General features: G+C 37.6%; 3 protein-coding genes and 1 long non-coding RNA gene across 5 annotated transcripts; 1 reads left to right on the top strand and 3 right to left on the bottom strand.

Annotated features, from left to right (window-relative positions):
- The first annotated feature begins 4,601 nt into the window (after window positions 1-4,601).
- Window positions 4,602-8,809, top strand: LOC122009435 (small ubiquitin-related modifier 2-like). Its single transcript, XM_042565594.1, has 3 exons — window positions 4,602-4,814; window positions 8,342-8,491; window positions 8,576-8,809. The coding sequence occupies exons 1-3, from the start codon at window positions 4,737-4,739 to the stop codon at window positions 8,642-8,644; spliced, it is 297 nt and encodes a 98-aa protein (XP_042421528.1). The 5' UTR covers window positions 4,602-4,736; the 3' UTR covers window positions 8,645-8,809.
- A 3,860-nt stretch (window positions 8,810-12,669) lies between these two features.
- LOC122009434 (ubiquitin carboxyl-terminal hydrolase 2-like) lies at window positions 12,670-18,161 on the bottom strand. Of its 2 annotated transcripts, XM_042565592.1 has the most exons (3): window positions 18,075-18,160; window positions 15,086-17,811; window positions 12,670-13,336 (listed from the first exon to the last, which is right to left on the bottom strand). In XM_042565592.1, exons 1-3 carry the CDS (start codon window positions 18,150-18,152, stop codon window positions 13,102-13,104), a joined length of 3,039 nt encoding a protein of 1,012 aa, XP_042421526.1. In that variant the 5' UTR covers window positions 18,153-18,160; the 3' UTR covers window positions 12,670-13,101. The 2 variants fall into 2 exon arrangements, with proteins under 2 accessions (XP_042421526.1, XP_042421527.1); XM_042565593.1 differs by having other exon boundaries at window positions 15,086-18,161.
- Window positions 18,162-18,337: 176 nt separating this feature from the next.
- Window positions 18,338-21,895, bottom strand: LOC122009433. The gene is made up of 2 exons (XR_006119563.1): window positions 21,642-21,895; window positions 18,338-18,655 (listed from the first exon to the last, which is right to left on the bottom strand). It is a non-coding gene; the product is annotated as an uncharacterized LOC122009433 (long non-coding RNA).
- An 896-nt stretch (window positions 21,896-22,791) lies between these two features.
- Window positions 22,792-26,828, bottom strand: LOC122009432. Its single transcript, XM_042565591.1, has 2 exons — window positions 25,617-26,828; window positions 22,792-24,178 (listed from the first exon to the last, which is right to left on the bottom strand). Exons 1-2 carry the CDS (start codon window positions 25,889-25,891, stop codon window positions 22,903-22,905), a joined length of 1,551 nt encoding a protein of 516 aa, XP_042421525.1. The 5' UTR covers window positions 25,892-26,828; the 3' UTR covers window positions 22,792-22,902.
- Between the last annotated feature and the right edge of the window lie 34,120 nt (window positions 26,829-60,948).

Here is a 60,948-nt window from a genome sequence, read left to right as displayed (position 1 = left end):
CTATAGAAGGCACCTTCAGCCTGTGGATAAGGTTTTCCAGCGACTGTAAAAAAACCCCTGAACCTAGGAAAGTTACAACAACTTGTGTATTAATTCCCTAGTAATAGTCTAAGTTGTTAACGAGTGTAAGAGACTTCTCCGCTTTCAGTGAAGGAGACTCTTTAGGAGCTTTCATTTGGCTTGGATTAACAACCACCTATGTTATAACCAAGTAAATTCTGGTGCCTCTTTTCTTTAGTTTCTTATTGGTTCTATTTTATTTGTTATTGCTGCTAACCTGAGTTGAAAGATCGAGAAGGTATTGTTTTAGTGTTTTAGGCAACTTAACCTTCTCCAGCCGGTCGACCCGGACCAACACTCAACCAGGATGCGTCCTCACTTAGTCACTCTACGCTAGTGACTTACCTTTACTTACCACTTTGTCAGTTGTCCAGTTCGCAGACCCAACTAGACTTCGCACCCGATATCCCGTTGACCTATCTGGACTCTCTCAAACCTATCTGGACTCTCTCAGACCTATCAACTCCTACACACTGGGTACAATAAATAAAATAGTAAAGTAACACAGTGTCAACATATTTCAGGATTCGTTGGTCCGATCGACTGCGCGCTAGTCGATCACACATTACCTAGGGTTACCCCCTAGGGTTGCCTAGCTTCACGCACTAGGACTTCCATTGCATGGCTTTACTCACTAGGACTTCCTCCACCTAGCTTCACTCATGAGGGGTCGACTTCACTCACTAGGACTTCCACTGCCTAACTTCGCTCATTAGGGTCCGACTTCACTCACCAGGACTTCCACCACCTAGCTTCACACACTAGGACTCTACTTCACTCACCAAAACTTCCACCACCTAGCTTCACTACTAGGGCCTAGCTTCACTCACCAGGACTTCCACTTGCCTAACCTCTAGTTAGAACTTCTCACTTGCCTATCCTTCGGTTATGACTTACCCAATCTTGTCTTGACTAAACTACTCTCTTCCAAACATCAAGTCTTGTTTGGATTTAACCCTTAGTCAAATTGACAATACTTAGGTGCATTGTCAAACATCGAAACCCTAGAAGTCAATTACATCAACAGGATTCACATGATTGCATAGAAACTTGTAAATTAGGTGTGCCTTGAGGGTTGGTCGAGATGCTCTTTTATTGAGCGTTGAAGGCACCTTCTATAGCACTGAAGACGTCTTCCATCCACTAAGTTTTATCTCGAACTGCTCACCTTCTATCGTCGATGAAGTTTGATTTTATTCGATCGAAGGTGCCTTCCAAGCTCCCAAAGGTGCCTTCCATCGCCCAGCTCATGGTGCCTTCTGTTGCATGCAAGGCGCTTCGGGTATTGTTCACCCAAGCCAATTTGTGCTCCTTTCGCCTGCAAAAAGTGTTAGTCCAACAAAATAAAGTATATCCTGCAAGATAAAGTTAGTATAATAAAAATAGTATTAATTAGATCTTGTCCTCCAGACCCGAATATAGTCATGGTCTCAGTTTAGGATTTCCAAATAAACCTAAAATGAACCAATGCCTACTGTCCCCTGAAACGGGACATATCCTCTCACTGAGTCAATCTCCTCCAGTGGTTTACATCCACTTATCAAATATCAAGTTACGTTCTTGACGTCCGTCCACTTATCAAATATCAAGTCTTCCTACCAAAATCACACTCTTGACTTCGCCAATCGAGAATCGAACATCTTGACCTCCCACCAAAATTTCATTTTTGGATTTCGCCAATCAGGAATAGCACATCCCTACTGGACTTACTGTATGATGTCTGGTCTTCTTGACTCGTCAAGTTAGTCAACCCTGCGCACTTGGTAACAAGGTTAGATCAACAACATACCTAACTTTAATCCACTTATCATTCATCAAAACTCAGGGTTGATCATGGGTGTCAACTACACCAATAAAGCTAAGGATCCATATAATGTACACATCTACACTATGAAAACACTCCTCAGAAATACTCTAGAGGCGGAGAAACCTCTTACAAGCTCACAACACAAAATACACCAAGAAGAGCAAGACCAAATGCAATGAAATCTTACACTAGATTATAATAATGAAATCTTAGTTTGCTCTCTTCTTGTTGCTCGAATCTTCCTCTTGGTGGATGAAAATACAACAACACTAAGCTCCAAGAAATCCCAAGAACTAACATTATATTGAGTGTTGTTCTAAAAAACGGTCAAGAAAAAACTCATTTCTAGGGTTACCTCAGGCGCCTTAATCGCTTAAGCTTCTCCTTAAGTGTTTATCACATCAGCAACCTACTCAAAACCTACATAAAGGCTCTTTTTCGAACTTTAATCAATTGGTAAGTCATCCCAATCCATTCAGAGACCTTAATCGATTACCCAATCAATTTCACAACTCTCTGTTCACACATAAGGGCTTAATCGATTAAGATTTCTTGCGACAAAGCACTACGTAATCGATTGACCCAATCGATTAGAAGTGGTTGAATTGATTGAGCCAATTGATTCAGCCTTGTTTTTGTGAATTCCTCTTCGTGAATCTCCTGACCCTAATCAATTGGTCCAATCAATTAGGCTCAGCTCAATTGATTGACCAATCGATTTGGACCCTTTCTGTGTTCTCAGAACACAAGAACATCCTAATAGATTTTCTAATCGATTAGCTTAGGGTCAATCGATTGCCCAACCCTAACTTGCTTAATCTAAGTCTAGAGTCCCCTTGCCCAACATTCGGTTAAGCATGTTGAGACTTTTTCATCAAGTATTCGATCAATTCTTTGACTCACTTGGACTTTTCTCTGTATGCCAAGTGTCCGATCCTTTATGATCCACTTGGACTTCCAAACACCAGATGTTTGGTCAACCTTTGATCCACCTGAATTTTTCTTCTCGTGTCAAGTGTACAGTCCTCCATAACTCACATAGACTTCCAAACAGCAGGTGTCTGGTCAACCTTTGATCCACCTGGATTTTCCAATGCCTGACTTTTCCACATGGCTTCACTCACCAGGATTTTCTCATTACCTAACTTCACTTATTAGGATTTTCCAACTGTCTGATTTCACTTACCAGGATTTTTCATCCGCCTAACTTCACTTACCGAGACTTCTCATCTGACTTCACTCACCAGGACTTTCTATCTATCTAGCTTCACTCACAAGAACTTTCCATCTGTCTGACTCCACTCACCAGACTTTTCACACCAAGTGTTTGGTCAACATTGACCCACTTGATTTTTTTTCTTCTGCCAACTATCCCGTTAGTCTTGCCCTTGCCTAATCTTTAGTTAGTACTTTTCCAGTCAAGTATCTAGTCAACTTTGATCTACTTGACTACTCTCTCATATCAAATTGGTCCGTTGACCAGCGGAGAATTGCAACAACAATCTTCTAAATGGACAATTACACCTATAATCTCTATATATTATCAAATATCAAAACTAAAGCTTGATTCAAATTGATCAACTTTGACCCGGAGACAATTGCACCAACAGAGTAGATCTAACTGAGTAGGGCGATCATATCGGTGAAACGTATCCCATTGAGCAAGGCGATCCAATTGGTGAAGTCTATCCATCTGAGCAAGGCGATTGAATCAGGGGGGAACGAATCCGACTGAGTAGGGCGATCAAATTGGTGCAACTGAACCAACTGTGGTGAGATAGCTCGTTTAGAGCAAACTGAATATGGAGGGAGCTAATCCGACTGTGGTGAAATAGCTCGTCTAGAGCAAACCAAATAGGGTGATCCCATTAACCAATCTTGATTTGACTCCCATTTCATCTTAGCTATGGACCTTTTATGAAAAGTGGAGGTCCCCGAGGCTATGGGGCAACGACAGGACATCCGTGTTGGTGCTCGCGGTTTAATCCTTAACTATGGCACATTTGTAGGAATTTTTCCTCTAAATGAGACACACAATTAAAGAATACTAGACTTCTAAACTATCCACCATGAGTGCTTTTACAATGGTCCCCTCGGATGAGTCTAGTGGCTAGCGCATGAGGTGTTGCCATAATGAGATATGAGATTCGAATCTCGGTAAAGTCGAGATAAATACTTCCCTTATGTGCTAGTCACTATTCCAAAGGCTAGTAGCCGCCCGTGATTTACCTCCTCTGTGTTACCTTTGGGATGTATTGACGGGAGTGCTAGGGCGAACGTATTCACCTTTTATCATAATGAGTGCTTTTACAATAATGATCAATAAAACAAGTTTAGTAGGATCAAATCTATAATATCTAAGTTAGCTCTATGTATTTATTTATTTTTAATAATTAATGGAGGTTTCAAATAAGTTCCACCTGAAATGGAATATTTTTAACAAAAGAAGTATTAATGATTCTAATAATTAATGACGCTAGTTTAATTTAATAAAATTAGAATTTAATTTAGTGTTCATTTTTTAAAAATATTTTTTTTTTTTACACTAGAATAGTTTCGTTTATAACTAATAACATAATAATAATAATAATAATAATAAACGCGTGATACGAACGCCAATAAGAATAACAACTGGCCCTCATATTCTATCTATTTCTCGCAAATTCCTATTGGCGGACGCGAAAGCAAATATAAACTGCGATTTTGAAATCCGTTCTTTCGTGCATAATAAAAGGCCCAGTAGGGGGCTCCGTCCGCCGCGCACCACTTTCTTCCCTTCTCTTCGTCCTGCGATTAAATACGTCGTTTCCGCTCACCAAAACCCTAAATCCCGTTCCTTTTTGTCGATTCGGCCGATCAGCGACGGAGGATGTCGGGGGCTGGAAACGAAGAAGACAAGAAGCCGGTGGATCAGGCGGCGCACATCAATCTCAAGGTCAAAGGGCAGGTTGGTTTGCTACCACTTCTCCGTTTCCCCCGATTGTTCTTCCTCTTGTTCTCGTCTCCCTGGTTTGCCTGTGTTTTTTCTTGGCATGTTAACGGCGTCTATGTTGATTCTCAATTGTGGGTTTTTATTCCCTCGATTGATGAGGAAGATATTTGACTTTTTTTTTTTAAAAAAAAACAATTCTTACGGTAATATATATTTCTGAGAAGTTTTCTTACTTTTTGCAAACAGCGCTGGTACTAGGCTACGAGGCTTTAATTCTGTGCTGTTGTTTTTTGCACATTGCCAGGTCTAGGCTTCTATTTAAGCCTCTATCGTGGCCCGCCATTTATCCTTTAAAACACTAAAAGTTAATGTCTTTTTATATGATATTTAAAATGAGTTAACGGAGATAAGTTACAAGGTAAAAAAGAAAAAGATTTAATCATCTCTCAGATAATTGTTTGTGTGATGCTGAACGTATTAAGTGAAGATTGAAAAAAAAAATAGCTATGAGGCTTAAGTTTCTCCATAAGAAGGCATATAGAAGGTTCTATGGTACCTAGAAGGTAACTAATGGATCACACAACGAATTCTCTGGTACCAGTATAAGTGAGATATTTTGATGTGTAAGGGAAACTTCAGCCTTTGGAGTAAGACTTAGGGGATGACACTTGCTCGTGCCATATAGTAAATGGAGGAAAACTGCCTTAAACTTTGCGAGGGATGGAAAAGGCTGAAGATTAATAAAAATAATATGCGTATGATTTACAAAAAAAAAAAATGTGGTAATAAATCTTGACTAATGGAAGGTTTTTTTCGATGGAAAAAATTGAATGAATTTAGTGGATGGTGTATAGTGATAAAGGGAAATCATAGGAAAAATCTAGATAATGTTTTAAAAATCATTCAATTAATTTTATTATTATTAGAAATGATTGAATTTTTTATATAGCTTTGCATTAAGCTCAATCGTGGGTTAAGACTTAAATCCATGTTTTGGCCACAAATTAATATTTATCTTGTTGAATAAATCTAGTCTCATGTTTATGCATCCTGACCTTTTTCATTTTCACTTTTCAAAATGAAAAATTAAAACACCCCGGAGGCTAAAAGTTATATATAGTTCTACTAAAATAAGTCTGAACTTGTTGAGTTTTCTTTTACCATGTAGAAGTTTTGAGCTTACAGATTTCTAGGAAAGTGATTCTTCATATGTGACTCATACATGCAGCATATTTTTCTAGCATAACTCTTCCTCTCCCCTAGAAAACTAACATCAACCTTTAATTAGGTTGCATGCATACTACACTTTTTTTGGTTGAATGACTCTTCCTCTCCTCTAGAAAATGAGTATCAACCTTTAATTAGGTTAAGTTAGTTTGATTTTGATTATGAAGATAAGTATTTTAATATTTGAGAGGTTAAGGCTTGCTTTTGGCGCTATTTCTCTTGCTTTATTGAATAGAAAAAATTTATAACCCAACTCATACCTTTAATTACCCTTTAAATTAATTAGGTTCCATGCATGCACCATGTTTTTCTAGCATAACTCTCCCTCTCCCCTAGAATATTAACATCAACCTTTAATTAGGTTGCATGCATACTACACTTTTTTGCTTGAATGACTGTTCCTCTCCTCTAGAAAATGAATACCTTTAATTAGGTTGCATGCATGTGACACATTTTTCTTTCACGAGCCCTAGAAAATGAACCTCACATTGCAAACTTATTTCTCTTTGCATTGTTCTTCAATATTTGAAGTTAGTTTGATTTTGATTATGAAGATAAGTATTACAATATTTGAATGTTAGTGAATTTTATATTTATATTATTGTTTAATACTATATGGATTATAATTTTGTTAGTGAAATATGTTGGCATAAATTTCTTATATATGTTTGAATTGGACAAATTTATAACCCAAAGGCCACCTATCACCTTAGGCCCCATAGCACTCATGCGCTTTTGGATACCTTATGCCTTAAATTGCTATGCATACTTCCTTATATTGTTTTTTATTAACTTATTTGTGGGCCTAGAGAGCTTATTTTAAAGGCTTGTCATCCCATTGTTAGATTTAGTTGTCTACTTGATATTAAAGTTAGTAACTTTGACAAATGAGCCTAATATTATCTCAGTAATAATCAATGTGACTCTAAAGAGGACAATCAAAAGTGTGAGACATATTGTCTTACACTGTTCTTATGTTCATTATCCCATAGCATCAGATCAAGGTTGTGATGATGTTGACATCCCTTCTCTTATGACCCATATTTGTTTTTGTTTTTTTGTTGTTGCATCAATCTAGTATTAAAGACAAACACTTGATTTGGTGTTTGATTTTTTTATTTTCTCATTTCCTATTTGTTAACTCTATTGTCGATCCAGCCTTTTGCACCAAACATCTTGTTGTATTGGACAGACTCAGATTACCTTGCTAATGTCTAAATTTACTATTTTTCTCTTTGAAAATTACTTTATTTATTTGTTAATCAACATCTCCTGCATTTGAATTAATTTGTTTTTAAAAAATCATGAATATTCTAGTTCATTATCTTGTACATTTATAAACTCATCATTAAAATAAAAAACATCTTATAAACGACCTCTTGTTTAGTTAACCCATCTTCTGTCATATTTATTCATAGAATAAACTCATCAATACAAAAAAATCTTGTTACCCTTTTTATGTTATTTTACTTAATAAGTTCAGTGTATGATGTTCTATATAATGCATATAGATTCATAAACAACTTGTAGACTCCCTTAGTTTTAGTGGCTGATTGTATTCTAATGTATTTTTTTTTTGTCACGTAGTTGCTACAATGATAAATCTAATCTGTATGACATGAACCATATTGAATGAGTATGAATTTGTTGTAGTTGCTAGCAAATGTTTGTAAATTGATTAGGACCACTATAACATGATATGAGTAGACCCATGTGATGATCCAAAATGAAATGACTGCATATTTTAAGTGTGGCTGAATATCTAGCTTGATAGTTTACACAAGTATTGTAACAAAAAGTCTGATGATGTCCCAAGTCATCCGACAAAGTTGTTTGGGTTAGTCAAAATCCTATGTTTTTGTCTACTGAATTGTAGTTTATAATGATACGCTGTCATATTGAACATTTTGTTCACATCCTCGATTAACTGTATATCATCTTTCCACCCTGTTCTATTACCTATGTCAACTAGAGAGGAAGAACGCGTGTTCTTTCAACTGCTTGATTTAACCTTTGCCAAACAACAAATATTTCCTCCTTAGTCTTACAGGCAACGATTCTTCTCAATTCTGTTTGAGAGAAAGACATTTCTTGATTGAGGTTGTTAAAAGTATCTTTTGATATATCGATTTGTCGATAACGTATCCTGTTATTTGCAATCTGGATCGTGAATTTAGTGTATGCATACTGATGTGGTGTAATAGAATTGTGTTGGCTGGTTCATTTCTACTATGCATCTTTATTTTCATGCATTAAAGTTATGGGAGTTTCATATCACAGTCCTCATTTTCCTTTTCTTTAATTTTTTTTCTTAGGATGGAAATGAAGTCTTCTTCCGGATCAAGCGCAGCACTCAGCTGAAGAAACTCATGAATGCCTACTGTGATCGCCAATCTGTGGATTTCAATTCCATTGCTTTCCTGTTTGATGGCCGTCGGCTCCGTGGTGAGCAGACTCCAGAAGAAGTGAGTAGATCATCACTCTTTGTTTTACCCCCATCTAGTTTCCATCGTCTTGTCTTCTTCACTAATTGCTTTTTTCCTTTCTAGCTTGATATGGAAGATGGTGACGAGATCGACGCCATGCTGCATCAAACTGGAGGTGGCCTTCAACCGTAGAGGACCATTTTGGTTCTTGATTTTGCTAATAATAATTATGACTCTGTAAACTAAAATGGTGGACCAAATGCATATATTTGCTAGCTACATGTTTTACTTGCTCAAGTCAAGTGTAATGATGGTGAAGCTTCAATTACTGGTACCATGTTACTAGCGCACTCCTAATCTTCTCTATTTTGATTGCTTGTGTTTTGTTGAAAAATTATGTTTGCTTTAACGCATGTTCTTGTGAAAAATATACAGTAAATCAAATTTGTCTTGTTTTTCTTGGCAAATAGTTTAAAAGGGCTTTTATTATTAAAGGCAGTTTGGTGTATAAAGTTTTTGCCAATGCGGGTTTTCTGTGCAGTTTTATTTTGTTTTACAAGAGGTTGCTTTGATACCAATTTGTCATCACACAGTAGTAATTTTATTTTTGCGTCGACACTTCCTTTCGGGCTTTTATTGTTTAGAAAAATATTAAAGAATCTAATTTTTTATTTTTTGAAACTTATTACTGCGGTGACATCTGGTTAGGCGTAATGCAATGTTATTTATAATGTAATTAAATTTGGAATGGAATGTAATTAATATTATATTATTATTACTGTGTATGTAATTTTTAATTATAAAGGTGATTATATTTTATTTGTGGGTCTATTAATTTTTATTATTATAAAGATGATAAAAATATTTTATGTTTTTTTGTTGGCGGGAGTCTGTGGTGGGTGATTGTAGTTGATAGACGATGGTGGTAGGTGATTGCGATTGGTGGTCATCGGCAGATATATTTTGTATATTAAATCTTAGAGTTGGAATATAATTCAGATTATATATTATTCGTTGGAATATAATTCAGATTAGATATTATTATTATTGTAATTCTGATTTTCAGAATTATAAAAATTTATTGTCTTGTAATCCAAATTATAAAAATTTATTATTTTTTTAATCTAAATTATATTATATTACAGGTATAAAATTATATCAAATAAAATAATCAATATTATAATATAATTTTGATTATATTTACAAGGTTGATTACTCACCATACACAGCCTAAATTCTTAAAGATAGGTTATAGTTTGGTTTAAATGTTAGAGTGGAATCTAGCTAATATTCTCTCCAATAGTAGCAAAGGTGGAATTTGCCATTCAAGTAAGATTTACGTCGATCTTAATAATCTATAAGAAGATAAATTAGAAAATTGTAGTTGGCTAATGTAGGGAGGTTGCTTTTTTTCTTAATTTTATCAAGATTCAAACCACTTGTCCTATGATAGTTACTTTGTCCTATACTAGTTAACTCAACCCTGTTCCAGGGGCAGCTAATGTTCTCTCCAAGATAGAAGCTTGAGTGTGATGATTTAATGAGGTTGAGGTAAATCGAAAAGTTATAGTTGATCAATATAAAGAGGGTATTATTTTCAATTTATCGAGATTCAAATCCTTGTCTTATAATAATAATTATAATCATGTCCAAGGAGCAACTAATGTTCTATCCCCGATGGAAAACTTCAGTGTAATGATTTAATCAGATGGTTTGTTCTCTAATTTTTTTTTAAACTAGATCCGGCTCATTGAATCCACTAATATGGTTGGTCTGACGAATCTGACAGATGATTAATCCGAAAGTTTTTTATTGGCATGATAGTGCACGCAGAGGATGGTGTAGTATAATATTTCAAGTTTGTCAAGGCCGGATTCAAGGTATATGCGATTAAGGCCTATGCCTATGCCCCTATTATATTGGGGCCCATAAATTTTACATATATATATATATTTATATAAATTAAATATAAATATTAATTTAAAAACATGAGTATGAATATTAAATATTTAAAATTACAGTTAAAATAAATTTTAGTCGAGATTTATTTTTATCGGTAATTTTAATTTTTTACAAGATAAATTATATTTGGTCAAAAAATTTAATTTTTTTATAGATTAAATTTGGATCATTTTTATTTTTTTTTACTCGTGTTAGATTTAATTGATGATTTTTAATTTTTTACTATTAAAAATAGATTTAGTTGGTAATTTTTTTTTATTTTTTATTAAAATTTAGCTAGTAATTTTAAATTTTTTAATGATAAAAATTTAATTTATTAATCAAAATTAAATTTGGTTAATAAATTAAAAAATATTTATTGGTTACACTTAATTTATATATATAGTTTTTTGATAAAAATATTTTTGAAAGTCAAAAATATATTCAATAATAATGTAGTATTTTATAGTAATTTTAATTTTTTACTAGATAAACTATATTTGGTCAAAATTTTTAAATTTTTTATAGATTAAATTTAGATCATTTTTATTTTTTTTACTCGTGTTAGATGTAATTGGTAATTTTTAATTTTTTACTATTAAAAATAGATTTAGTTGGTAATTTATTTTTATTTTTTTATTAAAATTTAATTAGTAATTTTAAATTTTTTAATGATAAAAATTTAATTTATTAATCAAAATTATATTTTGTTAATAAATTAAAAATATTTATTGGTTACTTAATTGACATATATTTTTTTTGATAAAAATATTTTTGAAAGTAAAAAATATATTCAATAATGTAGTATTTTACCATAATTTTAATTTTTTACTAGATAAACTATATTTGGTCAAAAATTTTAAATTTTTTATAGATTAAATTTGGATCTTTTTTATTTTTTTTACTCGTGTTAGATTTAATTGATAATTTTTAATTTTTTACTATTAAAAATAGATTTAGTTGGTAATTTATTTTTATTTTTTATTAAAATTTAATTAGTAATTTTAAAAATTTTAATGATAAAAATTTAATTTATTAATCAAAATTAAATTTTGTTAATAAATTAAAAATATTTATTGGTTACTTAATTGATATATATTTTTTTTTGATAAAAATATTTTTGAAAGTCAAAAATATATTCAATAATGTAGTATTATTTCTTTCTTAAATTTTATTTTTCTTTTATTTTTTTAATAATTCACCATCAATATTTTCTAGCTAAATATTTTTAGATAAATAAATTTTATTAATAATTTATTAAAATTAAAATTGATAAAAAGACAGTTTAATTCACGAACCTCCCATTAATGATGGATTCTGAGGAAGAATCTATTATACGTTATACGTAGTGACTATATCTAGTACTCGTATCTATTTTCTCAGTCACACAATAATTTTATTATTGTGTCGAGACTTTCCTTCCTCGAAATTAAAAATGATTGATATTTGTTTAAAAAAAATTGTAATTAAAATCTATATTAATAATATTACAATAATTTATTACTGTTTCTAAATTAGATAACATAATTTTTTTTTTATTTTTTAAATTTTATTAATAATAAAAAAGTGAGGTTTGACATAAGATAAAGTTATTGTTACGTGGTATAGTTGTCACTACTTCTAATTGTATAAATAATCATTGACAATATATGAAAATGCCCTTTTAAATCTTACTAACAGAATTAAATGCCGCTTCCGGGATAGGGTTAAATTGACTAATACTGGATAGATATTGTTACAATAGGCAAGGTGTTTAATCTTGACAAAGTCAAGAAAAATGCTCTTCCCGCAGTGACCAACAACGGCTGCTTTTCGATTTACCTCCTCACATATAATTGTAGGTTCGATCTTGTTGAACTGCTAGGATGACAAATTCATCTTTTATGATAACTAATAAAATTAAATAGTTTTAATAATATTTATTTATTAAAATATTAAATTTATTTTTCCACTAAAGCCTCCAGAATGGTTGAGACGGTCTGAAGTTTTTCATCCATCATATAAAAAGGAGGCACCTTCTGCATGGGTAGTTGATTTGTCATTGTGATAACATTTGAGAACAAAATACTACTAAATTATTTATTTGAGAATAATTTAACAAAACTTGGATTTTGTAAAGAAAATAGTTTATGCGATAAAAATTGTAATAGTTAAAGCTTCAAATCTCAAAGAAAATAGTTTATTTGATAAATATTGCTAATAGGCGGTAAGGGTTGCAAGCCATGCCTAGTTAGACCACATGCTATGCTAGACACATTCTAATTTCATGCTACGACTAGATTAATACAAGTTTTATTCAGTGGCAAAAAAAGCTATCCATCGAAACGAATCTCTACAAGCATTTCATGTTATACAATGAACCAGCTATTCAGAGCAAATTCGTATTCAAAATGTATATAATTCATGAATAAAAACCTTGAGATTTAAAGCATCCTCCCAAATGTGGGGGTGCAAAGTATACTGAATATCTCAAACAAGAACAATTCTTTCAAGTGATGCGCCCGGGAAAACTTGTGGCACCAAGAAGCCAATCCACCACAGTTTCTTCTCAGCAGAGTTTCGAGTGCAATTGGTCGCATACCAATAGCGCATGAGAATCCTTAGACTGTCTGCCCCATGGTTTGCACTCTCCACATGGCGAGTTTGTGTAGTTCCCAATGTTTTCGCCTGCTTCATGAGGATTTTCGAAAGTTTAAAATAATCGACAATTACATCTTCTCGTAGAACAGAATGTAAGCTTCAGACTGAAGGACTTCAGACAATGCAGCCTCTCTGATGTGTGCATCACTAGCATAAAACCAGGAGGATGAATTTACATCCTTCCTCGCTTTCCCGCTGTTCCTTTGACCTCGCACATATGCAATATAATGACCGCCAGACATGCCCCCCGAGTGTACGACCACCCCAAATAGGGAGTAGCTGCAGTTTTCCTTTTCCTCACACCTAAAAGAAGAAACAAGCAATACGGATATGTTATTAGAACACAATATTCTACATCTTTGGTTGTTCCTAGTTTTTAATTTAAACAGAGCTGATATTATAAAACTGTAGCATATTATTCTGCAACAATAAAGGTGGTATCACACGATAGGAAAAGCAAACCACTAGAACTGTTAGATGAACAGATTGCACAAGAAGCATAATGCGAATAGTAAGCATTGTAACAAACAACTACATAAGCTCTTTGAAGTTTTATAACTAGAATGTTATGTAATTCCACTACTCAAAAATCCAAGTCTTGTACAGCATCTCTGTCATTGCGAGTCAGGAAGTAGGTTTATGCTTTTCATCTCAACCACTGAGACCATGCTCTCATCTGATACACTTTTGCTTCCTTCCTGCCAAAGTTATCCTTCCAAAACTACATGGATAAGAGAGAAGCGGAAAAAGAATGGTAGGTTGCCTAGTAACCGAATTTTGTAGACAGAGACCAAGATATACATATATTAATCTTTGCATCTTTAGATTCCTTCCACTAGAAGTAAACATATCCATGGATCATGAAAAGGGCAATTGACATTTGACAATTTTACTTCAAGACATGATTTCTAGCAATTTCAACAGATCATTTGCAGATATTTTGCCCCTTGTGATTCTTAAATGTTGATAAGGCAAGGCATGTTAACAACACTTGGTAAAAAAAAATAAGTGTCCTACAGCACTCAAGCATTGAAAATGCTCGATGAACAACAAATATTAGATTTGGGTCAGGAGTTTGAATCTTGTAAGTGGGTGAGAGTACTTGAGCGGTGCAATTGTGGCAAAGAGAGAGAATCTGGCATTCATATGTGCTGGGACAGGGACAAACTACAACAATTGCAACTTTGCTGCCTTCCTCTCCACTTATTCTCATCAATTCTCTTATCACCTATTCGGTATGAGTATACCCATTGCAATCCGCTCCATTTTTTCAGCGAACACGAAACAAGACAACCTTGGTACTACCTCAACACCACCTTGATATCTGCTGGTGAGGATGACGCTCTTACATTTTGCCCATGCCAGTACGGTGCTAATTTCAATTAATCAGCGAAATGAGATATTTCACTTGTGCCATTCAAATCGATGGTATTTAAAACCATGATGACAAGGTTGACATGATATAACCAATGTTTACTAGAGAAGAATGAGTATGAAGTCAAATAAATAAAAGTGATTTGCATAGCATATATCCAAAAACATGCAATCATTGTCCTTAAAATACCAAAATTTATGAACCTGCAGCAAGGGATTGCTAGAAAGGACAAAAGGTGTTAGATGTCAATAAATATAGTTTGTTGGAAAATTTCTTGTTTATTTGAATTAGTTATTCCCATGACTTGGTTTCCTATCATTTCAATGTCACTACGTGCAAGTGTGGTACCTCTCAGTAAGTGAAAACTACACCCTAAGAAAGGCTCATCTTATAATTTATGCTGAATACAAACTGTGAAAATATAAATTAATCACTATACCACTTGAAAAACAATTACTCTGCATATCCAAAAAAAACCATTATTTATCAAGGTTCAACTTTCTAGCTAACAAGATCTAGTAAAATCACCGTAAGCATGAAAAAATAGAATTAGTTACAGAGACCAGTGCTTAAGCATAGATATGGATTTCTACTCCCAAGATTCCAAATGAATTAGTTACACTGGTGGTATGGAAAAGAAATTTATTTCTTTTTCTTTTCAAATAAATATTTTTTACCTTGGATCGAGATATAGCCTCAAATCAAGTATCTCTTGAAAGAGAACATGACCCCTCAATTTACTTAACCGGCCACGAGCATCTTGACTAAATCTCTTCAAATGTATTGTCAAAATGGGTGGTATTTTGCTGATCAGAATCCTTTTAGTTGCATCCCTCTTAACCTTCTTCTTTGCAGGTTCTTTTTTTTTTACCCGTATATCTTGGGCTGCACAAGCTTGACCTGACAGATTTGAACCCTTTTTGCATAAATTAATTGCAAGTTTGCCATTTCTGCAAGGATTCGTTAGGTTTTCTCCAATATCATGTAGGGAGCTAGTCAAAGTAGCTGCTAGAGCTTGTCCACTAACTTGAACTTCTTCCTGGACACTTACAGTTTTGTCACTCTCAATTTGCTCGGGCCTGGAATCGGCAAATTCCTGATCTTCAGTGATCCCATTTGGTTTATCTATTTGATCATTCAATATATAGTCTGGTAAAACTTTGCCGTTACCAGCAGCTTCATTTTTAAATTTTCCTTCCTCTGAACCGCAACCAATATTTAATTTATGTTCAGAATTGTGCTTTTCTGAGAGTAACTCAGTCTCTGCACTGACCGATGCTGTCCCTCTGTTTCCTAAATTGCTAAGACCAGTTGAATGGAGATCGCTAACCTGATAACCAAGAGAATTTTTTTCAGTTGTGCATTCATCCCCTTCATCTTGAAACTTCATCATATTTGTGTTGCCTAGTGTTGGTAGAAGATCACTCTTGCATGGCTCATCAGTAATCATATCACTTGACAAGGCCTCAGAACAGTGCTCACAGTACCATGCATGTTCATCAGACAAAAGCTCCATGTTGGTAAATAATGCTAGACAACTTTCAATTGAAACAATATTTTCACTATTATCCACTTCCTGATTAGTTTCACAACTGTTATTGGCCCAGAGAGTCACAGGTGCCTCTTCAGCCATGCCAGTGTCAGTCTTGAGCTCTGAAGTCACCTCTGGTTCATTAAATAGATCACCAAATCCATCAAATTCAACTTCCGCCTGTACAGAGTTAGCAACAACAGCTGCCTGCACACTTTGTTCCTTCACTGAATTTCCAGAGGATGACTCGTTATCAGGACTATGAGAAGAAGTCACACCAGTCATGACACCAGTGGTGCAATCTAGTGCTTCATAAGGAAGTAAAATAACTCCAGCATCATGCACACATGAAGACGAAGTGTCATTTCTGCTAAAATTATCAATGTTAGAATCTGAAGAAACTTTCAACTGTATAGAGGAATCGTCTACTTCTGAACCAATGGAAATTTTATTTTCATTCTGGGATAGTTGACTGCTATCAGGAAGGTTAGAAGATTGAGTAGCCAACTCTAAAGCATCTGATGTCATAGTGGGCTCTGGAAGATAATCCATCCATGAGGAACCCTCTGCTTCTGAAGCAACATCTAGTGCTGTTTCTGGTACAGCAATGTCCCAGTTATTGTCTTCTTCTGTTTTGGGTGGATCAGATGACTCACAATTCTCCACCGAGGAAGTATCTCTTTCTTCTGGTCCGCAATGAGGCATGATAACAGATCCTCTAGCACTTGCCTTTTCTCGAAATTTCCTACTTTTATTTCTTTCTTTTGGAGGTGGCTTCCTTTTAGGTGGAGGAGGTGGAGCTTTCTTAGAAGTTGACTTCTTTGAAGGTACTGGTAGCGATAAATCTAGGAATGGTTCATGAACTGTAGAAGAATGCCCACATTCAACACAACGCACCGTGCTAGATAGCTGGCCACCAAATATATTATCAACCAAAGTACTCTCCAAATTTGGAGAGCCTTGACCACTAGAGTCCTGTTCTTTTCTGGCATTTCTGTCTTCGGCATACAAACCATCAAGCAAGCAACGTAGCAATTCATGGCTGTCCTGCTGCTGGTAGCCTCTAAACTGTGGTGCTTTGGAACATATACATCCAAAAATATTCTTTGGGTTCAATACACCTTTAGTAGTTGCCCCAATACTTGTTTCGCTGAAAAGTTTCTTCAATGCCATAGTAAGTGGTCCAATAGGCCTGTTCAAGCTCACCATGAACTGCCTCAGCAAATCTATGGCCAGAAGGTTCTGCATCACTGAATTAAAGAAACAAGTGTTTCCGAGATTCGATAACCCTCTTATCACATACCCCTTTCCATCCTGCAAGGTCAAAGGTTCAGGCTCTAAAACTTCAACCCTCTTATCATCTCCAACTGATTTAGTCTCTCCTGCATCAGCCAAGACGTTTGGTAACTCAATATGGATCGCTAGATTGCATGAGAAGCACCAGCCGCTCCTAGGCTTGTCCAATCTCACCATGAGATCATGGTGCTCCTGCTTCGAATGCCTGCGGGCATGGCCGTAAGGCACCGAATCATTCACTGCTCCCCCGCAAAAGCAGCGATTGCAATCCAAACAGATCCAAAAGAGATGCACCTCCCTCTTTTTCTGCGGCTTACCCTTCTTACCCCCGCCCATTCTAGCAGGAGAATCATCCCGGCAGTCCTCGCAAGCGGATGCAACATTGGATGACGAAATTCCCAGAAGAACCTGATTCAATTGGACACTTTCTTTATTGTAGTGGCTACAGGATTCTCCATCCATGACATCCCCACCATCTGCATCCTCCTTGGGATCGCTTGCTCTCGGATCAGATTGGATGGATCCAGACGAAGCCCGCGGAGGCACTCTGCGAGGGTTCCGCCCCTTACTTTTCACCTTCTTCCCCATTGATACCGATCACGATCGTGAATGGAATATACAAAACCAGTAACAAAAAAGAGAGAAAATCGATCCAGAAACAAGGAATCAAAGAGCAAAATTTCTTCCCCACCAGAATCTTACTTGATTCAAAAAAAAAAAAACACAAATTTACCGAGACGGAGAGAAAAAAAAATCCGATCTCCGTGCGAGAAGAGAAAAAATTGACAAGAGAAGGATCGAAATGGGATGATCCAAGGAGCCGGCGGAGAGAGACAGACCTCGAGGCTGGTAAGCAGTGGGGAGAACGCACTCCGGCAAGCGCTTCCGCTCCCCCAGGTACACGAACAGTAAAACATTGGCGCATGGGAAGGTTCGAGGGTTTTTGTTTCGACTGAGCCCGTTCAATTCCGGGTCGGACTAGTCCTGGGGATGGATCCGGTCTGTTTTGAAATGGAGGCCCGACCCAGTCAATTTAAAGCCTTCTCGGCCACAAATGATTCATGAGAATTATTGTTATTATTATTATTATCTCAGTTGTTCATCTTCAGTGCAAAGCCAAACTTATCCAGAAAATTTTATTACAAATAGTCAGGCTAGAAAATAAAGAAACACAAATCTCTTTGACAAAAAAAAAAACAAACAAACAAAATGAACAAGAAGTTTAAAAAGAAAAAGAAAAAAAAATAAAAGTTTGATGTCACTGCTGCAACAGGATTCTTATACAAGTATCAAGAGAAACCATTTTAATGTTCCTTCTTTGAAGTGTTCAATCCAATGAGGCAGCCATCTCCTAAAAGGGCCAGAAGTCATCGCCGCCAGGCTTCTTCACAAAGATCTGATTGTACTCCGGCCGTGAAGTCTGAAAAGGAAGTAGAAAACTGTCATGATGACTCAGAACCATTTTCGATGCAAAGACACAAGTTGAACTAAGAAGTTCTGAGTTGCTTGACTCAGGTAGGCAGTTACAGAATTGATTCGGCAGAGGCACACGCGTAACTAACTTGTGGTTTGCACAACAATGAAGATTTTCAATCAAGAGCAACATCTGATCTTATTGTATCCGGGACTTATCATAATTCGAGTGGAACTGAGAAACTAAGCCAACTTTGTTATTATCTGGATAGGTCCTAACGCGACATCCGAACCTGATGTGTGGGTTTTGGAAGTGTTTTGGTTCTCTCAAGGTTAGTTTCAAATACATAGATGTACTTGAAGGCATTATCTTGTCGATGACAAGGATGAAATGGTTGCCAAGATCAAAAAGTTGCAGGTATAGTACTTTTCAAGTAATATCACTTCTTATTGGACTACTGAGAATTGCCTAACACCTATCGTCTACTGAGATTTGACAATTCAATGGTAAGAATTCGATCATCTATTTGTACATAGGTAATGAGAAGGGATGGCAATGTATAATGTACGTACATTATAATGTATGTATCATCTATTCTGGTACCTAATGTTGCTAGGATTACCAAGACATGTTAAGATAATTCAAGTTCCTAAACAGGATTACCAACACAGATGCAAGATTAATAACATAAAACAAATAACTCAAATGTGCGTATTTATACTAAATAAAAACAAATAACATACGACTAAGAAATCTCAAATGGGGAGACGGACAATGCACCATCAGAGGCGAACATACAATACGTATAAATATGAAATCTCTAATGTGCATATGTATACCAATAAGAAATTTCACTATGCACAAAAGAAATCTCATACGTTTTAAATGATGAAAAAGGTGAATAAGTATACCATCCTTTTTCAAGTCATGTGCAATTACTCACCTCCCAATGAAAGAAAAAAGGTTCGAAAAAAAGAAAACACTCATCTAAGAGTAACATATTCACTTGTTTTAGAAACTATGAAAAAGGACACATGGATGACAATTTTACATTTACTTTTTATTCTAAACCATACTAGGTATTTTAAGTACTACTGTTGGTTTGCTCACAATCAACACTATAATAGATTATTTACTCATATATCTCAAACAATGATAACAACCATGAAATGCAAACTTTAAATGTCAAAACATTTGTTTAATGTCTCTCTACTTGATGTTACCCCAGCACCTAGACTAGAGAAGATGTAGGCACCCCATTACTCATAAATCTCCTTACACTTCTCACAAATTGCGGCGCACACTTATAACCAAAAATCTATATACACTATTTCTTTGAGTCAATCAATGATTTTCAGATTACCATCTTCATTCATTGTATGTTCATCTGTTTTTGTTTTTTTGAATGACCTAGGAAAAATGTTATTTTTAAACAGTGTTGAAACAATACAATACATGAAGAAAAACAAAAGAAAAAAATATCAGTAGGTACAAATTTCTGCTGGTGTGATTTGAAGATAGCCTTTTTGAGAGGTATGCTTGTTATAATTTTTAACAACAGATGTCTTATGGAAAGAATTATGAAAAATATGGTTGTGAAAAAGTTGTACAAGTGTTGGATCCAGGGATGAAGGAAAAGCTGAAAAATATGGAACTGTATATGTTAAAAAGTTGATTGTCAAATGTTGGATCCAGTCATGAAGGAAAAAACTGAAAATTTCAAGACTACTCTTCATTGTTTACCCACTTGTATAAATGCTGATTATTCGCTTCTCTATTTTTTTAGTTACTCACATTCAAGTTGTACTTCTGCTCAAAGCATGATAGACGAAAGGTTCTAAGCTTGTTAAATTTTTGGTCAATAATTAGATTAAAATTTTATTTTTACCCCTGTACCTTATTTTTTCAAATACTCCACACTTCCAAATTTGTCATTTGACTCCCAAACTTTAAAAAAGCATTATTGAAATGACCCTTTCCACCATTAACAACTTACTGAACTAATATATTCATGTGCACCACTTGGTAGGCGCATGCTGATTTGCATATCAAAGATTTTGACCATTTTGAGCTTGTCAACAACATTAGAATACATTTCAAAAAATTTCTTGCCTAAACCAAATCAACTTGAGGTGGAATTTCTGATGGGAAAAATCAAAAAATTTGGACACTTTGTCAACTCTACCAGAGAGACATATCAAGATTTGTTTTTATCCTAAATACCTTATTTTGATGAAAATTCCATAACAAAATGATTGCAAATCAGCTTGTTGGCATTTATATATTCACAATTAAGCCTTTGCATATGGCGGGGTTTAGGCCTACCTTCAGTTCATGAAATTCTAATACTGAGGCATCAACCTATGTATCAAATGATACATTTTTGTAGACGGCAGTTTTGGTTACCAGGCTCACCTAATGTAAAAGGTGATAAACTGATAATTGATCATAACATAAGATGATAAATGATGATAACATAAAGATGGATACCTAAGACATTGAGGTGGTTTGATGTGGTTTTGCAAGGTCCCTTAGACTTGCTTAGAGATTTCTGGAGACCCTTGTTGAATCTCATTCAATTGTTGTTTTTCTTTTGTCTCCTTTCTAAATCAAGCATGTTTTCCTTGTTTCCATAAGAAATACACTCCAACATTCTTGTTCTTTTTATTAAAATACAGTTTCAGTATAACTAATTATCTTTGTCTTGTACATCTGTTGCTCTATGGTCGTGATATAGGAGGTTTGTGGAACCTAAGTTGTCAATAGTCAGCTGCTCTTTCTGTATGTAGAACGGAATCCTAGGCCGTGAAAATGGAAGATAATATTGAACATATTTAACCATAGAAAAACATGCTTTTGACATGCAGAAAAGGAGAAACCCCGACCCTGGACCTGATACGAATACGAAGATCTAAGATTTACAGAGTCGATTTAGATCGTAAGGAGCAACAGAGGCTACAATTAGGGTAGTTAAGTAAGACCACAGACTCACCAGATCTTTGAAAATTAGGAATGCGATTACGAAGAATAGGAAGAAGAGGATCTCGAACTCTGCGATCCGAACAAAGCAGAACACCGCGCTAACCGCCCTCGTCAGCAAGGGCTCCCTCCGGATCGCAGCTCCGCCGCGCCGCTGCATCGGAGATTGTTCGGAGGATGGTAAAACCCAGAGACCGTCACGGCGAATCGAAGGCCAGCGAGAAGAGAAAGCTCCGAAGCTTCGAATTGGGGGCAAATATGACCATGAAAGATGAAAAATTTACCCAAACACCCTTTATTATATAAGATTGTAAAAAATTATATATTACTTTATTAAAATATATGTTTAATAAACAATTTACAAAATACAAATAAAATTTAATAAATAAATTTATTCATAAATTATTTATTAGTTTTATTATAGATATCAAAATCATTAATGTTTATTTTTTTTATTTTATATATGTTTTTATTATTGAATGAATATAAATATATTTCTATTAAATTAAATATCATTTTTTTCTTAAATATTTAATTCATTTACCACCTGAGTTTGAGCTTCTTACTAACCCTACTATTAGTTATTCTTTTAATCAAAATACATTCCTCAATTGGCATTTGACTATGTATAATGAAACATTATTTTAAAATCATGTCCAATAACGTTCGATTCATTTACAATCCTAAGTTTTTTTTTATAGAAGTTCTTACTAACCCTACTGTTAGTCATCTTTTTAATCAAAATTCACTTGTCCATGGCCAATGATCATTCTGAAATAAGGAGACACAGAAGCGTTCATTTGTCAGAGATGGTGTTCGTTTCATTTGTCAAAGATCGTATTCGATAACGTTCGATTCATTTACAATCCTAAATTTCTTTATAGAAGTTCTTACTAATGTTATTGTTAGTCATCTTTTTAACCAAAATTCACTTGCCTACGGCCAATGGTCATTCTGAAATCAGGAGATATAATGAAGCATTCATTTGTTAGAGATGGTGTTAGATTCATTTATTTCAATTCATTTACCATCCTAAGTTTCTTTATAGAAGTTCTTACTAACCCTACTGTTAGTCATCTTTTTAACCAAAATTTACTTTCCCATGGCCAATGGTCACTCTGAAATCAGGAGACACAGTGAAGCATTCATTTAACAAGATGAACCATCCAATTCGATAAGTCATTTATCAACAATGTCGCATGTACAGTCTTTAACAATGAACCATGTTATTGTGTCAGCACAAATACAGAAACAACACCAATCTCAAACAATCATCAGAGCACCCACCTCGGTGACACTTGAATGGTGTTCCGACGAGGTCTTGGTGTCTGCTCCGAGCTGTTCCTTTTCTTCATGCTCGATGAGACTGTCGGGCTGCAGTAATCGTGATTCCGTGGAAGTAATGCCGCCCCTGGTGAACTTGTTTTTCTCACAGGAATTATGGTATTCTGTTTCTGCAATGCTGCTGAGTTTTGCTTATCGCAACTCCATCTGCTATAGTCGACACAACTACGACTCCTACCAACATTTTGGTACTTGGTTTCCAATGGACTCGGTATGTTTCTACTTTCCATTGTCTCGGCAGAGTACATTGTTTCCACCCCGCTGTCAAACCCATCCTCCAACATATCGATCGGAGATGCAGTGGACTGCACCTCACTGGAGCAGTCATTTTGCCAGGTACCAACCAGAGGAACATCATGATCAATGCCATTTTTACTCGATTGGTTCGAAGGTCTGCAATCATCATGGGCAGCTTCCTCAGAGAGCATGTGTCGAAGAGGTAACGGTAAAAATATAGGTTTTGGAGCCTTTGAAGGAGCATCTTCAACCTTTTTCACTGAATTGCGAGATTGTAAGATTTCCTGATCTGCAATTTGGGTCGAACGCAGATCCACCAGTGGAGTATCGTTGTAGGAAATCTTTCCGGCAATAGAACTGCTTGATACAGGAGTATATTTAGAGTGTTGAACCATTTGCAACGACGATGAAGCATTGTCATTCTCCTCGTTGGCTTTGAAGATCCGGCGAAGTGTGAAAGTCACACCAGAATACTCACTGTGTCCACTCGACATCAACCTACTCAGAGGTAATTTTGGCTTGCTAACCTCGTCTAAGTTTCCTTCCCAATGCTGATGTAGCCAATTGCAAACGATCGGGATAGGAATTCCAAATTGCATAGGGACATCCTTTTTCCATGAAGACAATGAAGCAGATCTTGTCGTCGGCGAGGAAGCAAGTTTCATGGGATCACACACCATAAAAGCTAGATTCCCTTGGATGTCAAAGCCAGCAGATCCCGGGAACCATGTGACCCCATCAGTCGACAATTTTATGAGGTTATCGGTAGCAATTACTACTTCTCCTTCACCAATTGCCAACTCTTCTTTATCCATGAATCCTAGAACATAAACTAGAGTCCCAAGCTCAAGACTCGATTTGCAGCAGGTTTTCAGGTAATGAGGCTGCTGCACCTGTGAGGATGAGTCGGCATCCATAGTATCGATCCCCACGATCGTCAGATCAAGAATGGAACTTGTAACGAAGAATCTGAAAAAAAAAAGGTTAAAACAAAACATGGAAACTTTGACACATGAAAAAAATAGAAGTGTTAGAAACATAAACTGATTCAGTTGCACGTACTTTGCGCGTTATATCTTACAACACTTCATTTCTTAATAAAACACAAAGTGAGCCACTAAAACACAGATTGACACTGAATGATCACAAATAACCTAATTCAAGTTATGACAAAAGACAGTAACTTAAATCACATAAATATAGTGTAAAATAAGGTAAACGATAAGCGAAGATATCATCCGTTAAATACTAAGCTGTATTGACCTTAGGATCCTACATTATACAAATTTTAAGAGGACTTGAATAATTGAATCAGAGCGGCGACTTATCAGATATACGAAACAATGTATCATATCAAGCAAAATTAATGAATTGAGACACTAACTGAACCATTTTAATGACAACTCCTCTAGCATTCCAACTCAATCGTCAGATTATAAGTCTATTCCATACCGGACCATACCCGAATAGGGTTATGTACATTTTTATTATGAGGATGAGTCATTTGAACATACATAAATAGATACTGAGTACTATATTCATTTCTTTTCTTTTGGGGGTTGATTGTACATCTTTTTGACATTTATATATAAGGTATAGTCTGACCAGGCCTATATGATATGATTGATCGATAGAAATACTCCAACACTCCACGTTTGTCATGTATTCCATATATCACATTAGATAGATATCATATTCATGGAATTTGGCTCACTTTCAAGATGCCTTGACACAAATTAAATATAAAGGTTCCAATGAAGTTAGGCAAAGTTACTGATGTTTAGAGAAGGAAGCTTTACAAATGAAACTGATAGTTTATCAATGTAAAGTCATACTCAAAAGTGAATCCAAAATGTTATGTGGAAAGTACTCGAAAAGCATAGTCATTGCTCCATACCACAACATCGTCATCCTTTCTCCTCTAAAATTTAGAGAAAATCGAGCTTCATGATTCTTCATAATTATACTATGCAGTGGAAAATCTGAAGAATGAAGCAACAATTTGATTCAAAATAGAGAATGGAAAAAAGTAGATTTTTCCTAAAAGTTGCATACTCAGATCTACGAGTTGAGGATCAAAACTAATATCGATCAAGTGGCCGATCAAACTTGTCCTCGCAGAATTATGGCAAACAGGGCTCTGACTTAAACATACCCGTTCATTGTGGTTGCGATTCGAAAGAACGATCCTAATTTTGGCACCAAGTTGAAAGGGATGTAACAACTCATTCAGCCTAAAATGACTGATCACTTGGGAGAAGGAACACTCCTCCAACTTCAGCACAGGACCTCCTTCAATCAAGTTTGCTAATCTTTCTTTCTTCTTAACCATAAATTTGATCAATGCATTTCATCAAACATATCGAGAATCACATATACCTAAATTGTGAGGGGAAAAGTGATTGACCTTTGAGGAACAAATCTGGCAGGGAGACGACCATGGCAGAGGGAGACCTCGGCGACCTCCGCAGCGGCTGCATTTGGGAGGTTGGCGTGAGTCGTGAGGAGAAGGTTGCGGTGGATGAGGAACCCTGTTCCTCTCACGCTTCCTCCGCCTCTGCTTCCGCCTCCGACAGAAATAGCCGCCAAGGCGGGACCTTTGGAGGCAAAAATGTCATCTTTGATCCTGCTCCCTACGCCCGAGCAAAAGCAGCACCGCTTCACCTCTCGCAAAAACCCCATCGCAAATCCCTCTTCTCGCCCCTGTGCAAATCTTCGCCGCCGACGCCGGCCGACACGTTACGACTCAGATCGTAACGGTGGAATCGAGCATCGCTGTCCTCCCGGGAAAAGAGGAAGGTCGTCTTTAAAGACGACCGAGAGCTTGATATTCTCCTCCCCGCTTAGTCTGTGACTCTGTGCCCCCGCTGATTCCTTTAGTGAAGTGCACAACGAGGATACTTAAAAAAATTGGGAAAATCAGAGTGGTCATATCACCACCTCATTCCTAGAATTTTTAAAGATACCACTGATGGATGAGCTGGTTTAGCCAAACCCAACCTGTCCTACACTTTGCTTAGGGTGTTTTCTTGTGACGGTGTTTACTTTGTTTATTTTTTTTATAATCTAACTTCGTCAAACTAATTCTCGAAGTAGTGTTCTTCAAATCGAATAGATCGTCTTAGTCGATTAATCGCCCAAAGAAACACAACCACAGGCGCCGGCTCCTGATCCGCCTGCATTTTCGGCCTCCGGCGCCGGCCTCTCAGAAGAGGATTTGCTGAACAAATTTGGGGGAATGGAGCCGTCAGAGCAGTCCGGATTGGTGTTGCTCCGACGAGCTACCAGGGAGAGCGGAGAACAACGGACCGCACTATACAAACCTCGGATCCTCACCGCATTGCGTTCCATGCTTCTCTCCAGCAGCGTCATCGTCCAGAACAACGTCACTGTTGCACTGGTCAATCTTTTGCTGGAGCATGAGAAGAGGGCCCTCGTCTTGAGGTCGGGCGTGGTATCGCTGCTCGTGGAAGAACTCAAAAGAGGCAACCCGGAGGCTCGCGGCATGCGGCAGAGAATCCTTTTCCCTCATCTTTTTCCGCGGGATTCTCTTCTCTTCCCTCTTGTTTCTCACCCTTTTCTCTTCCTTCATGTGAACGGATTTTCTTCCTTAGATAATCCTTTGCTGTTCTCTATCCGCGCCTCGGAATAAATAGAGCATAAATATGCGGAGACAGAGACGTTTGTCATGTTAGGCATGACTAAATGACACCAGATATAGCAATAAAAAAAAGGCGGCCGGATCATTTGGATTATTTTTTATTATCTAGGGGATGTTTGCTTTTCATATATTGATTGAGATATATGAAATTTATCTATAAAATAGATAGAAATTATGTATCTTTTATAGATGGAGATCATGCATCTTCACTAATACATGGAAAGGAAGTATCCTTTAGACCGTAAAAAATAGTCCAGAGGATCTCCTCTGATAATAAAAAGAACTTGAATAGAAGAAAAAAAATTCATTATTTGCTAAAAAAAAATTCTACCTGTTGGATAATGAGTATGTGAAAGGGAAGACGTGAATCACATGTATTTTTTTTTAAAAAAAATTGAACTCTTTCAAAAAAGTGCAAGTGTAAAGTGAAAAATAGTTAAATAAAGAACAAAACAATAAAAAAAGTGAAAGAACATAAAGTTGATTTACTTGATTCAGAACTGCAACGTGAGGATGAAGTCACAGAACGATTGTTAGAACTCGTGTAGAAGTTGTTCTGAAGCTTTTAGTCAAAGTCTCTTATATAGACCCTTTCCAAGCGCCCGGATCACTCCCGGACACCTCCAACAAGGCCTATCTTATCTAGGACTTCGTTGACTTATCCACCTCCAAACACCTAGACCCGATTCAAGCACCTGGACAGTTGACGTGATTGCACCTCGGTAAAATTCTATCTGGTAGCCTCTATCCACTCCCAAGAGCCTGGATTAGCCCCGGGCACTTAAACGTTGACATGTGTTTGCCAATTAGAGTGTGCCAACTGTTAGGGAATGCCTGATGTGGCGTATGCTAAAACACATTTCTAAAACATGCGCAGCAGAAATTAAAACATAATAATTTTTAATTATTACAACACACACCATACGTATACAAGATATATCTCATGCAAACATGATCATAATATAAAATTTTACGAAAAGTAAATTTACGCTAAACGTACCTTAAATGTTCATTAATGAACCTTGTAGAGAACGTTTGTTAGCCTCGCAAGGCAATCATCCTTCAGAATCAACGAGCAAGCAATCGATCAATGAGGAGTGGAATTGAATCAACTAAAGCTACGCTCTCGAGCCTCGCTTCTATTCATATCCACGCCAAGCTTTTGTCAAGACAACTTTGGAAGTCACGAGTTCCATCTTTGTGAAAGGCACTAGCCTTGCATGCGAAGATGGAGCGATCCGAGAGAAGGATCTATGACACGATTTGTGTCCAGTGACAGAAGAAACGTCTTTTCTCAACACCTAAATCAAAGGCATCGAAATCATCGACACTAAATTTATCAGTATCGAATTCATCAGCACCAAATTCTTTGGAACCAAATTCGTCGGGTGGAGATGGCCAGCAGTAACTCTTGGGCTGTAGTGTAAAAAAAAAACTGGTTCACTTAGATGAATCAAAAGTTATGGGTTAAGTAATTAATATGTTAATAGATTAACAAACCCAACCCGGATGACTAGCAAACCCGACCCAGCTTACTATATATGTGCCCTAAAGATTTCTAAGGGAGTTTCATCATCCTCCTTCCCTTCCCCCTTCGAAGTCGGTGGCCACCACCACCACCCCTACCCATTCGAAGCCCTCCCCTTCCTTGATAAGTTGTGGCTGCCCCTTTTCCCCTCAAATCTGAACCCCTAGCCAATTTGAAGGTGGAGGAAGAGCCTTGTCGGGGCGCTTAAGGTCGTTTCCCTATGAAAAACCTCAAGGCAAGGATGTTGTTTTTGCATTTACTGCATCATAGGGATCATAGTATGTTATTTTGCATTTACTGTTGGATTTTTCGGGCCGCGAAAACCGCTTTTCGCGTCGCGGAAACCCCGAATCACCCAAAGCCGTAGATCCGTGCAAGGAAAATTTACGAAAAAACGTACGAGTACGAGTTTACTATCTAGATCTACACTTAGATCTACATGTTTAGAAATTTACCCGTGTAGCGAAGCCCTTCGCGTTCCCGCTCGTCCAAACGGTGCCGAATCTCGAGAGTGTCAAAATAGACACTCCTCTAGAAGTATCCACACGAACTAATTAAGTGGAGAGAAACTAAACAAAGGTGTGCTAGCACCCTTGATCAGCCACGGCAAGAAGATGAGAGGGAGAAAGGAGAAGAGCTTGAGAGGAAGAAGAGAGAATCAATTACACTTGAATGAAAAATGAATTTCATTCAAGACCATAAGTGGCCGGCCACTCTCCAAGGTGTAACCCCCATTCTCATTAAATGTAACCATTAAAGAGAATGGAATTGTAACTCCCATGAGGTGACACACTTTGATGATGTGGCACATCATCATTGGTCCACATATAGCACATCATCATTGGTCCACATATTGCCATCTCACCAATGATGTGGAAATTAGTCAAGTCAAACTTGACTCTTCCTCTTTCTCTCAAGTCAAGTCAAACTTGACCAAATCTCTTTCATGGTTGATCGAATCCAACCATTTGATTCAAGCCAACTTAATATAATGAATCTAATTCATTTAATTAAATTGATTCAATGAGTCAAAATCTAAATTAGACTCATTGAACACATGAATCAACTTGAGTCGAACTCAAGTTAGCCCAATTAGGATTACTCTTAATCCAATTTGATTCATCAAATGAATCTAATCCTCTTGGTTCATCATATGAACCTAATCTCCATTTAATTGTCCTAAGTGTGTGACCCTATAGGTTCTTGTAACGTTGGCAATGCCCTAAACTCATTTAGGAGTATAAGTAATGAGCGGTATCTAGCAACACATCATTACTACCCAAGTTACAAGAATGTCGAGATCCGACATCACCTTGTGACTACTAATTGTGACTCCTAACAAAATATGACAAGTGTCCTTCTATCCTAGACATCTAGATTGATCAATGTGAGGCATAGACCGTGTCATCCTCTGACCAATCTAAATCTTGAACTCCAAGTAGACTCACTAAATCAAATGAGCTCAATATCCTATATTGACTCATTTGGGCATGGCCATGCACTTCGTGGTCTCACTCTATCAAGAATACCGATGTCACTCCCGTCATATAGGAGGGATATATCCCATCTACATCACTCACATCCCTCCGCATAATTTGTTACATACCCAGTAATCGCCTTTATAGTCCACCCAGTTACGGGTGACGTTTGACGAAACTAAAGTACATAACTCCTTATGTAGGGATCTATGGTGACTTCAGGTCTAAGGACTAGTAGTCATACTAATAGCCACATGAGAAAGTATATGACACTCATATAACGATCCATGATACTTTCTCATGGCGGGTCATTCAGTATACATTCTCTAATGTATACCCATGTGTCAACTTGATATCTCTATATCCATGACTTGTGAGATCAAGTCATCGAGTTGACCTACATGCTAGTCTTATTGCATTAACATTGTCCCTGAATGTTAATACTCGACTAGGAATGATTAAGAGTAGTGTTCCCTATATCATCTCACTATCGGTTCAACTAACCGATTGATATAGGTGAGAACCATCTACTTAAGGACATTATTATACTTAGTTTATTTGGCACAAATACAAGTAAGTATAATAACCAAAATCCAAATGCCTTTATTTATATAGAATATGATACAATAAGTCCAAAATACAATCATCTAATGATTGGCTCTAGGGCTCTAGCTAACAATCTCCCACTAGCACTAGTGTCAATCAGTGTAGGCTCTAAGCCCAAATGACCTAGTGTGACCATCATGCTTCTTCTGTGCCAAAGCCTTGGTCAAGGGATCTGCGATGTTAGCCTCTGTAGGTACTCTGCAAATCTTCACATCTCCTCTCTCGATGATCTCTCGAATGAGATGGAAGCGCCGTAGTATGTGTTTGGTCTGCTGGTGTGAGCGAGGTTCCTTCGCCTGTGCTATAACTCCATTGTTGTCACAATAGAGCTCAATGGGGTCAGCAATGCTAGGAACCACCCCAAGTTCAGTGATGAACTTGCGGATCCAAACTGCCTCCTTTGCTGCCTCTAATGCAGCAATGTACTCGGCTTCTATTGTAGAATCAGCTACTGTATCCTGCTTCGAACTCTTCCAGCTAACAACACCGCCATTAATGCAAAATACGAACCCCGACTGCGATCTATAGTCATCCTGATCGGTCTGGAAGCTAGCATCACTATAACCCTTTACAGTTAGCTCATCATTGCCTCCATATATCAAGAAATATTCTTTAGTCCTTCTTAAGTACTTAAGAATATTCTTGACCGCTATCCAGTAACTTTCACCTGGATCTGACTGGTATCTGCTCGTCATACTCAAAGCATACGAGACATCAGGTCGAGTACATAGCATGACGTACATGATCGATCCTATGGCTGAGGCATAAGGGATCTGATCCATGCGGTCTCTCTCCTCTCTAGAAGAGGGACCTTGAGTCTTCGAAAGACTTACGCCATGTGACATCGGCAGAAATCCCTTCTTGGAGTTCTGCATGACAAACCGAAGAAGTACCTTGTCAATGTATGTACTCTGACTTAGGCCAAGCAATCTCTTAGATCTATCTCTATAGATATGTATCCCTAGAATGCGGGATGCTTCACCTAAGTTCTTCATTGAGAAGCAACTCCCTAGCCAAGTCTTGACAGACTGAAGCATAGGGATGTCCTTCCCAATGAGTAGTATGTCATCCACATACAATATGAGGAAGACAACTATATCCCCTACAACCTTCTTGTAGACACAAGGCTCATCTTCGTTCTTGATGAAACCAAACTGTTTGATTGCATCATCGAATCGAAGATTCCAGCTTCAAGAAGCTTGCTTTAGTCCATAAATGGACCTATGCAGCTTGGATACTCTGCTAGTATGCTGTGGATCTACAAAACCCTCAGGTTGTGTCATGTACACATCCTCCAGTAGGTTTCCATTCAGAAACGCAGTTTTGACATCCATCTGCCATATCTCATAGTCATGGTAGGCTGCAATAGCAAGCATGATCCGAATAGACTTAAACATCGCTACTGGAGAAAAGGTTTCATCATAGTCAATACCATGAATCTACTTGAAACCTTTAGCTACCAAGCGACCCTTATAGATAAGTCCATCCATGTCAGTCTTTCTCTTAAAGACCCACTTACACCCAATGGGTTTTACCCCTTCAGGTGGATCAACCAAAGTCCATACTTGGTTGGTGTACATGGAATCCATTTCGGATCTCATGGCTTCTAGCCATTTCTCGGAATCTCGTCTCATCACAGCTTCCTGATAGGTGGTAGGCTCATCCTCTATGAGCACAATGTCATCATGGTCAGACAAGAGAAATGAGTATCTCTCAGGTTGACGACGTACCCTATCAGATCTGCGAAGAGGTATGTCTACTTGAACTGGTTGTTGTTCCTCAACTCCTTGTGGAACAACATCATCCACAACACTTTGTGGTTCCAGTTCAACTTCCATCGAGGCTTCAGTGCTATTGTTCGCATCTTGAACTTCTTCAAGATCGAACGCACTCCCACTAGTCTTTCTAGAAACAAAGTCCCTTTCTAGAAAGACCCCAGTCTTTGCCACAACTACCTTGTGCTGACTGGGAATGTCGAAGTAATATCCCTTAGTTTTCTTGGGATATCCAATGAAATAGCACTTGTCAGATTTGAGTCCTAATTTGTCTGAGACTTGACGTCGTACGTAAGCCTCACAACCCCAAATCCTCATGAAAGACACCTGAGCATCTCTCCCAGTCCATATCCTATATGGTGTCTTTATCACGGCCTTTGATGGAACTCGGTTGAGTATGAAAGCTGCCGTGTCTAGAGCATATCCCCATAGATATGTCGGAAGATCTGTGTGACTTATCATAGATCGTACCATATCTAATAGGGTACGATTCCTCCTTTCGGATACACCATTCCACTGTGGTGTTCCAGGAGGAGTGAGTTGGGATAGAATCTCACACTCAGCTAGGTAGTCATAAAACTCATGGCTAAGGTATTTTCCACCTCGATCTGATCGAAGTATTTTAATACTCTTGCCAAGCTGATTCTGTACTTCATTCTTGAATTCTTTGAACTTTTCAAAGGATTCGGACTTATGTGTCATCAAGTACACATAACCGTATCTACTGAAGTCATCAGTAAATGTGATGAAGTACCTATAACCGCCTCTAGCAGATACATTGAAAGGGCCACATACATCACTATGTATGAGTCCTAACAAATCAGTCGCTCTCTCGCTGTGCCCACTAAAGGGAGTCTTGGTCATCTTGCCTCGTAGGCATGACTCGCATATCTCATATGATTCAAAATCAAATGAGTCCAGCAAACCATCCTTATGGAGCTGGGATAAGCGCTTGTCATTTATATGACCTAAGCGACAGTGCCAGAGATAGGTGTGGTTCATATCGTTCGATTTGAACCTCTTGGTACTAACGTTATAGATAGAGCTCTCAAGGTCTCGAATATAGAGTCTGTTTATCAGAGGTGCACTACAATAGAACATATCGTTTAAATAGACAGAACAACATTTGTTCTTTATTATAAACGAGAATCCTTTCTTATCCAAACAAGAAACTGATATAATGTTCTTAGTCAATGCAGGCACATAACAACAATCGTCTAACTCTAATATAAGCCCAGAGGGCAGAGATAGAAAATAAGTCCCTACAGCAACAGCAGCAACCCGTGCTCCATTGCCTACTCGTAGGTCTATCTCGCCCTTTGTCAATGCTCTGCTATTTCTCAGTGCTTGTACATTAGTACAAATGTGCGAAGTACATCCGGTATCTAATACCCACGACGAAGAAATAGAGAGGTTGACTTCTATAACATTTATACTTAAAGTAGAAATCTTATTTCTCTTCTTGTTAAGATCTTCCAGGTATCCTGTGAAGTTCCTCTTCTAGTGCCCTGCTTGTCCTTGATATAGTTGACGAAGATGTTCAACCATATCGTAAGCACACATCAACTCATGTTGCTTCTGAAGCTCAGAGTTCATGGTTGCGAGCATTAGACAGGACACATCTAATGCGTCATCTTGATGCTTCTTGTAAGCATCCCGGTCAGCTCGCGTGACAGTGGCAGGAGGAGCTGTAACGACCCGACTCCTGGGTACTAGGCTGTGAGCCGGATCGCTACATTAACTACTGTAGCTACTGTGCCGTACTATGCGGAAACTGGGTAAAATAAAAAAAAAATCACTAACTGACTCGGTTAATCTGACAACCGATACACCCATGCTGTTATAAGGAAGGATTCAAGACCCTTTCCGGTTGGTGTACATGTGCTAAGGAGGAATACTTGACCTCCCATCGGAGCTAGGAACTCAGAACCATCTTCCCAGCTAGCTGCCGATCGATCCACGGATCGATCATACTTGCTACGATTCTGTGCCCTGCTGGATCGGTCTGCGGACCGATCCAGCAGAGGCTGGATCGGTCGGCAAGACCGATCCAGGTGTGTCTGGATCGGTCTGCAGACCGATCCAGGCACCTGGAGACGCGGGGATGCTCTCTGTTCGGTGCTGGATCGGTCGGACGACCGATCAGATAGCATACAGTAGCATACTGTATGCCTCTGGATCGGTCGGCTGACCGATCCAGGACCCTGATACTGCAACGGATCGGTCGGCCGACCGATCCAACTCTGATATGAAATCAGAGTTTCTGATTTCAGAAATTTCAGGCACTGGAACGTACCACAATTCACAGACATAGGTTCTAGATATATGAAAAACAATCTAACATTAATCTACATGCGTACTAAACTGGACAAACTGAATAGTGCATAGTTTTACTGGATTAAAACATTTAACTAGCTAAGGACTAAACCATAAATAAACTAACAACGTAAATGCTGGAATTAAATTATTTCGACCCCTAGGATCTTTATTCCAAACCCCTTGCACACACACACCTCCATAGCATTGTCCTCCAGCCTCCGTTAGTCCACTTTTCTTTTACCTGTATCTGCAGTATAAGAAAAGTAGTACCTGTAAGCTAAAGAGCTTAGTAAGAAACCATATACCTCATAAAAACATGCAACGATGCGAGTATGGTTTCAAAACATGCTATTTGAAAACTGAACTGAGCATGGCAACATGGCATGGCATACAAACATGTACTGAACTGATCATGGCATACAAACAAGCTGAGCATAGCATACTGTATCTGAAACTAAGCATACATACTGAACTGGTCATGCATATACATCTAACTGGTCATGAACTCAAATCATGAAACTTAACTGAGATAATCAACTGAAACTGAAACTAAGTTAGTGTTTCCATCACTTATTACACATTTGGAAAACTATATATAATAATAGATGAAAATACTAAACATGCTGCTGGGGCCCTGGCAACTGTACTTACTGTGCGCGCATCCCTACGAGATTATTTAAACCAAGGGACGACTATGGGAGTCCAGCCCATGGATATCTGATCCAGTACAGTGCCAATGAAAAGTAAAATACTGAATACTGTTTTATTTTACTTTGCTGTTCTAGGTTATCTGAACCTAGAGCTAGGTTATCTGAACCTAGAGGCTACTATGGGAGCCCACCCAATGGATATCTGATCCATATAGCTGTAATAACTGATAATAAACTGAATAAAATGTTTCTAATATATTTTACATGCTGTTAAGACGCCTATTGGTGCATCCTTCTGAACTGGGCATTCTACCGAATGCTTGGTGTGCACTAAAAGCACACCCTAAAACTGAAAACTGCAAAATTACTGAAGTAACGCCAAAACTAACAAGCGAGAGCAATTATACTGCAGGTGAGGGGTTTCTTACCTCAATCGCAAGGTTTTCTTACGATTCTATTCGCTAGGTTTTCCGGAAAACTGCTCCGTTCGACGAACCGCTTACGTCCTCGCGTTCCTCTCGCGGAGAAGAACCTTTTTCGTGTTGGAGTCGTCGCCGGAAGATGTTCCCTTGACCCTTGGCTTGGTGTGTGGGTGCCGTGCGTGAGGAAGAGGGGAAGAAGAGAGGTGCAGCGGTTTTAGGTTTCGGGTGAGAAAAACTACGGTGAGAAATAATCTAAAACTTCTCACTTAAATCCTTATTTATATTTACTAATTAATTCATCCAAAATCAATTATAAATATAATTGATTCCCTCTTCTTTCAGCACGGCCCTGCTGGGTTCAACTGGTTACTAGCATTATCCCTTACACCATAGGTCTCGGGTTCAATTCCCGCCTAAGCTATTTTGCGACCTATTTGTTTTTCCTACTTCCGGTACTCCAAAAATTATGTAAAAATATCCTAAAAATCTAGAGAAATCATAGGACATTTCTAAAATCAATTGGGGAATTTTTCGGGCTTTACAGGAGCCTCCGGAATGGGCTGCTCCAGAACGTACAGTTTACGTTCCTGAGTGAGAACTATTCTCAGGTTCCTGTACCAGTCCAGGAAATTTGCTCCGTTGAGCTTGTCCTTCTTAAGGACAGAACGCAGGGAGAAAGAGTTCGTATTCGACGTCATGGTTATCTACAACAGAAAATTTGCAGAAATAAATATCATATTCTTTTAAAATCATTTAATTAGGCCTTTAATTAAATGATGCTCCCACTGAATTCTATAATTCTTGTGGGACAAGATCCACATCATACTAACCCTTGAGTTAGCTTTGGCTAATATGCCCAAGGCTTAGTATGATCGGTAGGTAACGATTACCAATTACATCTCTATACAACTCTTGTTTATAAAATCAATATCCGCATTTATATTAAAACTCGAGTTAGCTTTGGCTAATACGCCCGAGAATTAATATAGATGTGATTTTGACCTATCTTTTCCAACCGTTGGAAGAATGCCTATAGTTGACTCGATCTAACCGAGCAACTAGGAATACTCAATCTAATTGAGTTTGTATTCACCCATGCGTTGATAGGCGGGACCAAGATTGTCCCTCCGTACCCTACCAAGATAATATGTATTGCTCTGCTTTGGCAGATTCAACAATACATGTGATCGAGGTAGTGATAGGTATCACGACACGATTAGGCATTTAGAGTTGGTTCGATCGAGATCTAATCTAATCGAAAAGGATGCATCTTGTGCACGACTTAGATCTAATCTAATCGCAAGGGTGCATCATGTGCACGACTTAGATCTAATCTAATCGTAAGGCACTAATTAATTAATTACTTATTAAACATGCATCATATACATAAGCAATTAACTAATTAATCTATTTGTGATTTAGTTATGGCCCCACTATGATCTTCTCAAGCCAATGAGAAGATCGAATGGTCAACCTAGGGTCAACAGCTTCTCCAAGCTCCTCCCTTTGACCACCTTGTGTTGCTCGTGCCTGCCTCGGAACTCCGTCTCGTGTGGACCCTCCACTGCTCCAATTTGTACATTACAATTTGAAACTCGAGTTACATTCGAGTCTAAATCTAATTTACAACCAGAATATATGAGAAAGGCACGACGCGCAGGTCGCGGAAAAATAAAAACATACAACACGCGCAAACACATAACGGCACGCATGCCGTATTATGAATTACAACACAATCCAATCATATTGGGTTTTTGGGCCATGACTATCACAAAATTAATATATAATTCAAAATTATATATTTTTCATAATTTTCTATAATTTTAAAATTAATTTTTTACAATTTTATGAGTAAAATTTCCCGGCGGTCCCGTTTAGCGGTTTCAGGCGCAATCGCGGAACGGATCCCCTTGCGGGGCCAGGGGCAGCGCCCCTACCCGCGATCTAACCATCGCGAGGGTTCCTTTGCGATCCAACAGCGCCCAAACTCGCTGTCCCAAAACGATTTGGGTCGAGACATTACCGTTTCGGAAAAATCTTCCCAGCAGGTTCGTTTTTAGCGATTTCGGGTGCAATCGCGGAGCAAATCCCCTTGCGGGGTTAGGGGCAGTACCCCTACCCACGATCTAACCATCGTGAGTTGCTCCTTTGCGATCTAATGGCACCCAAGCCCGCTGTCCCAAACGGATTTGGGGCAAAACGAAGCCGTTTAAGGAAAAACTTCCCGGTAGCCGAAGCCTACAAGTGCCGAGATACTTGTGCTTCGCTTCTACGGAAAAATTACCCATAAAAACATAAAAAACTAAATTTTTACAGAAAATAACAGAAGGTTTAGTTTTCATAAAACCAAAAATTAAACTCGTACAAGCCTTGCACGTGGCTCTGATACCACTGTTGGGTTTTTCGGGCCGCGAAACCCCGAATCACCCAAAGCCGTAGATCCGTGCAAGGAAAATTTACGTAAAAACTTACGAGTACGAGTTTACTATCTAGATCTACACTTAGATCTACATGTTTAGAAATTTACCCTTGTAGCGAAGCCCTTCGCGTTCCCGCTCGTCCAAACGGTGCCGGATCTCGAGAGTGTCAAAATAGACACTCCTCTAGAAGTATCCACACGAACTAATTAGGTGGAGAGAAACTAAACAAAGGTGTGCTAGCACCCTTGATCAGCCACGACAAGAAGATGAGAGGGAGAAAGGAGAAGAGCTTGAGAGGAAGAAGAGAGAATCAATTACACTTGAATGAAAAATGAATTTCATTCAAGACCATAAGTGGCCGACCACTCTCCAAGGTGTAACCCCCATTCTCATTAAATGTAACCATTAAAGAGAATGGAATTGTAACTCCCATGAGGTGGCACACTTTGATGATGTGGCACATCATCATTGGTCCACATATTGCCATCTCACCAATGATGTGGCAATTAGTCAAGTCAAATTTGACTCTTCCTCTTCCTCTCAAGTCAAGTCAAACTTGACCAAATCTCTTTCATGGTTGATCGAATCCAACCATTTGATTCAAGCCAACTTAATATAATGAATCTAATTCATTTAATTAAATTAATTCAATGAGTCAAAATCTAAATTAGACTCATTGAACACATGAATCAACTTGAGTCGAACTCAAGTTAGCCCAATTAGGATTACTCTTAATCCAATTTGATTCATCAAATGAATCTAATCCTCTTGGTTCATCATATGAACTTAATCTCCATCTAATTGTCCTAAGTGTGTGACCCTATATGTTCTTGTAACGTTGGCAATGCCCTAAACCCATTTAGGAGCATAAGTAATGAGCGGTATCTAGCAACACATCATTACTACCCAAGTTACAAGAATGTCGAGATCCGACATCACCTTGTGACTACTAATTGTGACTCCTCACAAAATATGACAAGTGTCCTTCTATCCTAGACATTTAGATTGATCAATGTGAGGCATAGACCGTGTCATCCTCTGACCAATCTAAATCTTGAACTCCAAGTAGACTCACTAAATCAAATGAGCTCAATATCCTATATTGACTCATTTGGGCATGGCCATGCACTTCGTGATCTCACTCTATCAAGAATACCGATGTCACTCCCGTCATATAGGAGGGATAGATCCCATCTACATCACTCACATCCCTCCACATAATTTGTTACATACTCAGTAATCGCCTTTATAGTCCACCCAGTTACGGGTGACGTTTGACGAAACTAAAGTACATAACTCCTTATGTAGGGATCTATGGTGACTTCAGGTCTAAGGACTAGTAGTCATACTAATAGCCACATGAGAAAGTATATGACACTCATATAACGATCCATGATACTTTCTCATGGCGGGTCATTCAGTATACATTCTCTAATGTATACCCATGTGTTAACTTGATATCTCTATATCCATGACTTGTGAGATCAAGTTATCGAGTTGACCTACATGCTAGTCTTATTGTATTAACATTGTCCCTGAATGTTAATACTCGACTAGGAATGATTAAGAGTAGTGTTCCCTATATCATCTCACTATCGATTCAACTAACCGATTGATATAGGTGAGAACCATCTACTCAAGGACATTATTATACTTAGTTTATTTGACACAAATACAAGTAAGTATAATAACCAAAATCCAAATGCCTTTATTTATTTATAATATGATACAATAAGTCCAAAATACAATCATCTAATGATTGGCTCTAGAGCTCTAGCTAACAGTTTCATCATCCTCCTTCCCTTCCCCCTTCGAAGTCGGTGGCCACCACCACCACCCCTACCCATTCGAAGCCCTCCCCTTCCTTGATAAGTTGTGGCTGCCCCTTTTCCCCTCAAATCTGAACCCCTAGCCAATTTGAAGCTGGAGGAAGAGCCTTGTCGGGGCGCTTAAGGTCGTTTCCCTATGAAAAACCTCAAGGCAAGGATGTTGTTTTTGCATTTACTGCATCGTAGGGATCATAGTATGTTATTTTGAAGAAGTTGAAAGGTTTCTTTCATTTTTTTTTTTTTGCACTAGATAGTTAGTAATATACTGATTTGATGTTATGAGCATGTTTTCTCAAGGTTGTGCTTCCTTCGATTCCTACGATGAAATAAAGAAGCTTTAATGTTCTTTGTTAGCTTTTACATCGAAATTTCTCCTCTTGGATAGCTGAGGGAGATGTTGTTGTTCTGCTAGGAATGTATTGGAGGTTGTTTGGGTGAGGGAGGAAGGAAGAGATTGAGGTTTTTATGTGTTGTTCGGGTAAGAAAGCAAGCTAAGGTTTTGGGCAAATTCAACTAATGATCAGGGTTGGTTTAGATGAGAGAAGGAGGCTGGAAATCTATGGGTTCAGATGAGGGAAGGAAGCTGAGATTTTGGGTAGATTTGACAGATGATCGGGGCGGAGTTGGATGAGGGAAGAGAGCTGGAAATCTATACTGTTTAGGTGAGGGAGGAAGATCATGGCTGGGGCTTGGCTGGTGTTGTTCGGGTGAGGAATGAAGGGGGTGAGAGGGGGAGTTGCAAGGTGAGATTTTGTGTCTGAGGAAGGGGGATGGGAGTGTAGGATTGGAAAGACGCTAGAGGAGAGTAAATAGCATTCATCAAAAATTACGATTAAAAATAGGTACGCAGCGGAAGAATAAAAGACAATGCTGACAAAACCAAGTTTTACTTGATTAGAAGCCTTCAATGACTCCTACTCCAAGGCCCACACTTGTCGAGTGCTTTCGTTGAGCAATCCACTAGTAGTTCGAATGATTACAAATTTTAGTACAAGAACTAAAAACAATGTTACTGAAAATAGAGAAAATAGGAAGATCTTGATCGCCGGTTGTCGAAGGAGCTTCACAGCGTCGTAGGAGCTTTTTCGAAGCATTGCACAAGAGTGAAAGTCGTAGCAGTTATTGTTTTGAAACTCCTGGTTGAAGGCCTTTATATAGTCCTATTCTGAGAGCCTGGAACCCCTCCAGGCGCTTGGACCACCTCAACTTCTGGATGAGCTTTCGAGTTTGGGCGTATAGATAACTCCGGGCTCCCGATCCAACAAGTGGTATCAGAGCAGGTACCACTCTAAATTGGTGCAACCACCAATCAAGCAAAGAGGGTCTCTTTTTTTTTTTTTAAGAAAAATTATATATCATTTCTGTTTAAAAATTATTTTTTTGCCTTTCATTTTCTCCCCTAATTTTTTTTTTAAAATTTACTTTTATTTTTTTCACTATTAGTCAGAATTAGTGAAATAAACCTTTTGACAAATTTTTTCACAATATTTTATTATTATTTTATTCAAAATTGACGAAACACCTTCATTTTTTTATCTCCCACACTACTTACCTTAAGACAAGGTCTTAGAAATTGCTTCTTGCCTATATTTTTTTTGTAAATATACCAATGTCTCATCAAGAATAACAGAGCATTCACGAACCACCATCATATGAGAGGTACGAGAGACACGAATTCAATCTGTGGAGGATGCAGATGGAAAATTTCATCCTTATGAATGACTTCGATGGTGGCATGACACTAAGGCGATCAACCCAAAACACAGAAGTCAACAGAAAGGTAATAAAAGTAATTTCAGATTTATTACCTAACAAAGTTACATGCAGGATAGGAAAGGTCAAAGATGCTTATGAGTTTTGGACCCGCCAGATCAAGCTTAATGAGGAGTCGTTGAAGCTAGAGGAGCAAATCAAAAGTGAATCCAGACTCAAGTCCAATCCAACGAAGAAGCCTACTGAATTAGGAGATGCGCTTAAGGTTAGTATAATTTACCAAAATACCCTTGTCATCAGTAGTTTAAATAATCTGTATGATAATTTAGATAAATATGAACTTATACTAAGTATGGTGTATAATAATCTAGATTCTGATCAAGTCAATCAATACTTTGATTAAACTGACATCAACTGTGACTTGGTCAAACAGAACATTGACCAAATCAATTTAGAAATAATTAATTCAAACATTAAAATAAATTTAAATTTTAAAAAAATGAGAAAATAGATAAAAATCAATAAATACCTTAATAAATCATTTAATAATCTAGACAATATCAATCTAGAAAATTCTATCCAAAACTAAAATAATTTAATTAATACAAAATTAAGTATTAAAGATAACATCTTAAACAAAGATAATTCAGAAAATTTAAAATTAACAATTAATAAAGAGTTAAACATTAAAGATAAATAATTTAACCAATTCAAAATTAAAAATTAATTAAAACTTAGATATCAAATATAATATTTTAAACAATGATAATAATTTAATAAATTCAAAATTAAAATAAAACATAAATCTTAATTACACTCCTTTAAAAAATGACAATTTAACCAACTTAATTAATTCAAAAATAAAAACTTGAACTTACATTACAATTAATTAAATCTTAACTAAAAATTTGATTAACCTCAATTAAATAAAACAAAAGTTCAATAATTTAGGGAGAGACACCAAACTAGTTGGCACCTCCAAAATAATAACTTACCCGAGCAGGGTAACTAGGATTAGTTTAAAAAGGGACAAAGTTTAACTTGACCAACGATACTGGTGAAGTTTTGGATGATAGTAAGTTAGGGAAACTCTGTCTATACATGTGTAGGAAGATATGACTTCGACCCGGTATATTTGGCTTAGTGGAACTAACTGAAGCTACCCCTTACGGATCTTAGCTAGTTAGACGAAGGTTTTATACTAAGCTCAGTGAATAGGACTATTTGGAAAAGCTCGAATGTATGATTATTCTAATGATGTCCAGGTGACTCACCATAACCCAGAAGTTTATCCAAAAAATGTCTATTTATTGGGTCCAAAGCTAAACTTGAATCTAACATAAAGTTAAACTCAATCCTGAAATTGAACTTAATTCATCTCATAAAATCATGAGATTCCCTGATTAAAAATATAGATCGGGTGAGATAACTAAGACAAAATATTTAAATTTAAATTAAATTAAAATGAAATTTAAATTAAATTGAATTAATTTAATTTAAATTAAATTAAATTAAAATAAAAATAAATTAAATAAAAATAAATTAAATTAATTTAAAAATTGGTTAAAAAAAATCTTTTAAGAACTATTTTTTTTTAAAAAAAAATCTTTTAAGAATTATTTTAAAAAATCTTTTTAAAATTATTTAAAAAATCCTTTTAAAAATTATTTTAAAAATCCTTTTAAAAATCCTTTTGAAAATTATTTTAAAAATCCTTTTAAAAATCATTCTAAAAAATCCTTTTAAAATCATTCTAAAAAATCCTTTTAAAAATTATTTTTAAAATCCTTTTAAAAATTATTTAAAAATAATTTAAAATCTTTTTAAAATTATTTTAAAATAATTTTAAAATTTTTTTAAAAAAACTTAGACACATAATTTAAAACTTAAACCTTATTTAACAAATAATTAAATCAATTAAAATTTAATTAATTTAAACTTTAAACTGAATTAAATAATTAATTAAAATTTAATATTATTAAAAACTCAAAATATTAATTAAAATCTTAACTTTACTTTAATTAAATCATAATTTATTAAAGATACATTAAAAGTTAATTTAAACTTAACCTTAATTTTACTTAATAAACTTTAATTTCAACGTTTATCAAAATCTTAACTTTACTTTAATTAAATTATAATTTATTAAAAATTGTCTCAAGTTGAGTCTTAACTTTACTTAACTTTAGTTAATAACTTTAATAAATTTAACTCGGACTTACAACTTAGTTAAACCTAACTCAACTTTAATCAATAATTTGTTTAAGTTAAACTTAATCAACACTTAAAATTAAAACTAATACTTTCATTAGTCAACTAACTCAATCAGTTAATATAAAATGTAAGTTGCAAGTTGTTTTAATCAAATAAGTAATGAATTGAGTCGAGTAAAAGATAATCAATAAACCATTAATAATGATTGATTGTAATTGAATTAGCAACAAATTATTTCATTTAACCTGAAACTTAATACACATAAGGTTAATTATTTTTACAATAATTAATTAATGATTAATCAAACATAAGTGAATAATAATAATAAGATATAAAATAATATATTTGATAAACATTAGTGTTAGGAACAGTAAATCCTCTAAACAATTAACTAGAACTTCTTATATCTAACAAAGATAATCAGAATGTGTTAATTATTCACTTTGTCACATCTGCCTTGAAATTTAACATACCCAAACCCTACTACGATTTATGGGGGAGTGTCAAATTAAGGGGGAGTGTTAACTTAAGGGGAAGTGTTAAATTAAGAGGGAGTGTCAAACTAAGGGGGAGTGTTAACTTAAGGGGAAGTGTTAAATTAAGAGGGAGTGTTAACTTAAGGGGGAGTGTTAACTTAAGGGGAGGATTTGCTTGGACAACTTAAGAATGTTTTTCAAAAATCATTTAAAAAAAAAAATACACAACTTTGAAAGTCTTTGAATAATCAGACCTTTTTTTGAATAGTTGGAAAATTATTTTGAATCGATACTATAAAAACAAACTATATATATATATATATATACTTTTTGAAAATATTTCTAACCTAAAATCCTTTTTAAAACATTTACTAATCTTTTGTTGGAAAATGTACACCTAAAAATTATTGTTGGAAAAAAAATTTCCTTTAAAATTTTTTATTGGAAATTTTTTTCTTAAAAACGGTTGGTACCCCAAGGTTATTTTGATATGATCAAACAAGTTAGGTTATGTTCTATTGTGTTTAATCTTGTGTCTAACTGTGCAAGAACTTAGAAGTACAGGATGTCGAGTAAAAGACGCAGCTAGCGAGAAGGACGACACGAGAGAGAGCCGACAGACTCGGTGCGTCTGAGGGGCGAGGTGCTGCAGAATAGTACGCGGGCGGATGAGAAGGAGGTGTGCGGCGTTTCCAAGGGACGAGAAGCCGGAGCGGAAGCTTGCACGAGAAGGCCAGAAGTTGGGTTTGGGTGAGCCCTATTCTGGATGGCCGAAATCACTAAAGCGAGCAAAGCCGGAGTGGAAGACCCAGACCAAAGCAAGTGAAGCCGAAGCTGGAGGCCCGGAGAGAAAATCAACAAAATATTAACTTTCTCCTTTGGGGCGCCCGGAAGCATTCCCGACACTCGGAGCAGTCCGAGGCGCTCGGAACCATTCCGGGCGCCCAGACCAGTCCGAGGTGCCCGAAACCCTTTCGAGCGCCCAGAATCCAAGTTTTATCAGTTTTGACGTGGCCTTTGATCGTTGCATCGAGGATAAAGTTTTATACCACTCCAGGCACCTAAAACCCATCCAGGCGCTCCGACAGGGGTGTAGCCAGAATTCAAATTTAGGTGGGGCTAACTATCGACAAGACATAACCTCTATTTGCAAACCTAGACTTATGTCGCTCATTGCTTGACAAGATAGCGACCTCCTCATGTGCGACCTCTAGTGAAGTGGTTGCACATCACCTGGTGAGGCAGTGTCTGCCTCGTGTGCTGTTGCTTCGTGGGTGGTCGCACGTGAATTGGTTGCTGGTCACTTGGCGAGGTAGCGTCCGACTCACGAGCGATCATCGCTCGTTGCCTCATCGACCACCACTCGAGCGGCTGATGCTCGTTGGCTCTTGCTCAGTGATGGAATTTTATTTTATTGAATAAGAAATAAAAAAATTTAGGTTAACTTTGAATAGTGAATTCCTCGTTTGCTACGGAGAGTAAAAGAGACAGTGCTGCGAGTAAGTTTAGGGTAAAACACATAAAAAAAAGTTAAAATTAATATGTTTATTAACATAAATATATTTATAATGACTTATAAAATTTATCATTCTAATTTGATATTTTAAAATTTGTCAATGCATGAGAATGACCAATTAATGGATTTATATGGGGCTGATGCATAAAAAATCAAAAATTATTCATGATGCTTTTTTAGAAAGGAGGTGGGGCTGAAGCCCACCCTAGCCCAAGGGTGACTCTGCCCCTGCGCTCTGAGCAGGGCTATATAAGCAACCCTGCTCCCAAAGCTAAAGTACAACACAGAATAGTTTAAAACAACACTTGTACAATTTCTAGTTCTTGTTTAGCTTTGTTTTGTGAGCTTTGAATGCTGTAAGAGGCTTCTCCACCCAGAGGAGATTTTTTAGTGTGCTTTTTTCGTCTTGGATTAACAACCTTCCCGATTGTAACCAAGTAATTCGTTGTGCCTCTGTCTTTTCAATTTCTTTATTATTTTCTGCAAGTGTTTATTTTATTTATGTTATAAGCCGAGAAAGGCTCTTTTTGTTTTGATATGTGTAGGAGCTATTCACCCCCCTCTAGCCGGCTGCCAAGGGTTCTAACAAAAACTACTTTAAAATACTACTTAGAAATTTTTATTTAAATTATTTGACAATCTTTCTTAGAAAAATTCACTTCAAACTTATTTTGAAAATTTTAAAAAATTTACTTAGAAAATTTTGAACAATCACCTTGAAAAATGTTTTGAAAATACATCATATGAAAAAAGTCTATTTTCAAAACCATATTTCAATTTTTTTTATTTTTTGCCTTAAAAACTTTTTTGAAAGTTTCCTTGAAAATATTTTGAAAATCTCTTTGAAAAATATTTTTAGAATATATTGAAAAATTATTTTTGTTTGGGAAATGTTTACCTAAAAATTTGTGAAACTATTTTTCTTACTTTGAATTTTTCTTTAAATTACTTTAAAAATATTTCTTCGATAAATCTTTCTTTAAAAAGTACTTTGAAAGTTTGTCTTAAAAAGTTATTTCGTTAAAAGTACCTTAGAATTTTTTCTTAGAAAATTCTTCTTTAAATTTACTTTGAAAATTAAAAAAAAATCTTTGAAATTATCTTTGTAAAATATTTTTTTTATTTTAAAATTTGAAAATTATTTGGAAAAATCTCTTTTCAAAGTTAGAACTATTATTCAAATGAACTTGGTATCCAAAATATTTTCTTAAAAATATTTATTCCTCCCTAAAATGAACCTGAATTTTTTACTTTTGTAAAGTTTTATTTGAAAACATTGTTGGCAAAAGTAGTTGGTTTTTCAAACCTTGCTTCAAAACCTAACTTTGACCTAAACCACACTCACAATGCATATCAAATACAACAATAAACCTAACTTAAACCTTTGTCCAAACATCAAAACTTAGAGTACCCAGATTGCTCCAACAACTTTGACTTATACCCAAGCATCCGAGGTCCACACCTCCATGGAGATGCTTGCCAATCTCCCCTTTTTGATATTTGGCAACTCGTTTAAGTTAGGAAAACAATAGTAATGTAAATAAATATACAATCTACATATGCATAAATCATGGAACCTAATCCTAGGCTCCCCCTTCACCTAAGCTCCCTCACAAAAGGCAAACTTCTCCCCCTTTGCTAATAAATGAGCAATCGTTCCCCCTTCTCCTATGCTCCCCTTTGAATTAGAATTTCTTGCAAAGGTATGTAGGTTTCCCACTTAAACCTAAACTTCTCTCCCTTTGCCATACATCAAAAAGAGCTCCAACAATATCCCAATTATTGGACTCTTTGACCTCTAATGATCATAAACATCATGTATTAATCCCCCATAAGATTACATACATGTTCCCCACTCTTTTAGTCATTTTCTAATGCTGAAAAATATTTTCAGACCGTATCAGTCGACTGCTATAAGTCTCAGTCGACTAACATCGTCAAAATGAACTTACAGAGGCATTTTGTGCTCGTGAACAGTGTTACCAGTCGACTGGTAACTGTACTAGTCGACTGATACACTATTTCAACAAAAATTGTTGGATCGAGAAGCGCTAGGGGAGGGTGAATAGCACTCGTGGCTATTTTGTTCGATTTAAAACGTGTCGAGTAAATACGCAGCGGAAAATAAAAGAAAACACAACACACACAAACACAAGTTGTTTACTTGGTTTGGAGCCTGTGGTGACTCCTACTCCAAGGTCTGCGATCGTTGATCGCTTTCTATGGGCAACACCTATAAGCGGAATAATGGTTATAGAATTATTACAATCTATTAAACTGAAAGAGTATACCGACAACAAGAATGAGCAATTTCGAAGCTTCGGGTCGTCTGGATCTCGTTATAGCACTTCGGGATCGTCTTGTTAGCAGCTTGTAGCACAAAGGTTGCTTGGTAGAAGAGGTTCTAGACTGCTGGTCGAAACCCCCTTATAAAGGGTGTTCAAGGCGCCTCCATTAAGCTCCAAGGCGCCTCCAACCCATGGTTTTATCCCGACTCAGCCGTTGTCGATCAGGCTTTGACCGCTGCTCGTTATCCACCTGAAGGCGCCTTCAACACCATTCCAATGTGCCTCCAAGGGCGCCTTCAGTCCCCATGAAGGCGCCTCCAGCTCCTCTGCACAGCTGGCTTCGGCTTGCACCCGAGGCGCCTCCAAGCTCCATGGAGGCGCCTCAGACACTGTTCATCCGAGGTGAAGTGTGCTCTTTTGTCCCTGCACAATGTGTTAGTCCACAAAATACACATATACCCTGCAAGACAAGGTTAGCACACATAAATATGATAAGAAAGGTGTTTGACAGTCTCTGGACTGTCCGAGTCTGACTTCGAATTTCCAACCGGAAACCCTAGGTCGACCCGACGCCTACTGTTCCCTCTGCGGGGAACGCGCCCTCACTTACTCCTCTCAGGAGAGTTACCTGTTGCGAGTGCGATCCTCCAGATCGATTGGACTTTTGCTCAGTGCTCGACGCTTCCGGACTTTCTGCTGGACGCCCGCTCCCCGACCCGTCCAGTCTTCCACCTGGTTCGCGACACCAAGACTTTCCACCTAGGGTTACCACCCCTAGGACTTTTGCCTGAAGCCCTCGACCCACCAAGACTTTCCGCATAGGGTTACCACCCCCTATGACATAGGGTTACCACCTCCTAGGGTTTTCTACCTGCCTAACCTCAATTAGGACTTTTGCTTAAGTACACTTAGGACTTTCCTGCAAGCTCATTCAAACTGTTAGATCACAACATAACCTTAACTTTGAATCCTTTGCCATTATCAAAACACTGGTTCAATCGTCGGATGCTTCCCGAACCAATAAAAATCAGTCTTTCTGACCTAACTTCATAAATGCGTCAAAAATTCCACAGATCTCCAAAAAATCTCAAATTTTATGGAGAAGTCTATTTTAACCTTGTATAATTGGAATATATATATATATATATTACAGATCCCAAGAATGACACAAAATTTAAAACTCTCTAAATTGTTCAATTAAACCTTACCTAAAGTCCTAGTTTTGGCTTCCTCTTGATGTATTTGCCCATACTTGACCACAATACTTCCCTAGCATGGGTTTATATGGTATCTATACATTAAAAACTAATTTTCATGCAATATGACCCCAATGTGATATTTTCATGCATGATACCATCCTAATTGTGTCAACCCACTAGGTTAGAGACTCAAGTCCGTCTTTTAACCACTTGACACATTTGATAACCCATCTACCATAGGTCCCAAAGGCTCTTCCTAACCTTAGGGCTCTTAGCCTTAATCACCTCCTTAGGTGACTCATCTACCATGGTTATACCCACATGGTGTACCTTAGTAGACTTCCTCTTCTTAACCTTGGGCACCTCATCCTTTCCATAATCATATGCAACCCTTGTATATTTCTTATCACGGATCTTGGATGATTTTCCCTTGCCCTTTGTCACTCCTCCCTTGCCATTTTCATGTGCCACCCTAGCACTTAACCTCCTCTTGGCATGAGAGAGACCTAATTTGATATTTTTGGATTTTTGACCATCTAAACACATGTCAAGTCCTCTAGGTCCAATAATGAATCTATGTAGGACTATCTCCATTTTTTCAAGCCTTACCTTCAAGGCTTGATTTTCTAATTCTAGGGTTCTAACTCTAGAGTCAACATGTCCACCTTGGACATCCTTAGACCTATCCACCTTCCTAGGCATATGTATCCCTTTTTTGGGATTAATGCTTAGGTTTTCACCCACTTTCCTTCCTTTAAGCAAAGTGGTTTGGGTCTTATTAGGTCTACCCTTAATGTATGATTTCTTAGGATTATCTACTGTGTTAACCCTATTCCTATCATTATACCAAAATCCATAATTATGTATGGGTACATAATTTTCAATATTCCTAAGAAGCATAAAGGAATTTGAACTTGGATTAAACTTCAAAATAGGGATTACCTTCCCTTTTACCTTTGAAGCTCCTACTTGACTTGAGCTCCTCTTCTTTTCTCATTTCCTTAAGTGCGCCAATTTCTTGAGCTCTCCTCTCCTTGGGCACTTCGTGTGGTAGTGCCCCCACTCACCACATGTGAAACACCTAATGTGCTTCTTCTTCTTGAATCCATCCTTACAACCCACGTTAGTTCTTAAAGCAACTTCATCGGGTATAGGGATTACCTCCTTTACTTTTTTGAGCGAAGAACACCTACTCTTATAGTGCCCCATCTTACCACACTCAAAGCATTTGATGTGGTCCTTTGTGCTCTTCTTGGTAGTTGAGGTAGAGGGTTGAGCTTCCAAGATCTCCTCTTCCTTGGATTTCTCTTCTTCCTCTTCACTTGAAGGTGTGGATGGTTCCACTTCTTCCTCCCTTGAAGATGTGGATGATACCTCCTCATCTTCTTTCTTCTCTTCGGATGTTGAGCACGTGTCAACAATCGATTGGTCCTTCTCCTTTTAGACCAATGAGCCCTTCTCCTTGGGCTCCTCCACTCCTTGGATTTGTGTAGGACTCTCATGAAGCGCAATTACCTTTTTTCAAAGGTCACTTGCATTCTCGTATTCACCTACATTCAATACTGTATTATGAGGTAGTAAATTAATTAAAATTCTAGTTACCTCCTTGTTCGTCTCCGATTGCTCTCTTTGCTCCTCAGTCCAATATCGAGGTCGGAGACGCTTTCCCTTCTTATCTGTTGGAGATTTAAACGGTTCCTCCAACGCAATCCATTGGTTCCAATTCATTTGGAACCACATCTCCATGCGCTTCCTCCAATAGTCGAAGTCCTCGCGCTCGTATGGAGGTGGGATTCGGATGCCCTATCCGAGAGGTCCCTTCGACTCCATCTTCTTCCTTTAGCCGCTCTCTTGGCGATTAGTCCAACAAGAGCTAACCTCGCTTTGATACCACTTGTTGGGACCTTGACGTCCGCTAGAGGGGGGTGAATAGCGTCTCACCCAAATCGTCGCTTCCTACGCTTGTTAGTGCACAGCGGAAATACAAAACAAATCTAACAAATAGAAAGTTAAACCTAGAGGCAATAACCAAGACAATCAAACCTTTAATACATTTATGTAACGTGGTTTGGAGATCACTTACTCCTACTCTACGGCTGTCTGTAAGGTGGACGATCTCGATCTGTCGGTGGATGACTCCCCGGAAAGCCTCTGGCTAGCTCGAGTAGCTCCTTGTAGGTGGAGAAACTTCGCCACAAACTAGCACAAGCTTTTTATCACTCAAGAAGACCTTGGAGATTCTAATAGGGGTTAACCACCTCTATTTTTGACAACCTCAACCAAGCTCCCAAGGTTTGGTTATATAGACCACGGGTTGGAAAATCCCGCCTACCAGTCGACTGCTCCACACTGGTCGAGAGAACAGAAGCATTCTGTTCGCTCCTAGTCGACTGCCCAATCGACTACACCAGTCGACTGATGTAACCACCAGTCGACTGCTACAGTACTACTACAATAACGCTACAATACTGCTATAGTAACGCTTCAGTAAAACCCTAATTCTAGGATTTTACCCTCGAGTACATCCACTCAACACTTGTCCTCGCCCGACCAACCTAGACCTAGCCTTCTAACCTCCTCCATCAGCCTTGCGTCCCTCGGATGCCTCCCCATCCTTCACGTCTTGCCTTCTGGAGCTTCCATCGGCCTTGTCATTGTTGTCGGGTCTTTCTTTGACAAGAGGTCGTACCTCTGGGACTTTGTTCATTGCCAAGTCACACTTGAACTTACGTTGCCAAGACTACATGCTTAGACTTATAATGCCAAAACTCATCCTTGGACTTTCCTCCTTTGCCAAGATTACACTTGGACTTTCCTTGTTGTACTTGTATCCTGCATACTCACAATGCATATCAAATACAACAATAAACCTAACTTAAACATTTACCCAAACATCATAACCTAGGGTACCCAGATTACTCCAACAACTTCGACTTATACCCAAGCATCCCAAGTCCACACCTCCATGGAGATGCTTGCTTAAAATATTAAAGTATAAGTCTCCATAACTAAGATAACTTGAATGTCTCAAGTCGAAGGAAACTTACACTCGAGCTGCAATAAAAGCTTTATTGACATATCCATATATGTAGAGAACCATATGAAGTTCTATAATAGGTCACTCCAATAAACTAGTTATCTTAACTAGCATCCACATTTAACTATCGGCATCCCAATGTCTCCAGCCAGTGAGGAACAATTGCTTAGTTAGACCAAAGAGAATAACTCATGCTAGTCTCACAAAATCGATGATGTCCTCATCAATTCATCAACTATGGACTATTTCAATATATTCATAATTACATATGCAGAGATGTTCATAAGTTGTGATCCCATCACAAGTTCTCTCATGTTATGATTCATATTGCGGTCATTCAGTAAGTGAGTTTAAGATTTAATCGAACACATATAAAATGTGCACTCAAGTAATGAATCTTTATTTATCCAATAAATAGGTACAAACCATAAGGTGATTACCTTAGAACACCTCTCAAACATAACACCAACTTATCTGTGTGGGCGACTATGTTCGAGTTAATTTGGGCGCCTGGACACGGTTTGAGCGCCTGGACACAGTTTGGGTGCTTAGACCTCCGGGTGCCGCTTGGAATCCCTTTTTCCAGCTTTTGCTCTCTTGCACCATAGAGTTAGCATAACAAGTAATAATATGTAAAATCATTAATTAGATCCTGTCTTACCAAGACTAGGATTTAGTCATGATCTCAGCTTAGACTTCCAACATGAATCTAAGCTGGACCAACGCCTACAACCCCATTGAGACTTATCCTCACTAGATCACTCTCCTCCAGTGAATTACCTTCACTTACCATTTGCAAGCACTTGACTTATCTCTTGATCCACCAGATCTTTCTATCAGTTGTCAAGTCCGTAGACCTAACTGGACTTCAGTCAACTATCAGGTCCAAGAGACACTGCTAGACTTCCTATCAGATATCAGGTCATACCTTGACTTATTTGGATTTCGTGTCAATTATCAGGTCCTTAGACCTAACTGGGGTTCAACCTGATGTCAGGTCCTCTAGACCTATCTGTTGGTGCAATTTCCAGTAGGTCAAGATTGACCTAGTTGACCAAGCGTAAACCTTGGTCATGGTTTCGATGTTCGACAATACAGAAAGACATGTAGACATGGACAATGCAGGTACAGTTGTCCATGCGGAGAGATACTGATCAGGGTCTGATCAGGTTGGATGAAGAAGAGTCAAGTAGGTCAAGGTTGACCGGATACTTGACTGGGAAGTCCTAACTGGGATGTTAGGCAGTTCGGAAAGTCCTGGTGAGTGAAACCAGGCAGTTCGGAAAGTCCTGGTGAGTGAAGCCAGGCAGTTCGGAAAGTCCTGGTGAGTGAAGCCAGGCAGTCGGGAAATCCTGGTGAGTGAAGCCAGGTGAAAATCCTAGTGAGTGAAGTTAGGTGAAAGTGAAAGTCCTGGTGAGTGAAGCCAGGCAACGGAAAAGTCCAAGCAGGGAGCTTGGCACGGGAAAAGCCCAAGTATGGAGACTTGGCACGGGTAAAAGTCCAAGTATGGAGACTTGGCACGGAAAAGTCCAAGCAGGAAGCTTGGCACGGGAAAAGTCCAAGTATGGAAGCTTGGCATGCGAAGTCGGAGAGGGCTCGGTAGCTCGTTCTCCGGACTAGGTCAGAGAGGGCTCGGTAGCTCGTTCTCTGGACCGGACGAGGTAGGGTTTAGGGCTGGGAGCTCTAAACCTGGATCGGTCTGGTAACCGATCCAGTGATACGCTGGGTTATCTGATCGGTCTGGTGACCGATCAGTAATCAAACAGAAGCATTCTGTTGCTTATCTGATCGGTCAGCAGACCGATTAGTGATCGATCAGTAGCAATCAGAAGGAGATCACCTTTGGGAGGGAAAAGGGCCTGATCGGTCATGGGACCGATCAGGGAAGGACCTGATCGGTCCATGACCGATCAGGGAAGGGCCTGATCGGTCTTGTGACCGATCAGGACCCTTGTGGACCGATCAGGATGAAGCCTGATCGGTCCACATCCTAGCCATTGCGTAGCAACGGCTAGTTTCTTCTGTGTCTTCTTCGCAGGTTATAAAAGGGATTGAGGAGCTACTGTTCTAAACTTCTTCTTCTTCTTTCTACTGAGCTGCGGGTGTGCTCTTGAGCTTTGCTGAGTTCCGAAGCTTCGTGTGAGCTTCTTCGACTGGGTTCCTACTGTTGTAGGCGTCTCGTGAAGTTGCTGCTTCAACCAGTCGACAAGAAGGCAAGCTAGGGTTATTACATTTGTGTATTGTACTTAGTTTCTTGCTGTATTCTTGTACTCCTGTTCATCTTGCTGTTGCAAGACATTGTGGCGAGGTTTCTCCACCCAGAAGGAGTGATTATTAGCCGGGTTTCCGGGGACTCATCCACCGACGGATTGATAGGCTTCGTCCACCTTACGGACACGCCGAGGAGTAGGAGTTTCATCTCCGAACCTCGTTACGTCGACGTGTATTGAGGTTTGATTTCTTGTCTTTGTTTCGTTGTTTTTATTTCCGCTGCGCTAACCTTGATTTGTAGAACGAAACGAACGAGATTTGGGGTCGGCTATTCACACCCCTCTCTCTAGCCGCGACCATCGATTCTAACACTATCAATTTCTGCACACTTGGTAAAAATATCATATCACACAGAAACTAACTTTAACCATTTACCGTTCATCAAAACTAAAATTAAATTATTAGTGTCAACTGCACTAACACTATCAAAAAAGTAAATTTCTTAATAGACCGCTGATATAGACAAACTCTAACCAATAAATACTAAAAATATCTTAAATACCTTAAAGATTTTTGGAGGCTCTAAAAAGTGACTAAACGGTACTTTTTGGGTCTGAAACTTGACGATTACGGGTTTCCTTGTAATAAACGTAGATTTTTAAATTTTGCACACATGAACTCCTTATAAAAAAAATTCATTTCCCTCGAGAACCCTAGCGGCATACTACTGTAATAGACCTTTATAAAAAATTAAGCTGGTAAGAACAAATACTATATTTGATCTTAGCCAAAATACCCATAAATTAGATTTGGTAAGGGTGCATAAGACCCATAAGGCAATACTCGAGAACTCCAGCAGTAAGTTACTGTAATTGACCCTCCCTCATAAAAAATTAATTTAATATCACACTTGTTCTTAGCCAAAAAGTCAAGAAAAGTATGTTTTCTAATATTGTCGGCTCAAGATATTTATAGAAATTTCTCTACTTATGGTGTTACCAATCATAAGACGTGGGGCTAAAAAAAACCATGACAATGTATATTCTCTAATTGATTAATGAGAAAAAATTTCAATAATACACCTCTTGAATTCTAGATCCTTGATTGATTAATGAAAAAAAATTTTAAAAATATGCGGCAGTTTAGTCTTGAACTCTAGATTTTTGATTGATTGATGATAAAAATTTTCAATAATATACACAACTAAGTCTCGAACCCTAAATCCCTAATTGATGTGTCTATTGAAATTACTCATAAATATTGAAATTATTTTCAACATGAAAATAAAAAAGAATATTAACATAATTTAATTTTAAATTTCACTAAATTAATTGAGAGTTAGTAAAGGGTACAAATTCTTAATAAAATAGAATATTCACTCCATAAATCTCTCTAATTCTCATAATTCATCTAACACTTTGTAACTCTTCCCATCCAAATAAAATTTTAACATTTTTATTTTCTAATTATAATTTATTACTATTATTATTATTTTGTAATTTTTAAATTTAAATTATTAATTTGATTCTATTTTGCAGTACCTAAAGATCGTAAAGAACATCTAAATTTTCAACATTCTAATTCGGTCGCACCTAGGGATTCAGATCTAGCTTGAGTGTGAAAGGATTCACATTAGGAATGTTTAGACACTAAACTTGTTTATAGAAATCAAGAACAATGTGCGGATGACCTCGACTTGCCAACTCGAATCGACATCCTTTTAGGGTTAATGAGGCTGATCAAAGAAATCCTCCGTGAGAGTGAACCGAGTTTGGACTACGATATCTACCTCAACAGATGTCAAGTGCTACATTTCACGAGCAAATGTTCCCATGGCTACGGTACCATGGTAAGACATCTAAGTTATCATCAAGTACTCATAATTCAATCTCTATTTATGACGTATTTGTAAGAATTTTTTTTTTCAAAAGGAGCACGTAATCAAAAGATATTGGGCTTCTGAGTTGTCCATCGCACACGCTTCCGGATTTATTGTGGTGACCAATGGAAAATTTTTATGGGGCCGGACCAGTCACCCTAGGACTAGTCAATGAGATACGAACTGGATTTATTTATTTATTATTTTTTTTTTACATTTCGTGAGCAAACATTTAGGAGTTGTTTACTTAGATGGAAAGAAAGGAAGGAGAGCCCTTAATTTATTCTTAGGTCGATTGAAGAACTTCAAAATGGGCCGAAGTTCGAGAGACTCCCGGCCTACCGTAGTTCGCATTGGCTTCTCCCTCTCATGTGATTTTGCAAAAATATATTTAAAAATCATGCTAAATTTTTGAAAATATGAGGCTCGAGAAAGATTTCAAAATATGAGAAAAAAGACAGGAAAAAAAAAAGATAGTGCCAAGGAAAAGTGGTGTTTAGGTTAATCATTAGAGAGACTTCGAGTGACTTTAAAAGTGTTAGAAAAATTAATTAATTTAGTTTTGTGTCCGATTCTTTGATTATTCGACCGATTTTAACAATGTTAGATCGGAGAACCCACCATGTGTGAGAATAATAAGTGGGCTCACCACAGCATGGCCGGACAACGGTGTCTGACTATCAAATTAAGTATCTCTAGTTCGAGACTTAATTGTGATCAACATGAGAGATTTTTTCCTCAAATAAATAGTGAATATGAGAATATTGATAGTTAGGATGAGTCTCTATGAGTATTTTTTAATTTATCTTAGTAGTCAGTGATAAATTTTTATCGGGTCGGACAAATCACCCTAAGATTAATCGGGTCGATGACTTGGATACCTAATGTCCACTAATAAAAAAAAGATAATGGGACCCATTAGCCTCCAAGGTAATGATAAACCGTTAGGTTCTTCAAGCAATTAACAAGGTATTTCAAGATAATTATAGAGATTTTCATTAGTGGAAAATTTTTATAAGGATAAATTGATCATCTTCAAAATTAATCAATTAGAAAAGAATACGATTTCTGTATTATTTTAAAAATAAATAAATAAATAAAAAGTAATAGGACTCACTATGTCAATTGGTAGCCATTAACTCTTAGGTGGGTAGGCCCTTCAAATTTATTGATTTTTTTTTTACATTAAAATTTGATAAAAGTTTAATTTTCATGTAGGTCCTTCTAATGCGATGGCTATGTTCCACCTTCAAGTGAGATACTATTCTAGTTTTGGAATCGTTAGGACAAGGGTTTGTGCTAGTCATTCAAGTTCTAACTATCCCCACGATGCTAAAGAATTCGGTTTTCCTTTTCTCGAGATTTACGGGCAATTTGACCGTCCTAATGATGTCAACTTTAGTTCAGTATAATCTAAACTTTGAATTTACACCCTATAGGTCCATGCGTGAAAGAAAATATTTCTCTATACATATTCATAACCTTCAATGGTTATGATTCATTATAAATAAACCAACAAGTCATTACATTCCCAATATAGGATTAAAACTAATTTTACATTAGAGTTCCCTTCCTTTCCATCTCTTTTCTATCTACGTTTCTAACAATGACAACTCTACTTCTATTCAACCTCGAACAAAGGTAACGGGTTGGCATTAGGTGTCTTAAGACTAACTAATTCAAACCCAATTTACATATATCTGTATCGCCGAGGCAATGAAAAGGATGATACAATGAGAGTCAAAAATATGCCTTTAGCATTTGTTTTAGGGCAACTTTGTCGAGGATGTTAGAGCGAACAATTGAGTAGGAAACAAGATTGTATCTCTAACCTAGAGGAGTAAAGAACTCTATCCTTGGAACAAGGTGAATCAAACAAGGTTGAACTATCTCGTAGTGTGATTTACATAGTAAAGATTGTCAAGGACTATAACAAGATTACAAGACCGCAACAAATTGTAATAACGGTAATAGAACTAATTATGCTAATACAGTAATCTATAATTGCACCAATAAATGACGAGCATGCAATAAACGTTAATAACAGTAAGGGTTAAGAAATTGTGTATCTCCGGTCGAAGCGTCGGACGTGCGAACTGTCTTTAGAGAATTGATTGCCGCCCACGGTGCAGAGGCTCTCCGGCAAAATCCTCCCAAGATCCGACAACCACTCGCGTCGCTCGTAGGTGCACTCCAAAACGAGCGCCGCACTCGGACTCAACCTCAGATCGCGAACCAAGCCTCAGAACTCAGAAAGAAAGAAGAAGAAGAAGTAGAAAGCAAGGGAGAAGGAATGCTATGCTTTTTGGAGTGAATTGAGAAGGAAGTGAGGAAGTGTATTTATACACTTGAAGCAGTGCAGAGGAGGGACGCACACTTTGCTTCTGCTACCTCTTCTCCCGCGCGGATGCGTTGTTTCGCATCCTCACGCGACGCGGACAGAACCGAAGCGCTGCTTCGCTTCCTCACGCGGACCAAAACCGAAGTCCGAATCATAACCGGAAACCAAACTGGTTTGGTTCAGACTGAACCAAACCAGCAAAAACAGACCGGGTCGCCCGTGAGCGCAAGGCCCACGGGCTGGGGATTTGCACCCCCCCTGCGCGCGTTAATCGCGCATGTGACGCCCGATTTATGGATTTCCGGCTCGAACCCCCCAAATCCACTCGATTTGGGCTTGGCCCGCGCATGCGTGTAGGTCCTCTTATCATTGCTAAGCAAGGATGGAAGGACTTCCTATATAAGCCCTTCCAAACTTCTCCACTTAGCAATGTGGGACTAAAAATACTCCAAAAAAATGCTTTGAATTTTAAAACAAAATTCAACAATCCCCCACAAATTCAAATCATTTTAGTCAAAAACAAAGATATGTTCTGAGGCTTGGTTGCAATGAGCTTTCAGTGAAAATACCTTCCGGTTTGAATTTTCACCTAAGTACACCAATCTTATTCACATAGGTTTGAAGAGAACAGAGTCTTGATCTTAAACCTTTTATATGTGAAGATCAATTGGTAACAACTCATCACTGGCGACGGTTGAATCCTTCTGGATTGGTGCATTACGGCCATGCCACCGAATCTTGTTTCATAAGTGCTAAGGAGAGTTGCCTAGACCCCCCACACTGCGGCCTCACAGTTACACTTACATAGGTGAGTTCTCCAAGGATGTACTGCAAGCATCCTGTCATTAAGACCTTGAACTCATTAAGAGCTCCTAAGCTCATCCTTACTAGCAGTCAAGCATCTATCCAGGGAAGAGACTATGAGATTACATCTCAATTAATTTGATGCTTACGTTTCACCCTTATAGCTTGTTTAGACCACATTGAACCTACTTTTTGGGATCTCCAATCAGATAGGTTGGGTTGCCGCTATAGATAAAACCATGACAGGCCTCAGTCCCATTCCCTTACTGGATCTCTTGATTTTCTCAGAATCAAGTCCTTTTGTGAGTGGATCAGCAATATTATCTTTTGAACTTACGAAGTCCAATGACACCACTCCAAGAGACACTAGCTCACGAATAGACTTCAATCTTATTCGTACATGTCTCTTCTGTTTCTGGTTATACTTGGAGCTTCTAATCTGAGCTATTGTTGTTTGATTATCACAGTGTACTGAAATAGAAGGTATTGGCTTTACCATCAAGGGAATTTATGAAAGAAGACCCTTAAGCCAATCAGCTTCAGTTACTGTGGTATCTAAAGCACATAATTCTGCCTCAGATGTAGAACGAGATATAATCGTCTGTTTAACAGACCTCCAAGCAACTGCACCGCCTCCAAGTGTAAAGATATAACCAGTAACGCCTTTACACTCAGCAGTGTCTGCTATCCAACTAGCATCACTATATCCCTCCAGGACTGCAGGGAATCTCCTATACCACAAGCCCAAGGATATAGTACCTTTTAGGTATCTGAGTACTCTGTCTAATGCATCCCAATGCGTTCTGTCCGGACAGCTGGTAAACCTGCTCAATTTCGTTATAGCAAAAGAAATATCAGGTCTAGAACAATTAGCTAAATACATTAGACTACCTATTATTTGTGAGTATCTTAATTGAGACACTGCCACACCACTATTATTCTTGTGGAGAGTTTTTGAAGGGTCATATGGTGTGACAACAGATTTAACTTGACTATAACCATGTTTCTCTAATACTCTCTCAACATAGAGTGACTGAGAAATTGTTATTCCATCAGTTGAACGAGTCAACTTCAGCCCTAAAATCATATCAGCACAACCCATATCCTTCATATCAAACTTACCACTTAAGAGGGTCTTAGTCTCATTAATAATTGAAAGATTAGTTCCAAATAGTAGAATATCATCTACATATAAACATAGGATAATACAATTATCACCTTTCATTTTAGCATATACACATTTATCAGAGTCATTTACTTCAAAGCCAAACGATAACATAGCTCTATCAAATTTTTCGTACCACTGCTTTGGGGCTTGCTTCAAACCATAAAGAGATTTGACTAACCTACAGACTTTATTCTCATTTCCAGAG

This window comes from Zingiber officinale, chromosome 8A (assembly GCF_018446385.1).
Source record: "Zingiber officinale cultivar Zhangliang chromosome 8A, Zo_v1.1, whole genome shotgun sequence".
NCBI classification, from domain to species: domain Eukaryota; kingdom Viridiplantae; phylum Streptophyta; class Magnoliopsida; order Zingiberales; family Zingiberaceae; genus Zingiber; species Zingiber officinale.
This window is presented reverse-complemented; position numbering and strand designations above follow the sequence as displayed.

Excerpts from the sequence above, each read along its gene's own strand:
- LOC122009434 (XM_042565592.1), bottom strand. The coding sequence starts at position 18,152 with ATGTTTTACTGTTCGTGTACCTGGGGGAGCGGAAGCGCTTGCCGGAGT. Across the intron at positions 17,812-18,074 it reads CACTGCTTACCAGCCTCGAG|GTGAAAAGTAAGGGGCGGAA; the intron begins GTCTGTCTCTCT and ends ATGGGGAAGAAG. Across the intron at positions 13,337-15,085 it reads AGGCTATATCTCGATCCAAG|GTGTGAGGAAAAGGAAAACT; the intron begins GTAAAAAATATT and ends TTCTTCTTTTAG.
- LOC122009432 (XM_042565591.1), bottom strand. The coding sequence starts at position 25,891 with ATGGGGTTTTTGCGAGAGGTGAAGCGGTGCTGCTTTTGCTCGGGCGTA. Across the intron at positions 24,179-25,616 it reads GCCAGATTTGTTCCTCAAAG|ATTCTTCGTTACAAGTTCCA; the intron begins GTCAATCACTTT and ends TTTTTTTTTCAG.
- LOC122009435 (XM_042565594.1), top strand. The coding sequence starts at position 4,737 with ATGTCGGGGGCTGGAAACGAAGAAGACAAGAAGCCGGTGGATCAGGCG. Across the intron at positions 4,815-8,341 it reads ATCTCAAGGTCAAAGGGCAG|GATGGAAATGAAGTCTTCTT; the intron begins GTTGGTTTGCTA and ends TTTTTTTCTTAG. Across the intron at positions 8,492-8,575 it reads GTGAGCAGACTCCAGAAGAA|CTTGATATGGAAGATGGTGA; the intron begins GTGAGTAGATCA and ends TTTCCTTTCTAG.